This window comes from Lepisma saccharinum, chromosome 19 (assembly GCF_977018435.1).
Source record: "Lepisma saccharinum chromosome 19, izLepSacc3.1, whole genome shotgun sequence".
Taxonomy (NCBI): domain Eukaryota; kingdom Metazoa; phylum Arthropoda; class Insecta; order Zygentoma; family Lepismatidae; genus Lepisma; species Lepisma saccharinum.
Window position 1 is genome coordinate 53,580,277 of NC_139247.1, and position 72,089 is coordinate 53,652,365.

Consider the following 72,089-nt stretch of genomic DNA (forward strand, 5'->3'; position numbering starts at 1 on the left):
CGGGCTTTACCTTTTGTTGTTGCAACAAAAACTCCCCCCTCCCCCAGAAAATTGTTGATGGTTGAATTTTTGTGGCCAAGATTGTTCGTGGGCAATGGCGTGCCCAAGGGGGGCTATACCCCCCCCCTTTGGCCCAGTATTCCGAAAAAAAATAACATCAAATGTAGGAAAAGAAATGAGGGATGACTACCAAAAATAGTGTACGTAACCCCTCCCTTTCGAAAATCCTGGACACGCCACTGTTCGTTTGGGAATTCCTTCCTGTCCCCTGCAGGATTTCGCACTCTGCTGAAACATGCCTGCGTCCTCCACGTGACGTGGTAATGTACTGGCTCCAGTTTCTTGTGATCTTGAACTTCCCAGCGTGGGCGAACTTTTTCGCGGATCAGAGGCTCTGGTCAAAAGCGGTTCCGCGAGAAAGGTCGCACAGGAAGAAGCTGGGTGGTTACCCTCCCCCAAGGTCAGAGATTTCCAAGGTAACAGGCCGCTGATCCTCCGTTGTTATTTGCCAATCACGTGACTGTGATCTGGAAGTTCCATGCTCCGTGGCTTCCCCTCCCTCTCCCCTTACACCCTGAAGACGAAATAATTGCTATAATCGAAGATCCGGTACGAAAGGTACTTGATCCAGCCCCTGAGATAGGTCGGTCGTCAGCAGAACTTTGCGAAGGTTTCCGCAACGCTGTCGACAATACAACAATCTGAAATGTAGGAGGACGGAGCTTACTATGAGAGGTGCTATAGGCCAGTGTTTCTCAAACCGCTGGGCTGCGACAAGGTACCGGGGACTGTCACCCGTGAAACCTCCAAATTTTAATTGTAATGATTGGGTCTTTCTCGAAATTAGGTTTGAATGCGATAGCAGGAAATGCTTTTGCGACAGTGGCAGTGAGGGATCGAAGGAACTAACCGGGGGGGGGGGGGGGGTGCTTTCCGCCACCAAATTTGGAGGTTGATAAACGGACACCACGGCCAATTTAGTTTGCTCAGGAATCTTCATTAACAAGTGGAAATATTCTGATTAATTGGAAAGTGCCACTGAAAATCATCTCTTCCCAAATAAATTAAATGATATTGGCCTGAGGAAGCTAAATGATTCAATCAGATCCGGCCGTTGTCAATTAATTTAAACCAAATTTTATATTTGTCAACAAACCTAGACTGATTGAATAATTTGCTTTATTTTACTTCGCTTTCTGTCACTTGTGGCTAATTTGCAAAGATAGGGGATCATTGATGAATGATGATATGATGAAATTGATGAATGGACACTCACAGATGTCCATGCCCAGGCTAGGATTCGAACCCGGAACCCCTGGCGTCGTAGCGCGATGTGCTAATCACTCCGCCACGGGGGGCGGCTGCAAAAGCCTAGACATAATCCAATTATCTCTACGATTATGCCATAATTTGTTTATTAAGTTTTTAATATTATATTCGAAGGATACATGTTAAGTAACGTATGAAGTTAAAAAAAATGGAAACCTATTTACGAGTGAAATTGTTGGGTTTGGGGCATCAGTTAAAGAATAGTACCGGCCACGGGTTGAGAAGCACTGCTGTAGAGAATGCAATCCCGAGTGGATTGAAAAATCCCGGGATTTCGGGACTAGGGACGCTAATCTCGGGATCCCGATCTTTGATGCTGCCAACTTCTTCATCCCTTCCTCTCATCTTCTTCCCTTTGGATCATTTCACACGGCTGCAAGATAGAGTTGGTATGCACCGAAAGGGTAAATGCATAATACATGCAGCAGGTGACCACAAAACATAATGGAAAGAAAGAAAAGGAAGCCCATTCTACAGAGGCTTGACAGTCTTGACACTGAAGTAATCCCATATCCAACCCGCCTAAGATAACAAGCATTATATTCTACCTTGAATTTCAGTATTCAGTACTCAATATGCAATAATAATATTCTTGCTACAAATTCACTGTACTAGTAACGGAGTTACAAGTATCAGTTACTTTTTGAGGAATTCTAACTGTAATTAGTTTTTATCAATCGGTAAAATGACATTATCAGTAAAAGTAAAAGTAAGTATGTGTAACAGAGTTACTTTCTTGCAATACAAGTAACGTCATCAACAGTTGCTTTACGACACATACTTAACCTGAAAATTTGTAACATGAAGGAAGTGATAAGTTTGACAACTCTTTTTCCAGCTATGTGTCTTCTCTGGATGCTAAGGTGAAACGATTTTAGTGAATAGTGTTTGTTGCATACTAAATTTAGAAATCCAAGCTTTATTGTACGCGTAAGACGTCATTTCTAATTGGATTTGAAGACTTCGGTGTTTTTGTCCAGCATTATTTTGACTTGCTGTAACAAAACGACAGCGGCCTCGGGTTCGAATCCCGGCCTAGGCACGAATGTCCTTTTAGAGTGTCCCTTCATCATTTCACCACTTATCCTAGTAGTCGCGATTGGCTAAAAATGGCAGAAAAACGACACTAAGTAACAGAAACCAAATAAAATGACTCAAAAACTATTTCTAAATCGTCTCTCCTTTCCCCTTTTATCCAGGTCCACGTGGCTGTCTTGTTTTACCCCATTCTCCTTCTCTGATTCGCCATTTGCCTTGTTTATTGCCTCGTCGCCTAAGGTGCCTGGCTCTTGGATTATCACCCATTGGACGCAGACACTCCGCGAGTTCGTTTCACTTATTGAGTTTTTTCCTCCGCCATTTCTAGCGCCCTCTGTTGATTTAGAGACCACTCCGGAGCTCTCACACGATATTACCTCTCCCCCCCCCCTTTTTCGGCCAGAAACATGGGGAGGAATGGCACTATTATAGTGGCGGATTAAAGTACCTCGGCATGGGGGTGGATGACCTTCTTTTTAAAAGCTCTCCCCTAGTTTTAAAAGTTTCTTATTTTTAGACTTCAAGGTTATGAGTGATCGCATAATTCTAGACTTAAGGTTATGGGTGATCGCATAATTTTAGACTTCAAAGTGAAGGGTGATCGCATAATTTTAGATTTCAACGAGAGGGGTGATGGTTAGACTTCAAGGTTATGGGTGATCGCATAATTTTAGACTTCAAGGTTGTGGGTGATCGCATAATTTTAGACTTCAAGGTTATGGGTTATCGCATAATTTTAGATCTACAAGTGAGGGACAACGCTTAACTTTAGACCTGAAGGAGAAGGATGATCGCTTTATTTAAAGACTTCAAGGACAGGGATGATCACATAATTTTAGACCTCGAGGAGACGTGCTATCGCATAAATTTTAGACTTTGGAGGAAAGGGTGATCACGTAACTTTATAACTAGAGGAGAGGGGTGATCACATAATTGTAAACCTTGAGGAGAGAGGTGATCGTATAAATTTTAGACTTCAAGAAGAGTGATTATCCCTTAATTTTACACCTTACGAGGAGAGGTGATCGCATAATTTTGAACTTGAGAAGAGGATGATCACATAGGTTTAGATATTGAAAGGGGGGATATCCATTACGCGATGGGGGTTATTGTTTAAATTTTAACATCAAATGGGGCGATTGTTCCAGAGGAAGGCAAGTTGTTGCTGTACTTGTCGGATGTAATTTATTTTACGGTGCAGTATTGCCATTTTTGACATCGCGACGATGAGAATGGATGTTGTGACTTATTAGATTACTGGATTGAAGGGACAAACACATACAGACATGAGGGCTCGCCGGTGGCTCAGTGGTAGCGTCGTCGCCTTGAAATCAAGGGTTTCCGGGTTCGATACTCGGTGGAGTCACATAGTGGTTCGGATCCCACTCTAAACTGTAGGTCCAGTCCCGATTAGCCTTACTGTGCATAAAGTGGACTTAAAGCACCAGATCAATCAATCAAACATACAGACATGACCTTGGCAGCGATTATGATGGAGGACAAGGCCCCCCAATTCTTGGCCCTCTTTGTACTATGATCTCTTAGTGCTAAGCATTCCTGGTAGTTTTGCCCTTAGTTTGGCACCCAATCGCCGCCACTGAACATGACACAGAGCACAATCAAAAGACATTATAGTGCCTGTGGGATCCAGGCACGAGAGCTTCGTCGACCTGTAATAATGCAGTTACCGAGGTGTTACTATACGTGGAAGAGAGATTGACATTTGAGTGACTTCCGAAAGAGATTAAAGAAGACATGAAAGTAAATATAGAGAATGATATAAAATAAGAGAAATAAAAGAGGTGAGGTTCAGAGAAAATGAAAACGGAAAGAGGAGAGAAACAAAGAAGTAAGAGAGAATGATAGAAAGGCAAGTGAAGGAGTGAGGGAAAATGAAAGAATATAGAGAAAAAAGAGGAATAAGGGAGCAAGATAGAGAAATAAACTTAAAAGAGAAGACGGACAAAGAGAGAAAGATAATAAAGGGGGAAAAGAGAGAAACAAATATAAAGAAAGGAGAATCAAAGAAACTTAAGAAAGGGGAAAAGGGGCAAAACAAAAATGAAGAAACGAGAAACAGAGGAAAGGATTAAAGAAACATCAAAGAGAAATAAACATAAAGAAATGAGACAGATAAAGAAAGTAAGAGATACATATAAAGAAAATGAGAAAATGTAAAAAATACCGTAAAAGAAATTATCAAGAAGTAGGAAGTAACCATTAAGATATACTAAATTCAGAGAGGATCTAAAGCAACACATAAGATGCGAGAAAAGAACAAGATAATAAATCTCTTCTCTATATATATAAAAATGGATGTATCTGTGTATACGTGTTTGTTTGTTCAGCAATAACTCTCGAACGCCTGGAGCGATTTCAACCAAATTTGATACACGTATCACTTGTAACCTTGAAAAAAATACTGTCGGGGTAATGGCCGTGTGCACGAACGAAGATCAAATTTTAAACTCGGATCGGGAAAGGATCACTGGAAAATTCCATTGCACGAAGACGGTTCAACACTTGATCGCGATCTAGGAACATCAAAACGAGTTTATCTTCTGATCGGCCATTCGCGACCGTTTTGGTGTCTCATCCTGGTTCACGATACTGACGCTTCGACTGCAGGCAGTTGTTTTTTAATATAAAAAGAGCGGAAAGTGATATCAAGGGCGTTCAAACGCTAGTAATGGTGGATGTACAATGCTGATAATTCGAGAAATGTCTAAAGTAAACTAAAAACTGCCAAAATAATAATAATAATTTGTGGTTCTGTGGTGCAAAGTCGAAATGTTTCTAAATACTGTACTTTCTATCCCAGACACAAAACATGTGCAAGTGCAAGGTAAATTAGAACAGAGCATTGTTACGATATTGCTACATGGTGCATAGCATGGTGTTGGAAATATGATTGTATAAATTTACGAAAATACATGTTACTGGCTATTTACACGACACGACAATATAAATATATAAGAATTAAGAAATGAAAAATTCAAATACTTACCATAATACAGTAATAATAATAATAAAACATCTTTATTGAGCGGGCGAGGTTCAGCGTACGCTGTTCTCTCGCGAATGCATTTTGTAAGGCATTGAAGTCCCGTAGAAGAAGGTTCCATGCTTTCTCCTTATCCTTCTGTCTTGTGCCGTCAGTTCTTTTTTAAGATTATTATTTCTTTACACCCTACTACATCCTTGTACTCGTCGACAAGGTTGATCAGTACATTTCTCAAATTCAGATAAATTTGCGGCCCGAATTACTTTCTTCTCCTACACGTTGATACTTTAACACATCACACTACTCGGTGGGGTTCTTGATTGTCATCACCAATCGGGTATAGCCTTACAAATTAATCTCGGGTCATTTGAACGGAATCTCGTGAACGTCGTTTTTCGTTGGTGCAATGCAAATCTTTAAACCAAGTTCATTTAGAGTGGATTAAAATTGATCTCGTTCATCTGAACTTCGAAATAATCGTCGTTGGTGCACGCGGCCATGAGACACCCCTAGGGGTGGGGTGGGAAGGGGTGACATGTAAAAATAATCGAGAACCACCGATATTAAATTCCGCACAAACAGACATCCATGACTCTATGCAATCCGCACAACGATAGTGTTTCTCGGGTTGTCTAACATTCAGGCTGTGTTGCGAATGGAATCCATAGTTCTCATGTTACTCCCAATGCGGTTCAACTCCAAGTTCATCACTAATCGGGGTGGGGGGTGAGAGGGAGTGAAAAATAAAATGCCACAAATGACCTAGATTAGTGTCGAATCCATAGTTTTCAAAGTCGCTAAACTAATTGGTGACATTCACGATCACATTTAAAATTAGTTACATTTTACACTATAGTTAGAATTCATATTTTCCTGTCTAATAAAAGATTGGGATAAATAAATACCAGGGCAACGCCGGCCAATCAGCTAGTTATAAATAAAATTAAGGATGGAAGAAAAACTCCCTGGTTTCGGACATGGGGCAAGGTCCTACTGATCTGAAAAGGAATGGAAACAAATTTGAGAAGCCATCTTGTTCTTGACTGTCCAAACCACCTAAGTCACAACCTGCGTGAAATTGTGCGTGCACCTTTCCCAGCACTTCGGCTTCAACATCACCATTGCGACGAACTTCTCATGTTTCTATGGTAACAGCACATACCGCCATATATATCTGCAATGCAGAGCTTTATTATTTTGTCTGCATTGTTTTATGCGGGGGAGCAAAGATAGGGGGTGGGTTTTTAAGTGCGATGTGCTACTCTATCCCCTGCTTCAACAAGTTCACTGGGTAAACGCGAATAAAGCATTAAAGCGAATAGGAGTTTGAGTTTGAAAGGACCTCCGTGGAACAAAGGGTGGTATATCGGTATATCAGTTCGTTATATCGGAGACACTTTGAAATCGGATATTTTGTGCTTCGTTTGGTTCGTACTTACCAATTGGGTATTGCGGAACATATTTGAAGGTGCCATTAAGGTTTTCACACGATTAGAAACATTTTTTACACTAAAATAAGCCATTTCTCGAAGTGTTACGGAACGCACGTCACGGTGCGAGCCCCATAAACCATTCACGGATAGCCCCACGGACCATTCACGGAAGGTTAGGTTAGGTTCAGTTAAGTTAGGCAAACATAGTTAAAAAAACGGCGTGGTTACGTTTTCCCTTAAATTGAAGCAACGGGAATTGATTTCCGGCTGAAATAGATTGAAAGATGAAAGATAATACCTTGAAGAACTTGGACAATGCTACAGAAACTGATTTCCGTAAGTAGTTTCTCCTGCAAATTTGAAGAAAAGTGTCTCCGATATAACGAACTGTTACCAAAACAATTAAACATTCACGGGAGAGGTTACTCTCCCGCCCGTTTTGCAACTGTCCACACGTGAGTTTAGTAATGCTCAATATTGTTGTTACCATCATAGAGAGAAAGATATATATATACACATATATACATTCTGTACAGTCTGTAACAAAATAACTGCACCACCGCTAAATATGAGGGGAATATTGAAATATGTTTCAATTGCCATTGTAATAATGTGCAAAACAATGGGAAATTGCACCTGGGAATTTTCCTTGGCTCATCTTGATTCTTTTTTGTTATTTTTGCACTGTTGTCTTTCATTCCACTCTCTGCCAACAGGTGTCCCTGCAGCCGTGTTTACTGGTGGAAATCAGGCCCGTAACCGGGGGGGGGGCAAGGGGGCCATGGCCCCCCTCGAGCCTTGAAATATTTCGATGCAAACCTACAAAAATAACATGGATAATTTTTGTAAGATTGTGCTAGAATTTAGATTTTCTTCTTGTATAAATGAATGGGTTGTCTCTGGAAAGAGGCAGACTCCACAGGTCTGCAATCTACTATATTTAGTAATTTTAGTTTTATGCAGCCCATGTGGCACGAATGGGAGAGGAAAGAGGAGTTTACAGGATTCTTGTTGGGAAACCTGATGGTAAGAGACCTGTAGGAAGGCCAAGACGAAGATGGAGGGACAACGTTGAGATGGACCTAAGGGAAATCGGTAGGGATGGAAAATAGTATATAGATCTTGCTCAAGATAGGGAAAGATGGAAGGCCTGTGTTGCTGCAGCCATGAACCTTCGGGTTTAAGATGGCTAGAGAGTTAGTTAGAGGGTATAATCATTTATGCGAAGCTACTAAATGTTCCAATTTGGTCAGGAGAGTTCACCATATTTACTCCCTCTTTTGACTTTTTTTGGACTGCAGTCTTGATGAGAAAATGTCCTCTTTTGTGGTTAATTCACATTTAGACATGTTCTTCATTATAAGAATAATCCCATAGCTTTGGTGGTCACATTAAGGGTACGAATTCCCATGGCGGAAGGGGGATCTCCACCTTCACACCAACGATCTTGTTCTATTAAAATGTTTCCCCCATTAAAGTTTTCCGAGGGTAAGAGTTTATGTTATAACAACAAAGATAAGCAATTAGTTTGGACTTGAAACATACTTTACTAAGAATAACATCATAAACACATACAAAGAAGAAATAACAAAGAATGATGTCAGCCTGTGTGTGTATGTTGCATACATCTCTTGTTCTCTCTCTCTTTAGGGCTGGTAACAGCATGGGGTAAAAACGTACTTCTACAGTCATAGATAATATTTTAAAATTATATCAAATTGGACTAGTAAGACATGGAGCCGTAGCTGCGAAGGTGGTTGTCATTGTCACCCTTGCCCCTGGAACATAGAAATTAGACCGACCTGTCATTTCTCCTCCATTTCTCAACTCCTTTCGTAGGGAATAGCATTTACATGTTAATTTAATAGGAAACTAATGTATTCTTAAAGTTTCTCATTTTTTGTCCCTCCACCTAGTTATCTTTAATTTGCAATCGATTTTCAGTTGTGAACAATAACACACACGGCTTCAATAAAGATGGCGTCCTTTTCCACATTTCTTGAGTGCTAAGTTTTCTCGGATTCAGCGGAAAAGAGTAAGCACATAACATTTGTACACTGTCTAAGCATGTCAGATACATCTAGATAGGGGGGGGGGGACAATTCTGTGCAGGGGTTGCGAAAATCATCCTCGTCCTGGGCGCTGAAATCTCTACAACTCTGATAAGGAAATATTTCCTTTCGAGAAACCATTAATAGATTTACACCATTATAAAAACATAATACAATAAAAGTATGAAAATGTAATTATCATTTTTAATAAAAAGTAATAATTAAATATCTAAAACTTATTAGAAACATTTCACGTATCATCTAAATTCTTGACATTTTGAACCAGTCGTTAAAGGAATTAATTTGCTAGTTTATAAATGTAGCAAATTAATTTGTTTATATATGTTTATAAATATAAATATATATAAATAAATTAATTCATTATTTAATAATTGACATATATTTCATGACAATTATATATATATATATACATACATACATACACACATATATATATATATATATATATATATATATATATATATATATATATATATATATATATATATATAAAACTAAGGTTTCGGGCTTGCCCCCACCCCCTGAAAAAAATCCTGGGTACGGGCCTGGTGGATATCATGTGAATAGTGAGTGGATAATCTGTGTAATGGATTTCACTCTATCGCTAGATTACAAAAGTGTGTTCCAGCCGTGTCTCAGAGGTAATCTGGACTATTCTCAATTACTAAAGTACAGTAACTGCGCCCAGTGTACAGGCATGGGGAAAAATGACAAGTCACCACGCAAACAAGGTAAGATTACGGCCCTGAAATCAGCTGGTCTTTCACATCGGCGGATTGCAGCAGAGGTGGGTGTACAGTGGGATCCATGAGTATTACCGTGCAAATTGTCCATGACTATTTTCATTAATTTTCTCTTACATCCTATAATGTGTTCTGCTACTTTTGGCTATTTTTTCCATTCTTTTATTGTTATGCCATCTATTGTTGTAGTTAACGCCAACAATTACGCATCCGCTAAAATTCTTTGAGCTGTTCTTTCGAATGGTATCGGCATAAATTTCGAAATATACATAATTAAAATTTTGTGTGCGTTTATAATCACGGAATGTTTTTGTGGACATGCTGTATATTCATACATATCTGAATTCATTAAAAAGAGTCGCTCGTGTGCACAATGCCTTGTGGGGACAAAAGTCTATCGAGAAGTACGATAATAAGTATCGTGTGAGGCGAAAGCTAGAAGATGAGTAAGTACTACATAATTAGTCCAACTGGAAAATCCAGCTAGAAATCTAGTCCCGTTTGATTCAGGCATAACTCAGTTACATTTTGAACCAAGTAACTGTAACTCAAGTACTTTTAAAAGTAACTTTCCGAACACTGCAAGTGATGTGCTACTTGCGTTATGGTTGCCCCACTGCGAGCCAATAGAATTATGTGTCAACAGAAGCAGTCGAGATTGGTTTTTAAAAGTCCCGATAGTTCGGAGAGGCGACATCTGCAGAGGCGATACTCTGGAGCAATGTTGGAGTCATAAACATCACGATCTTTTGTTACTGCGTCTCGAAAGGCAAACATGGGCGACCATTGTTCAATCTCGAGTGTTGAACCTTGAAGGACAATGCTCCGATACAAAAGATCCCAGTTCCTTTACAGCTTTTTCAAGGTCCCTCGCCCAGACAAACAAAATGCGAACAGCTGAACTTGTCTGACTACCTTCCTCTCCTCTGTATCGCCACGACTTTCGGATTTCTGCCCCTAGATGGCAGGAGCTTCTTATTGCCAATACCTCAGTAGAGGGCGCACGTAAGAAGGTGTTTGTTGGAATCCGACGTCATCTTGAGATTGTAGATTTATTTTGTTAAATTTGGACAGTGTGCACTTGGAAGTAGGTAATTTTTAGTTTGTGGCGACCTCTTTCTCTTTTCCTCTCTCCCTCTGTCATTCGTTTTATTTTTCTTCACTTTACCTTTCTCCTTTTCTCTTGCTCATTATAATTCTGTACTTCGTTCTCTCTCTTCTATGTCTCCTTCTGCTTTTCACTGTACCTCTCCTAGTCCTTTATTATCAATCTTTCTCTCCCTCTTCTTGTTTCTCTCCTCTACCCTGTCTCTTTCTTCCTCCCACTCACTTCTCCCTTCCCCTATCTCATCTCTCTCTTTCTCTGTTACTCACACTCTCCTTTCACCCCTTTCGATTCTCTCATTATCTTCTCCCTTCCTCTTATCTCTTTTTCTCACTCTCTTCACCCCATATCTATCTTCTTTCTCTTCTCCCCTCCTCTTTCTCTTCTCCATTTTTCTCTCTTTTTATGTTTCTCTCTCTCACACACACACTCTTACCCTCTCTTCTCTCATTCTCAGTTTCTCTCTCACTGTCTCCCCCACTCCTCCCTCTTTCTCTCCTCCTCCATTTTCTTCTCTCTCTTTCTGTTTCTCTCTCACCCATTCTAACTTGCTTCTTCTTTCCATTCTCTTCTCTCTCTCTATCTGTTTTTCTCTCTTCTCATCCTTTTCTTTTATCTTTTTCTGTTTCGCACTCTCAATTTCTTCTTCTCTCCCTCTCCTTATCTTCCATTTCTTCCTCTATTTCTCTCTTACTCTCCTCTCTCTTTTTTTCTCTCTTTCTCTGTTTGCCCCCTTTCTCATGCCTTTATCATCTCTCCCCCTTTCTCTTCGCTCTCTCTGTCTCTTTGTCTCTCACCTTCTTCTCCCTCTCTCTGTCGCCCTCACCTCCCTAATGGGAATCTTTGGTTACATTCGGAATGAGTAATGGGCACACTAGTTCTTTTATCAGTACTAAAAAAGTTGAAGCTCAATGCTTCTTTACAATCTCATCTATTAACATAGGTAAGATTTCCGTCCTCAGAGACAGTGCTGATTTTTGTTGTGGTAAGGAGTTCAAGGACTGACGCACGCAGAATATTTATTTCAATCAACCAATGAATGAACACTGTAGTAGGGTTTTATCACAAATAGGTGAACACTCCAAAGTCAAATATTCTCTTCTCAGTACCACCTCTAACTGCGGTTGTTAGGAGTCCCGCGAACAGCATTTAAAACTACAGTTGAAAAATGTTTTTGCCCATTGATCTATCGGGTGAGAGCTTAAACAAGCGACTTCAGGAACTATTTTTACTATCTTGACATTCTTCAGGTTTTTTAGCACTACCTCAGTCCATACAAAATTTGTTACATCCAGCTTCCCAGTGAAATTAGTAAGTAAATCAATGTGTGGAAATAAAGTATTCCTCAATCTTTTTTCTAGCACTGAACCTCTCCTCGTCCAAATGTTGGGAGTAATAGAAGCTCATTTAAATATATACGAGTTTCCACATTAAGGAAACATAATTTGGGTAATGTGTGGATACTCAATGCTATTATTTGTCATATGTAAGCACTCGTGCAAAAGTAATTAGCTTTTGAGTTTCATGCCGAGTTTGCTCGCAACAACCTGTCTCCACCCTGTCGGAAAATTAGTCGAGATTGAAATATATGGATCCATGCATAAGGTAGCAGGAGTATGGAATTTGTCGGCGGGGTTAGCATGTCTGAACAGTGCTGTTTCCGCAAGTTTGTCTAGGAGGTTTTCAATTTCGTGATCGTATCGTCTGTTCTGCAACGTTTTCGTGAATTCTTCAGAATCATAAGATTAATTGACTGCAACATCCCAAACACTTCTAATAGTCTGCTTGGTTGTTTGCAACACTCCAATCACTTCTAATATTAGATTTCATTGGCTGCAACACTCGAAACACTTCTAATATTAGGCTTGGTTGGCTGCAAGAATCCAAACACTTCTAATGTTAGATTTGGCTAGCTGCAACACTCCATTCACTTCTAATGTTAGGCTTGATTGTCTGGAACACTCCAAACACTTCTAATGTTTGATTTGGTTGGCTGCAACACTCCATTCACTTCTAATGTTAGGCTTGATTGTCTGCAACACTCCAAACACTTCTAATGTTAGATTTGGTTGACTGCAACATTCCATTCACCTCTAATATTAGGCTTGGTTGTCTGCAACACTCCAAACACTTCTAATGTTAGATTTGGTTGGCTGCAACACTCCATTCACTTCTAATGTTAGGCTTGATTGTCTGCAACACTCGAAAGACTTCTAATATTAGGCTTGGTTGGCTGCAACACTGCAAACACTTCTAATGTTAAATTTAGCTAGCTGCAACACTCCATTCACTTCTAATGTTAGATTTGGTTGGCTGCAACACTCCATTCACTTCTAATGTTACCCTTGGTTGTCTGGAACGCTCCAAACATTTCTAATGTTAGATTTGGTTGGCTGCAACACTCCATTCACTTCTAATGTTACCCTTGGTTGTCTGGAACACTCCAAACACTTCCATTGTTAGATTTTGGTAGGTTGTAACACTCCACTCACTTCTAATATTAGATTTCATTGGCTGCAACACTCCAAATATTAGGCTTGGTTGGCTGCAACACTCCAAACTCTTCTAATGTTAGATTTGGTTGGCTGCAACATTCCGTTCACTTCTAATGTAAGGCTTGGTTGTCTGTAACACTCCATTCACTTCTAATGTTAGATTTGGTTGGCTGCAACACTCCATTCACTTCTAATGTTACCCTTGGTTGTCTGGAACGCTCCAAACACTTCTAATGTTAGATTTGGTTGGCTGCAACACTCCATTCACTTCTAATGTTACCCTTGGTTGTCTGGAACACTCCAAACACTTCCATTGTTAGATTTTGGTAGGTTGTAACACTCCACTCACTTCTAATATTAGATTTCATTGGCTGCAACACTTCAAACTCTTCTAATGTTAGATTTGGTTGGCTGCAACATTCCGTTCACTTCTAATGTAAGGCTTGGTTGTCTGTAACACTCCATTCACTTCCAATGTTAGATTTGGTTGGCTGCAACATTCCGTTCACTTCTAATGTAAGGCTTGGTTGTCTGTAACACTCCATTCACTTCCAATGTTAGATTTGGCTAGCTGCAACACTCCATTCACTTCTAATGTTAGGCTTGATTGTCTGGAACACTCCAAACACTTCTAATGTTTGATTTGGTTGGCTGCAACACTCCATTCACTTCTAATGTTAGGCTTGATTGTCTGCAACACTCCAAACACTTCTAATGTTAGATTTGGTTGACTGCAACATTCCATTCACCTCTAATGTTAGGCTTGGTTGTCTGCAACACTCCAAACACTTCTAATGTTAGATTTGGTTGGCTGCAACACTCCATTCACTTCTAATGTTAGGCTTGATTGTCTGCAACACTCGAAACACTACTAATATTAGGCTTGGTTGGCTGCAACACTGCAAACACTTCTAATGTTAAATTTAGCTATCTGCAACACTCCATTCACTTCTAATGTTAGATTTGGTTGGCTGCAACACTCCATTCACTTCTAATGTTACCCTTGGTTGTCTGGAACGCTCCAAACACTTCTAATGTTAGATTTGGTTGGCTGCAACACTCCATTCACTTCTAATGTTACCCTTGGTTGTCTGGAACACTCCAAACACTTCCATTGTTAGATTTTGGTAGGTTGTAACACTCCACTCACTTCTAATATTAGATTTCATTGGCTGCGACACTCCAAATATTAGGCTTGGTTGGCTGCAACACTCCAAACTCTTCTAATGTTAGATTTGGTTGGCTGCAACATTCCGTTCACTTCTAATGTAAGGCTTGGTTGTCTGTAACACTCCATTCACTTCCAATGTTAGATTTGGTTGGCTGCAACATTCCGTTCACTTCTAATGTAAGGCTTGGTTGTCTGTAACACTCCATTCACTTCCAATGTTAGATTTGGTTGGCTGAAAGGGCGGGTTTAACGGGGCGTCTTGGGTGACTTTTTTGGAATTAGATGTAACACACGTAGTGTCAATTAAGAAACATACAAGAGCGGAATAAAAGGGGCCGACGAATGATAGGGCCGACGAATGATAAGGGAGCGAAAAAGATAAGAATGCCGAAAGACCGGGGCCACCGAGGATAGAGGGACGACGAGAGACGGGGAGGGGGAAACAAAGATAAGAATGACGAAGTTTGGGGGCGACGAGAGACAGGCGGCGAACAAAAATATGGATGTCGAATATGTATCTTGATTGTTCGATGTGTGCTAAATACACATTCATTAAATGTCTTACTGTAGAATGCGAATATCTTTCAATAAACATCAGCCTCACGATGTGGATTTTCTGACCTAACAACATTACAAGCGTGCAATTCGTAATTGTAACCGCACTCATGTCGCTTGGTGGGGATTGGGGGGAGGGGGCAAAAACATGACACACGGCTTAGCCTCCAACGTTTTAGTTAAGACAGTGATTTTATGACAGATATGGTAGAATCTTAGTTTGTGAGGGAAGTGTGCTGGGCTCCGAAAGTTGGAGGGGTGTGGGGCCACCCAAATGAGTGTCCGCTCCCTCCGAGAGAATGTCTTTAATCCGCCACTGGTTTGCTGCAATACTCCATTCACTTCTAATGTTACAATTGGTTGTCTGAAATACTCCAAACATTCCGAAAAGCTTTCTAATGTTATATTTAGTTGACTGAAACTCTCCAAACCGTTTATCAGTGTTTCAATTTAGTTAGCTGCAATTCTCCAAAATATTTATATCAATTGTACAAATAGTTACTGAATGTCGAGGCGAGGGTCATCCTATGCTCGTCAGATAAGTTAAGTTTTGAAAAGAAAACGTTAAGAAGTTTAACACCATTAAGCCTTGTTGCCATGCTATGAAAAACTCAATATGCTGACCAAGGCAGAAATTTATTTTATTTTAAAACATAAACTAAACGTAACGTTTCAACCTTCTAGCAAGGTCTTCTTCAGACTCTGTACCAAGTACAAATGAAACAAGGTACAAAACAGAAAGAGATATATACACAGAAATCACTCCCCTCCAGACACAAGATTATTAGAAAGTTGTTTCTGGAACATTCCAGCAGGTGGCCTTTCCATGTCAACTGTACTTTCACCTGACAGGCGATTTAGCTAAACATTTCCTTTCATCTGGAAAGTGGTTGGACTCTTTATCTCACGTTCTTCTTCCTTTCTTTCTTCATTCTTCTTCCTTCTTCTCTCCCCTTTCGCCCTTGTCCTTTCCACTCTTTCTAACACCTTCTTCTATTCTTTGTTTATGTCCAGCAGTGTAGTGTCACCGGTGCGAGAGCTGAAATCGCCAGGGATTCTCCCCTTCAAGACGCCCCTGCTGCTGTCATGGATCTCGTCACTTACTGCCACCAGTACGACCTATCTCCCTGAACATTGAAAAAATGAAATGGTACAGAGCAACCCCCCCCCCCCCCACAGCTCTAACCCCCCTTAAGAAGAAACATGAGCATTTTTCATGTCCATACTCCCTCTTTGCTCTGTCCTGCCAGGCAGTGTATCTTAACGACACATTGGAACTTTCCGGGTACAGTCAACGACCCGTTTTGAGACCCCACCCCTGTGGATATGCAACCTGTCAGGCCACCTCTGCACAGTTTCATCCCAGCAGTGGCCATATTAGTGTTCCCCCTTCTTGGAATGGCTGAGTCGTCGCAAACCCTGGATACCTTGCATACCGTATGCAACGGCAACGTACAGTTCCGTTCTCGTATGCAACCAGCAACATTTTTCTCTCTCTCCGGTGTCGGCATAAGATGTGTGCCGGAAGAATGGAATGGCGTGTGCTTTGAACTTTCGGGGGGCTGTCATAACCCCCCCCCCCATCAGTGACTGCCATTGGACATTGCATATTTTGGGGCCTGCTAAAGCTACTTGAACTGTCTCTTCATGGACTGCCCTGTGTTCGCCCGCCCCACTGCCCACGTGCCTTTCATCTACTGAACTGTATTCCTGAATTTTGCACACCGGGATTCGAACCCGGTCAACCAGTGCACTTGTGTTCAGTCAAGGACCGTGCCTCTCCCGGAACAGTGCATCGTACCCCAGGACTCCAGCGTTCGCGTGTGTCTGGATTGTCCTGCCTTCTGACTTCACATGTTGTGCAACGAGGAATCTTATACCTATTTCCCGATATCCTAAATATATTGTGCTACGAACGTCAATAGCATGTGAAAATATAATCTTCAACTATCTTATTATCTTCGTGTGGTTGTGGGTAACCAATACTGAGTGTGTTGTTTATTTTATTGGCTTCAGTGCAGGAAGGGAAGGGAAGATGAAGCGATTATCTATGAAGTGAAGTGTAAAGAATGTCAGAGTGTGTACATAGGAGAAACGAAAAAGAGGCTGAAAGACAGGTTGAAACAACATAGGGAGAAATGCGATATTTCAACACACGACAGAAACAGAACATGACATAGAGTGGGATGAGGCTAAGCAGATAGGAAGGGAGAAGAGAATACTAGTGAGGAAATGGAAAGAGGCCAAGGAAATCGAGAAGAAAGGGGAAGAAGACACAAAGAACTGGAATGGGGGACTGAAGATAAACAAAGAATGGATGAAGGAGTTATAGAGATTGGAAAGGACAAGAGCGAAAAAGGAGAAAAGAAGGAAGAGGAATGAAGAAAGAAAGGAAAAAGAACGTGAGATAAAGAGTCCAACCACTTTCCAGATGAAAGGAAATGTTTAGCTAAATCGCCTGTCAGGTGAAAGTACAGTTGGCATGGGAAGGTCACCTGCTGCAATGTTCCAGAAACAACTTTCTAATAATCTTGTGTCTGGAGGGGAGTGATTTTTGTGTATATATATCTTTCTGTTTTGCACCTTGTTTCATTTGTACTTGGTACAGAGTCTGAAGAATACCTTGCTAGAAGGTTGAAACGTTACGTTTAGTTTATGTTTTAAAATAAAATAAATTTCTGCCTTGGTCAGCATATTGTGTTAGGAACAAGCGTAAAGTGTTTTCTCTGACGTCAATTCAGATTAAGGGTAAACATTTCGGTTTTAGAGAACTTCGGATATATAGTGAACCAATTACGTTATGAGAGGAGTTCACTGTATTTCTCTTTTCATTGAGTGGCACCTAGTCACATAGTCACAATTAAAGCAAACTATTCGTGATTTCTACGGAATCGATTATTCAGTTTTTTTTCAAAGAGTGGTGTTATTTTTTCGAATATTTGGTTTTTATTTTAGCGAAATTTTCTGAAAAACATTCCTACATTTAAACCTCCATTGGGCTCAAACTAGTATTTTAATTTGTAGATTACATGTTCTTGGTCTACACATGCACGTGACAGTTTCAAATGTTAGAATATACTTTCTCGCACGGCAAATACCGTTACCGATTTTATGGTGTTCGTGTGACGGTATGTGCACACTCGATCTCCGCCAAAACCACGCCACTTTCCTCGGTAATGCAAAATTTTTCGATAGAAGGTGAATAATCGTGGGAAATTCCCATCTACACGTCGTTTCATGTAACTGTCGGAATTATTCCATGTATAATACATCACAGTTCTGGGGAGGGGGTGCAATTTTGGAAATCTTGCACATTATAATGCACAATTATGGTAATTTTATTTCTTAAGCCTAAAACATAAGAATGTTGGATTTTTGCGATATTTTTCGTTTTTCAAGCACAAAATGTGTTGAAATTTGCGAAAAGGCCACAATTCGCATTTTAAGCCAGATTTGCTCTTTCGACTACATAAAAATTTATTTGGAATGTGTCATTTCACATACATAAATACTTTTAAGCAACGATTAACATTTCGCGTTTGCCAAAAATTCGAGGCCCCTAATATCGTAGCTCAAACCTGGCAACCTCAAAATCACCATTGGATAGAGAGAAACCAACGGATGCGGAAGGATCAAAGGATAGGCTTTGGCTTGGGATAAAGCGTACGATGCAGGATACTTTTTTTGGCAATAGATACAATTTTCTATCATCTCCAGGGAAGAAAGGTTAAAAGTCTAGCCTCCCGCACCGCACTGCGCTGATTTCCCCCCATGCCCCCCTTCATCCCCGACGCAACCGCATCCACCCCCCTCCCTCCCTTCCGTCCCTTCAGGTCCCATTGGACTACTCACTTTAGACGCACAGTTTGCGTTTGCAGTGCGGTCCCCTCTTCCCATGTCAGTGATGCCAACCTTATTTTCTGTAGAATTCCCTCCAAGAAGATGAAAATTTCCCATTTCTTACAAAACAATTTCTTATCTTAAAAATTCTCTGGGTGGAGATTTTTGCGACGATGTTTCTACATTGATAAAGTTACTCTAGGTTGATTATTTTGGTTTATTTTGCTTCTCTTTTCTGCCACTTTTGATTAATCGCGACGATGAGGGATGAGATGATGAAATTGATGAAGGGCCACTCACAAATGACACCTATGCGTAGCCCAACTGCTCTGGAGTTCAGCAACCTCTAATCAATCTTTACTTGGGGGGGGGGGGGCAATCCTGGATGATTTTGTGCCCAGCTTCCAGCGTAGCCGGGATGGAGAATGTGTAGAGCCTTACATCCACACCTGAGTCTGGTTTGGTTTATTTTATTTCGCTTTTCTGCCGCTGTTTGCTAATCTCGAAGATTAATGAGTGATGATATGATGAAATTGATGAAGGGACACTCACAGAGAACATCCATGTTCAGGCCAGGATTCGAACCCGGGACCCCTGTCGTCGTAGCGCGCTGTGCTTAAAGAGGTTGGCCGCACACATTCTTACATGTGTTCATGGGACGATGCAATGCACGGGGATAGCTTCACACTGTACATTTTTCTCATTAAAATTTCCCTTTTCTAAGATAAATCCCCTTTCGTAAGAATAAAATTAACCCTCTCCTAAGAAAAAAGTCACGTCTCTGTGGGATTTTTTTCAGTCTTAATGAAAACTTCCCCTTCATACTTACTAACGTAAAACACTTCAGCAAAAGTTTTAGTGAAGAACCTCCACACACATTTTAATAAAATCCCTTTTTTTCCCTCGGAGAGAAAAATTTCCCTCGATCCACCATCACTGTCCCCTCTCCCCCTTTCCAGCTCGTACTCCACAGCCCGGCGGCCGTAGATCAGAGAATTCTGCATTAGGGCAAAACCCGTCGCTTTTGGGAGGAGAGGGGGAGAGAGCACACTGTTGCCAAACTTACCGTCTGACTCCTGCGGGATGCTGAGACAGATCTTCCACCCCAGACTCCAGCTCCGGGATTTGGCATCTTTCGAAGACCGGATATCCGAATTTCGTGGAGCTGGGAAGAAGATTGCTGAGGCGCGAAGTGATTTTTCTTAGCTGAAATAATTTCTTGCCATACAGAAACACTGACTCTCCAGTAGAGAAAGTGGCTAATAGATGTCAGTGTGGATATTATGATAAGCGATTTGGTAAGGCTGGAAGATTAGGCATACTTATTATTAGAGACCGGATATGGAATTACATGATTTTTTTCTGTTCATGTTCTGTTAATATTGTCAGTTGAAGTCAGTGAAATGACGTTTCATGCCAAAATGGAACCTAACAGCCTACATTTTAAAGCACATATATTTTAGGTAAAGTTATCGATAATTTTACAGATCCGATATCCATAAATATATTTTAATATGGTGTAATATTCTGCCACTTTTAAAATAATTGTTATGGATATAGACATCCATGCCCTACTCCCGGGTCCGAATCGAGGCCTAGGTATCGTTGTTCTTTGTGAGTGTCCATTCATTAAATCGTATCATCAGCCATCCTTATCGTCGCGATTAGCCAAAAGTGGCAGAGAAGTGAATCTAAATAACAAAAATGAAGTTAAATCGAGATGTACATACTATACGCAACATACAGAGCATGTCGCTATACAAACTTTTGTAGGGAAAACAACTTTTCTTTGTAACGTTTTTCTGTTTGACATACGTATTGCTAGAAACACTAGAAAATAGGATTTTTTACTTGAATGATTGCAACCGTGTCGCACAAGTTCACAGTTGAAGTAAATGAACTCAAACGAAATTTTGTGTTCTTGTTATCTAACATAGCTTTTCTGCAACTTTTGGCTAATCACGACGATGAGGAATGATGAAATTGATGAAGGAACTCTGGCAAAAACCACCCATGTCCAGGTCGGGGTTCGAACACGAGACCCCTGGCGAGCTATCTATAGATAATATCCACTTTGCATGTCTGAACGTTGCATGGAAAAGTAATTTCGGTTAATTTAAAATTTTTAAGTATCATACATTCTAGTTTAACGAAATCTCGATAAATGGGACTTTCCTTACACATCAACCAATCCTTATCACCACAACCCCCAGCGAACCTTAAACTACATAAACAAAATATCTTATAACCCATATACACATTTTTGCACGGTATTTTGGGGCATATTAATTGTGGATACCCTCCGGAAAATATCCCTACCTCCACCCCCACTACCTGCCACATGACTATTTTTGCTGGCTGTTCACAGTATGAATAAGAAATGGATTTGCTGCTTCATCCTTATGTCTTCAAGAGAGATGCTTACATTTGAACACCAGGTAGAGGACAAATTTATTTTGAATTATTTCCGCAACATCTCTTTCTCATGTTGTCGTATTATAATTTGGGTTTAACAAAGCTAGGTAATTCTATTAAAATCATTTTTAATGTAACTCAAGTACGGTGCCAGCTTACCTGAGACTATTTAAATCACGTTTCCTGTGGTGCAGACTAGCCAGCACAACTTTAGTGTTCTCCGGGTTGCATAACATTCTGTCAACTACGCAAAGGCGGGAAAATATCCTGAATCTGCTGATCAGAAAGTCAGTCCAATGTAACGAAAGTGGGACAAAAAGTGAAATAACTGGTAGACACAAAAGGCGATTGAAGAAGGAGTTCGTGGCCTTCATCGTAGCTCCTACCCCATACGTGAAGATCTTCAGAGAATCTCTCAGAAATGTGAAACAAGCATATTGTACGTAGCACTAATGAAGCGAGTAGACGCTCTCAAGACTCCAGAAGAGATTTAATGACAACGGAATATTCAAAACGAAAAAAAGAGATTTGACTTTGTTACTTTTATTATAACGAACTCTTTGTGTGTGTGCATGTATATATATATATATATATATGCACGTACAATCATGACAACTCAGTACTGTATTACAAGGTAACAATATTTGACATTCCTTGTAATACGCATTTCAGGTACCATTTTATAATATAAAAGTTTCACAACTTGATGAAAAACTGATACAATATGAAGATTCAAATCCTTATTTAATAATAAAAATTAAATTATACTAGCTTGAATATTGACATAAAAATCAACATACACACACCACGAATATTTTCTTTGGAAGAATGCGTGATATATAAAGTTTGTTCTTTAAATAAACTTCGGAAGAAACAATGTTGAAAGACAAAAATACATTTACACACAATGTCATGATTAATGTAATATAGCTGCGTAGGTAGTGAGAAAATTCATTTTATGTTTTCTTTAGAAAATGTCCAACAATAGAAACGGCAAGATAAAATAAAATCTTCTAGCTGTATCAAAAAATATCAATCAAGCCTCTAATAATGTCCTCATATTGTAATAATAACATTTCAATAATACTTATGTACAATTGATGGCAATCGCATTTAAATTATGACAACAATGAACAAATATTGAGGTATGAAAACTTATATGAGCCGTTTTTAAAAAGAGAACAATTCAAAACATTTCACTTGCCTTGAAACTAATAATATTACAAAATAATAATAATACGAAACTTGTAATAACATTTCTAGTAATCCCCAATCAATAGTAACATAAATTAAAACTAATTTGTGTTGGTTTTACTGAAATATAATTTTGCTACAATGAAGTTTAACAGAATAATCACACGTTAATTTCAAGATTTCTAATCATTTTTTGCCAAGTGTTTTGAATTGATTCTACAATAACAATACTAAATATTTAGTATGATTTTGATCACTAACACTAATCTTTGTAACGTTATTCTCGAAAGTTCTTGCTTCGATTATTACCGTCCCGCCACCAATACAAGTCGGCCATCTTGAGAATTCCCAGGATTCAACGCGGCACGTTTCTTCGCCAGTGCTGCCCTCTCTCTTGCGATCTGCGCATGCTCAGCTGTGATTTTCTGCTTCAAGGTCAAATGAAGGAGCTTAGCTGCTGCCACCGCTGGAGTGTCGGACACTGGCGGAGGGAAGTTGGACAGTTTGGGGTGGAAGCCATATTTGTCAGCCACATACTCCACAGTTCTTATTTGATGACGTGGATCTATGTACGAATATACTCCTGCAAATATGAACAGGACACCTTATTATGTAAAAGACAACAGTTGATTCCAAGTAAAAAAAAAAAAAAACCTTAACTTTTAGTAGAATAATATTCTAATCATGGCCGCATGCAAGGGGAGGGTTTAACGGGTCCAAACCCCTGACATTGGTCTAATAAACATCTTGCAATAATTACATAATCAAAATCAACAATTATAATGGATGGTCACATATTTTTCAATATTCTTCAAAAATATACACTGCAGTTAGCAATAATAAACTGTATGTAATCTCAAATAGTGAAAATTCAGACATATTTTGATATATTTTTTTCAGTAGTTGAATGCACTCCAGCAGTAAGCATAATGAATAATAATAATGCTGTTGTTAAGAGCTGCACATTGATACATACACACAACAAGATTGTTTAAAAGAAACATATTTTTGATTAATTGTAAACTGTTTAATGTTTTCAAATATAAGCTCCCGGGTTCGATTCCTTGCCTGGGCATGGGCGATCTTTGTAATTGTCCCTTCATCGATTTCATCACATCATCACTCATCCACATCGTCGCGATTAACCAAAAGTGGCAGCAAGACAACTTAATTCTGTCAATCAAATATAATCACTAACATCAAGCAATACTCATTACCAGTAGCGCCGATGCGGGGGGGGGGGTGAGTTTACTTACTCTTGGTAGACAAACCTTAGCATTAGAATGCTACAGTGCATGGGACAAAAACTGGCAAGAACAGGGGCGCAACTGCTCTTCCCTCACTAATCGCCATCACTGCTCATTAGTATTATTATTAGCGGTCTAAAATATTAATATGTTGCTACCCTTGGACACCTGAAGGTTTAACCCCTCCCGTTATTGCTACGGCCCTGGTACTAATGTTAATAATAATAACAACAAAGAATGATACTATGTAATAATCAGTGCTCGAAAAAATTTATTCAAAGCTAGGTGCCAGCTCAGAAAATCAGGCGCCAGGAAACTACCTACTAGCAATTGTGCATACTACAGACTGTTTCAAAAGTCGCACAACACAAACTTTGAAAATGTATATCATGAAAACCGTAAGAGGTATTTACACCAGGTTTTCTGCACTAAACTAATCATGTACGCTATCACTGGGTTAATAAATTTATGTTAGCATGTATCCAAATAAAAGCAATTACATTATTTTAATAAATATTGTTAATTTGCTGAAAACATCTGAGAATTGATTTTCAATAATATATACCAACGTAGAAATTTTTAGCGAAAAATGCAGGTTTGACCAGGACTCGAACACGGGTCTCTGATATACCGTGCCATTGTTCTAACCAATGATCCCACAAATTGTTTAGAGTTGGTATTATTATTGAAGATTAGGCACACACAGGAGATTTACTACGTAGAAATTTTCAGCGAAAAATGCATTAACATCTCTACGCTGGGAGGAACCAAGCAATGTCGAAGTCTACTGTGTTTCAAAGGCAACAGATCCCGTTGCGGTAGCACTAGAATATACGATTCCACAGGTAAAACAGCGACAGGGAAAAATCAGTGGTTAGAGAAATCGTACGGTATGCCAGAGACCCAGGTTCGAGTCCTGGTCGAGCCTGCATTTTTCGCTGAAAATTTCTACGTATTACATCTCCTGTGTGTGCCTAATCTTCAATAATAATACCAACTCTAAACAATTTGTGGGATTATTTGTTGGTGTTTGACTAGTCGTAAAACAGTTGGTTTGTGAGGTACAGCAGAAGCAGGGGATTTTTCTTGGAAAACCTCTTGCACATGAGTGTAAGAATGAGTAGTAAAATACTCTTCAGCAATGCACACGCGCTGCTCCAAAGAATACGCCATGCTGAATCATGAATCAATTAAATGAACAGGCATAGTAGCGTCGAAAGTGAGCGAAGAGAATTCAGTGTAACCAGAGGCAGACTAGGATTCTCTCAAGAGTCCAATTTCGGCACAAAATCTTGATTTATGATTTTCCACGTAAATGTATAGCCAATACTTAGGCACATGTGGCGTGCGTCTGTTGACAATATTTCGACCTGCTAGCATTACCATACATGTCCCAAAAATGGCACTTTTTCACTCAACCCATAAAATCGCCAATCAAAAATCCATCAAATGTTTGACCAATATTGGTTGCAAATGACAGATTGACATGGCATCAGTCATCAGACATCTAATTATGACCCTTCGATAATTTCTTACGTATTTTTCTCATTCAAAAGTGCATTTCTGGAAAATTTTTAACGCTGCCTTCCGCCAGTTATTAATTTATCTAAATTTTCTGTATGGAGAAAACTGATAATTTTAAGCATTGTAAAATATCTCAATGGGTGAGACTTTATAAAGCAGAAAACCCGGTGTAAATATCTCTTACGGTTTTCAAGATATACATTTTCAAATTTGGGTTGTGCAACTTTTGAAACACTCTGTCTAAGAAGCTGAACATCACGGTATTCAAAACATCGCTAAATCATTCCAAAAAAAGGAAATCGGTTGTGTGGGGACAAAGAGTAAGAAATTATTACTGTCTCTTGAATGTTCACAACGTTGATTTAAAAAAAAACATCTGCTAACTTACGCTGTACTGCAATTTGAACTTCAAAGCATCAAACTTTCATACATATTACAGCACAAGATCACAGTCGCCAGGCTAAAATTTTTAGTCGCCATGGCGACCTGGCGACCGGGATTTTTCGAGCCCTGCAATAATTACTAAACAAGTTCGTAACAGGGAGTACAAAGAATGAAGCTATTTGGTAAATGTGGTGTTTAAATAGGTCGCAGCAAATACTTCAAGGACATGAAAGATTTTTCATTGGATTTAATACAAATACTTATTTAAGACAAACAAACATATTTTCATCGTAAAAGTAGCGCGTTCACTGCGTTGCATTGGTCCTATATTGTACTTTTCATTACTGGTTTTCAGATATCGAAAACGAACACTTTCTCCGTACAGTTGCGGCCAAGTTCAATTCAGTTTCACTTTCATTCTGGCGTAGCGCCGAGATCAGGACATGTCCCGCCATCTGTACGCGGTGCCCCGTACTACTACCGATCCGCGCACTGCCGCGACATGAATTATAAACCCGCATTGCCGTGCCCGGAGCCAATACGAATTTCGTTCGGGATCCATAGATTCTACTGTTCCTAGCCTTCGGGTAGGCCTTGTACGCAATTCTTTCCCTCGGTTTTATTGTGAATTACACAAGTTTTACGGCTGAAGGCAACGCCGAGCCTAGTTTCGAACCGAGCCCTGAAGGTTCCATTAAGGGCTTGGTGGCTGGCTGTGGCAATCCTCTGTTATCTTGGGCAGGCCCCGTCTGTGAATGTCTTACAGCGAGATTAGTTGGGAGGCGCATGCGATAGAAACGCGTTTTGTGATGTTCTTCTATTCTTCAGCCTAGGAAAACGTTCCAAACATGAGCCGGGTGCGAAATCACTGCAGATTGGTGGGAGGGGGAGGGGGGAAGGAGGATTGAGACAGGCAGACACACATATACACACACTATATATATATATATATATATATACATTAGGGATGGGTCGATATGAAATTTTGGCCGATACCGATAACCGATATTCTACCGATCCGATATAAAATTAGAAATGGTCCTTGAAGACCCTGAAAGGTTCATTGACCTCCTTAATAAATGTGTGTTTTGAGATGACTGCAATGAAAAAGAAATAGCATATTTAGACATTTACTTTTTTTTAAAATTAGGGCATGGAGATTATCCATAAAAATTACAACAAAATGGCAGAATTTTCCACTAAATTATCAGATATTTATCGATATATCGGATCGGTAAAATAATCGGTAATTTTACCGATAAACCGATACATCGATATGCCTATATCGGCCGATACTGATAGAGTATACCGATTAATCGGTTCCATCCCTAATATAGCTATATGTGTGTGTGTGTGTGTGTGTGTAATGCCATTAAATATGTGTCAATTATTAAAAAATCAAATTATATTATAAAATATACAATATATTATATCGACTGTATTTCATTCAAAATGTAATTGCAAGTTAAAGATTTTGATGTACTACTGATGCTATGCACAATGATTTGCGTAAGGGAGGAGCGGCAAAAATAACAGACATTAAGAAGATAATAGTTTCCTGTATAAAATTCACATATAAATGCTATTACGTGTTTTATTAATATATTAATATACATGTTCATATACTTCGTGGTTGCTAACGAAAGGCTATGAGAAATGGAGAAGAAATAAGTCGGTCTAATTTCTGTGTTCTGGGGATTGCTGGGTGGATTCAGTTTCCTAAGAGATGAGGCTCTTTGTTGTCCGTTATGCTATCGATATTATTCCAGTCAAGTATATTCGAATCCCAAACTAATTGTTTATGTTCATTGTTAAAACAAAAACTCTCCCTCCCCCGGAAGAAGTTTTTGGGGGGGAATTTCAGAACAAGATCGTTGGTGGGGGAATTCCCCCGGTTCCCCCCCCCCCCCGGGATTTCGCACCCTGCATGAGCGTCTGGAGGGGGTCGAACCAGTCCGTCAACACACGGGCGAAATCATTGAATAAATCAGAAATTTACTCTGTTAAATTGAACTTTGTTCAACGACTACAACCCCCTTTCATTGGTTTAGTAAATAATTTGCATTAATTACATAATGAAATAAACAATTAATCGTTTCTTTATATCGTTTGGAAGAATTTTGAAAAAAAAAATAGTTGTGGTTTATTCATAATAGATGGCCTTATATTCTCCAATTACAATAATGATATTTTCTTCATAACGTAAGCATGTGTCAGAATTTGTTATGGAAAAAAAATACTGTAATTGGCAATAATTAATTGTATGTAGTGTCAAAAAGTGTAAAATTCAGACACATTTTGATACATGAATGCTCTCCTACAATAAACATAATGAATAATAATAATATTGTTATTAATAGGTGCCAATATATACCATGAGAGGTTCGATACCTGCTGGAGGCACATTGCATAGTGGTTCGGATCCCACTTTAAACTGTAGGCCCAGTCCCGACCGATTACCCCATCTGTGCGTAAAGTGAACAACAATTCAAAATTCAAAAAATATGTACAGTGAGATTGTTTAAAAGCAAACATACACATATTCATTAATTGTAAACTGCTTAATAATCATAACATTTAGTACCCTTTTTACAAATATAATCATTAACATTAAAAAATAGTTCTCACTGTTATTATTAACTGCCTGTAACTTAAAATTTTATTATTCTTGGGCTGTTGAAAGTTGATTCCTTCTCATTGTTACTCTCTATATGAGGCCATGGCTTTGTTGTACTCAGTGGCGGCGATTAGGAGGGGCGAGGGCGCAGTTGCTCCCCCCCTTTTCGCCACTTTTGCCCCCGCACTATGCTAAACCTTATCTACAAAGGGAAATATACTGTCTTTGCCCCCAGTTTTGGAACCTTGCGCCCCCCCGGTTTTGGAACCCGATCGCCGCCACTGAATGGACTCCTTTCGAACAAACAAGTTCATATAGTTGTGCACGTGAATATTTCAAGAACTACTTACGCAGAAATCGAATGAAACATTGGCGTGAGTCAGCGGTCTATCCCGTGGGATAACCATATCGACAACGCCAGATGATGACTTCAAACTAGGGGAGGGGCTAATGCAAGCATGTACGGATTGGGGGAGGTGTTTGCTTTCGTTTCGAAGAGGGAGGGGAGAAGGGTAGTTTAATAGCATACTTTCAGTGTGCAAATTAATATTAAGCCCCACTGACTGTCGCCATAAATCCACCTCTTGTATGCGATCAGCTGTCTCTACAGGGGTTGGAGTTCCACAGGGAGGCCCCATAGGATTCAGTACGTGGACAAATTAGAAACGATGTTTCGATGGCTTTCTATGCTTATTTTGGTGGAAATCGAGCTATTCGAAGCCTATGTGAATATGTTATAGAATATGTCTATTAATATTGCATGAACATATCATTGTTGTTGTTGAGTTATGCTTTAAGTCCACTTTATGCACAGATAGACTAATCGGCACTGAACCTACAGTTTTAGAGTGGGATCCGAAGCACTGTGCAACAAAACACTATATATGCTGACTAAGGCAGTCTATATTTCAGAAAAGTAAAAACACTTAACAACGTGAAGTTGCAACCCTATATTAGGGTCTTCAGACTTGAAACCAAACTAAAATAAAATAGTAATTATTAGTGTTGCCCACGAGACGAGACTTTGGCCTGTCTAGTCTCGTGGAAATGCTGTCTCGTCTCGAAAATATTAGTTTGTCTCATGACACATAGTCAATCTCGTCTCGTCTCGAATTTTTAAAAGCCTGTCCCGTCTCGTCCCGTGGGCAACACTAATAATTACTATTTTATTTTAGTTTGGTTTCAAGTCTGAATACCCTAATAGAGGGTTGAAATTTCATGTTGTTAAGTGTTTCTCTTTCCTGAAATATAGACTGCCTTAGTCAGCATATGTAGTGTTTCATCTGTCATGGAAACAAGATTTAATCGCGTTATAACCCGTGGTTCGACAGCCCTTGAAGGGCCTAGGCTGATCTCCTGACTGTCAATCTCCACAGTCCTACCTAGAGATGTGGAGATCTTCAACCGGTAATGGGTGACGTGGGGTCGGCACGTCGAACCCCCAGCCGCTATAGGAGATTTGCCAGATCGGGTTACGCTACTCACTCGTAGCTCCCCAGTTTCCTCACAATGGTGAGTTTCCACTGGTCGCCCCTTAAACCCGCTCTGATTTTAAAACAAGTTTAGCATATTTAAGATTATTTTAGTTTAGTTTTTATTTATGTCTTAAACATCTTTAAAAACGTATTACAGGGTGAGTCAAACGGCAGGTTACATAGGGATTTATAGTATATCTTCAATCTGTGCACCTTGAACATCAATGCGTTTGTGCACCAGTTCTCCAGAACGTTTTGCAGAACGTCCGTCATAATCATGCCTGCGCATTACACAGTGCGTTCCTTCAGATGCTGGATGTTCTGAATCTTAACTGAGTAGACGAGCGCCTTTAAGTAATCCCAAAGGACAAAATCTATTTGTCTGGAGACCGCGGTGGCCACTCGACGGGACCACGGCGACACAAGGAAACTGGACATTCGACAATTCCTGGACAATTATTAAGTGTGCATGGCGTATATGTACGCTATATGTTTTTTTCAACTATATACGATTTACTGTGGCGTATATAGTCACACAGTAGTTTGGTGAGATAGTTCTAGCTGTAGTAGAAACAAAAAAATAGTAGCAAGAGAGGAAAAAGACGAAAAAGAAGAAAACGAAACTATTTTTTCTCTTCTTCTTCTTTCTTTTCGTCTTTTTGCTCTCTTGCTACTATTTTTTTGTTTCTACTACAGCTAGAACTTTCTCACCAAACTACTGTGTGACTATATACGCCACAGTAAATCGTATATAGTTGAAAAAAACACAAAGCGCATATATACGCCTTCCGTACTACAGCAGCACAATGCAGCGGGCGTACACTGAATTTGACCAAAAATACCCACATTTTCCAGTAGCGACTTGAAGGGGGGACAACACAATAATTGGCATACAAGCCGAATTTTATAAGAGAATAATGGGCGTAAGCAGAGGCACGGCCAAACTGTGGGATTCTCAAGGAATTGGATCTGAACAGAGACGCGGTACAAGCACGGATGAGGGTTGTTAAATATTGGATGCGAGTATCACAAGAGGACCAAACTACGCTGAGGGGACAATGTTTGGAAATACTGACAAGGGAGGAAAACGTTTACAGCTGGGGTCTGGAAGTGCAAAATATCTTATATAATAGCGGAATGGGTTGGGTATGGGAAGAGGGAGGAAGGGGGGGGGGGGCATCTTAACAGAAAATCAAATCAGAGACAGGTTGCTGGACATAGACAGACAAGAAATAATAGCAGACTGCCAAATGAAGACCTCAATCAGGGAACAGCTAAGAGTAAGAGAATGGGGGAAAGCGAAATATATCCAGGTTGTGGGAAAAAAATGAAAGAGGCGCGCTGGCATGGTTCAGATTAGGGGGATGGAAACAACTAAGGAAGAGAAACGAAGCAGGGGAAACGATATGTTCTTTGTGCGATGGGGAGGAGACGGACGAGCATATCCTACTGAACTGCCCTTCTTCACGCGACCTAAGGGACAAATGGATGAAAAACTTAACAGGGAGGGAGGTGATAGAAGTGGTAGACGACAGAATAAAGATAAAGGAAGCGGGGCAGCAAGTGGGGAAATACCTGGGAGAAGTAAGAGAACGGCGGGGGAAAGCTATTAGAGAAGGCAGCGAAATGAGTGATCATGCTCCAGACGAGCCATCTTTATAGCGTAAGTGTGTGCAAAGTAAAATGTATGCGTTTTTTGGTGAGAGTGCAGGAGAAGAGAAGTGGGGCGAGGAAGAAGGAAGAAAGACTGGAAGAAGAACTGTCGAGGGAGGGGAAGAATGTTTATATAGGGGACAAAGTAAGAGACAGCTTAAAAGAAAACTAAATGTAACAAAATATTGTAAAAAAATCAAAACTATGTAGTGCGTACATCCTATGGCTCGCACAAAAAGAAAATAAATCTAAATCTAAATCTAAATTCCACACTTAAGGGGTTAACGATACAAGGAAAACTTTCTATATAACCTGACTTTTAACTCACCCTGTAGTTTGGAAAAGATAAAATTTCAGCCGTGTGTTACTAGTGTAACAATCTGCCAAGTGTAAATTTATACGTCGTATGGTCTGACTTTGTTTTTTTTATTATTATTATTTTATTATTATTGTTTAAAAGCTTTGAATGCCGCCCTCTGTTTATGGTGCCCTAGGATTCAGCCCACCTAACCCACCCCTCGCTACGGGCCTGCCCTTCAGACGCCTGGAATGGAAACACAAGAGTTGTGTAATGCATTATTTGGATTTCCTCTAGCTACTTACCCAATGGGGGGCATTTGTTTACAGAATTTTGCGTCGCAACACTTGTACAAACAAAGACTTGTTCACAGAGACGGGTCCCCTACTATTAGCGAGAGGATTTGCATATGTTTTCGCAACCGGCATCAACACGCTACAATAGGGTAGATGCGGTAATGGAATTTTTCCTTCCACAGAGGGGAGGGTGTAGTGAACAGAATTTACACTTCATTCCTGTCTATAATTGCCGTTGGAATTCAGTGTTTCCAAGTCTAGGATAACGTCGTTGCCTTATAATCTAGGGGTACCAGGTTTTTCAGTATCATGCCAAAATCTCGGTCTTGTCTCGATTTTACGAGATCTGTCTCGGTTTCGCCTCGACAACTCTAGAATGATCTTGTATCGCTCTCGCCAAGCACTCTGGAATGACTGGCCATTTTACACTGTCAAAGTAAAAAACTTCCTATATAACCTGGCTTTTGACTCACCCTGTAGTTTGGAAAAGATAACATTTCAGCAGTGTCCATAAATATGTATTTTGATAGTAATGTTTTGTTATTAACAGTTTTCATACATCTATCTGATAATATCATTGCCGCCTTTTAATCAAAGGGTCCCGGGTTCGATACCCGGTGGAAGCACATAGTGGTTCGGATCCCATTTTAGACTATAGGTCGAGCCTTTCTGTGAATAATGTGGACTTGAAAACAAACAAACAAACCAATTGGATGATAATTTCTCGGAAATATGCAAAAATAGATGAAACATATTCTTGAATTGATGGAACGCATCTTCATATTTCCATGCAGTGTTGCAAATTAGCGTGAAATTTACATTCTACCGTTAAAATTTAACAGCGAGTCTTCTTTAAATTTGAATATTTTTTATTCATTTGGTGTTTTAAGTCCACTTTATGCACAGTAATAGCCTTATTGGGACTGGACCTACAGTTTAAAGTGGGATCCGGACCACTATGTGCCTCTACCGGGTATCGAACAAATTTGAATATTTTGTTAAAATCTCATCATGTCATCACTCGATCTCATCTCGCGATTAGCCAAAAGTAGTAGAAAAGCGAAGTAAAATAAAGCAAATCAATCAATCAAAGTCGTATCAGAATTCCTGCGTGGTTACTACGCCGGTTATCGAACGCGGGACCTTTTGATTACAAGGTGACGACGTTACCACTATGCCATCGTGGAGGCCTCAAATGTGAAATTCATACACAGCGTCCCAACGTTGAAACTCGACATGTTAAGTTTTTGATACCCCACATACAAAGGGGAAAATATGTACAGTCAGCGGCAAGAAAAAGGGGAGAACTAGATCCTGAATTAATAGTTTCCCCGCAAGGCGTTATGTGTGTTGCCTAACTCTACGCGATAAGGGGATTCTAATAGCAAACTTTCCATGGCAAGTTCTGCCACCGCCGTAGTGTTAGGCAACACACATAACGTTATGCGGAGAAGTGAGTATTTCAGGATATAGGTGCCCCATTTTTATTGCTGGTGACTAACTAACTAACTTTCTAGTCTTCTTAAACCGAAGGTTCATGGCTGCAGCAATGCAAGCCATCTATTTGTTCCTATCCTGAGAAAGACCTATTCATTTTTTCCATCCCTACAGATTTCCTTTAGGTCCATCTCAACGTTATCCCTCCATCTTCGTCTTGGCCTTCCTACTGGTCTCTTACCATCAGGTTTCCCAATCCTGTAAACTCTTCTTTCCTCTCCCATTCGTGCCACATGGCCTGCCCACCTAAGTCTTCTTGATTTAATCATTCTAATAATATCTGGAGATGAATACAAATTATGTAGTTCTGAATTATGTAACCTTCTGATGAGTTGCATAGAAAAATCAGACCAGACGCCCATACTCATTACGACTCCAAGGCGTAATCGTAGCTCCAACCCCCTCGAAAGTTATTGCCGTTTCATAATTGAAATCACCCATCCAGTTACGATTCCCCGCCAGCATCTCCCCAGAGCGGTGGAGAGGCATATTTAAGTTGGTCCAGCCCCGGGATGCTGCAAGGAGGGTAAAAAAAAAGAGAAGAAAAAGATGGGATAACATGGAACGGTTAAAGGAGAGGTTCCCGTTCCAGCCAACTCACCTCGAATGACCCCGGATTCATCTCTGGATTCCGAGTGAGTCCTGTCCACGTGACCTGGGAAGCGGCCAGCCTGGTAGCTGAAGCTGTAGGGTACCGGAGGGGTCGGATCCGTTTCTATGGCAACCGTCCCTGGGAAATCGTTGCCAGCCGTCGCGGCGCCTAATATCGTCGCCATGGCAACCGTCTGCAAAAGTAGAGAAAATCTCATCAGCCAGGAGGGAGAGACCGATGCTGCATGTGTTGCGTAAAAGTTGTAACAACGGCACACAACGAAAATACCTTGCATTTCCGGGGACCGTGGACTGGCATGAAAGTAGTTTAATGTGCTTGAATGGGAATATACTCCATATTGATTTACTCCAGGTTCTAATCCTAACTGCGCGTGACGTTTTTATCCCCTTGAGCGTCGTTCACAAGGTGGATGTATCGAAGACAGGGTGTTCGTAAAGTCTTGGACAGTTTTTAAGTAGTCGATCCTCACTTTGAAGCAGATCACTGCGCGAGTTGCTAGTTAGATTCAAAAGTATTGTAATGCATTTTATATATAGGGTGTAACGAAATTACTTGGCAAAACTTTACGAATGGATTCCTCGTCTACAGAGAAGAAATGAAAGTTTGTCAGCATGGGTCCCAAAATGAGTAGTTTCTGAGTTATGCGAGTTTCAAGTATAATCGTACTCCAACACGTTTATTGTCTGAAAGTACAGGAAGAAAGCAAGACTCGAGAAATAGGAAGAAATAAAAAAAGAGATGCTCAAAAAGTTAAAGACAAGCATAGAAAGAATTAAAGAAGGACATGAAACTTAAAAAAACGAAAGAGAAGCACAGCAATAATAAGGAAAGTAACAGAGGGAGAAAGAGAGATGGCGAAGAAAAGAAGCTCAATAAGGAATAAAGAAATATAAAAGGACAAAGAATGACTGAAAATGTGAAACACAAGCAGAGGAAGAAGTAAATAAAGAAACAGGGGAATAAAGGCAGGGTCAAAACTTAATGGGATGACCAGAAAGTAAGGTTCAGGAAATGAAAGAGAAACAAAAGAAGAAACAGAGAAATATATGATAAAGAAGAAACACAAAAAGAAAGAAAGAAATGAGAATCGAGAATGAAAGAATGTAGGATAAAGAAGAATACAAAAAAGAGAGACAAATAGAAGGAGAAAGAAAGAGGAATAGAAGAGGAACGAGAAAGAGAGAGAGAGAATGAAGAGGAAGAAAGGGAGAGAGAGGAAAGGCGAGAATGAGAGAGAGAAAAAGAGAGAGAGCGAAAAGCACAGAGAGAGCATCTTGGTAGACATGACTGCCAGAGAACAGTCCACTTCTGAACCCACACCCATGGACAATTCTCTACCAACGCCACTGTTAAAATTCTGACTACACCTTCCCATACGGCCATGTGGCTGGTGCAACTTTCTATCATGACAAACACCAAAAAAGCTATCAAAATCAAGTCAGGTTGATTAACTCCAACATGGAACAAGTGCCAAAGACTCCCTTGATTGCCTCGGCTCCATAAGCACGGATTACGTTACCTTGACACCAAGAACGTCATGGTTGCCATCGTGTACGCCCCCGTATGAGCTGTCTTGTTTTTAGGTGGAGAATAATTACCAACAGGATGCCGACTGTTGAGCTATTGCGTTGGAACTGATACCTGGTGGTCAGCTGTAGGCAGTGGCGGCGATTAGGGGGGACAAGGGAGGTAGTTACCCCCCACTTTTTGCCATTTTTGTCCCCATACTATGCTAAACCTTATATATAGGGAGACAAATTTATGGTAAATAAAAACTGAGGAGAGCGGTAAATAAAATGTTAGATCAGCGGTATATACCAGCCTTGGAAAAAAAATGGCACACACTTTTTCATCATGAGAGGAAACAACATACAAAAGATCTATAAATTGATAAACTACTTCATTTTTATATACTGTACACATACACAAGTACTTAGCTGTCCAACCAAAAAGAAAACATCAACACAAAATCACTTCATTTCTAAATTGCATATCTCAAGTGATTTATTCATTGTATGTACTTAAAGGATATCCTTGCTGTCCAACAAATAAAATAATCACTACTGCACATACACAAACACATGTTGAAAATCACATGATGATAAACAAAATTCATTCATGACTGAACACAAATGACACCATTGTTTCCCTTGATGTGGGGGAACAAACTAATCTTATCGCTGCTACAGCTAGCAAGTTCAATGAAACTGGAAGTTGAGTAGACATTCGGGGGAAGAAAGGAATGCAGCTGGACAGGGAGCGAAGTTTTCGAACTGAGATTATGTGCATGGGAAATCCCAATTTGCAGCGTCTTCCTGATGTGATCGAAGACAAAACGTTCTTCAGCTGCAAGTGGTAGGAAACTTTAGGCAAACGTTACGTTACAAATCGACAGTTTGCGCGCACAACCTCGATTGCCGGTTTTTGCGTGTTTTCTACTTAATTTGATGATATTTCACGGTTATTTCGCGAAAAAGCCTTCATTTCGTGGAAAAGCACACATTTCGCGTTACTTCGCGAATAAAACTCATGCATATTTCATCATTGGGGGTGCAGTTGAATGCAGAACGTTCAAAATTGCATCTTTTTTCCACATTTCGCCATTTCGCCATTTCGCGCATCGCGAAAATTCAATGTCCCTACTTATATACAAAGGGAAATAAACTGTTTTTGTCCCCCAGTTTGTCCCCAATCGCCGGCACTGGCTGTAGATGTTAGCTGCTTTCTCAACACAAGGGGACAGTACTGGGTGTCTTGTCTTATCTACCTTATCCTTATAATATATAACTTTCCATAATGTGGTCGGAATTTGTGAGTGTAAGAAATGTCCTATCGACCATTCATTTTACAGCGCCACTCTTCATGGGGACAGGGCTAGGTGGACAAAATGTCATTTTAGGTTATCATAAGATAAAAATGTTCTAAAGAAAGCTTGAGGAATTTGAGATTCTGTTCCAGGTTCATTTTATGCGCAGACATGCTAATTGGGACATGCCCTACAGTTTAAAGCGAGATCGGAACCACTATGTGCCCACACCAGGCATTGGCGTACGCAGGATTTTTATTCCGGCATTGTAAAGATGGATAGTACATAGCTTTGTTCTAGGGGGTGGCAAAAACAATAAAATATTTCGTATATTTGGAGCTTTTCATTCTACTAAAATTGTAAAAAAAAAAGTGCTCCCCTGTGCTAAGCACCCCGCCATGAAGGTGTATAGGGGGTGTGGGGTTAGGGCCTCACACCTTCTTGATCACGGCCGAAGGAGAGGGTGATGTGATCAGCACCACGCCCCTGGCCGCCTTTACCCCCCAGAGTTTCCTCCAGGTACCCACTTTATACGACGCTGGTGGGCGCATGAGACGCTTGAACATGTGGAAACATTCCCGGTTCTCCCACGCCGGGGATCGAACCTGAGTCTCTCGCATGGTAGTCAGACGCCATAACGACTGAGCTACCGCGGTTTCATTAAAATTGTACTCGAAGACAAAATTGGTAATCAAGGGGTTTGCATTTACACCTTTCGTTTGTTTCTTCTGTGTTCTAAAATAATTTGAAATTTTTGATTTTCTCAAAATTACTGGAGGAGCTGTAGCTCCATCAGCTCTCCTTCCTTGCGTACGCCAGTGCCACCAGAAAAAGGGGAGAAAGGAGAAAATTAAACCCAAACAGAGAGAGAAAGAAAAAAGATATAATGAAAGAGAAGAGAGCTAGCAAGGAATAGAAAAAACAAGAGGACACGCAAAACAGATAGAGAGAGAGTAAGGAAAAAGAAAACGAGTCAGAGAGAAGGAAGAGAAATAACAGAAGAATGAAAGAGAGAGAGGGAGAGAAAATAAAGAAGGAACAGACGAACAGTATGGAAATCGGAGAATAAGAAATGTTCAAATACAGGCGAAGTAAGCACGAGGAGAGAAGGGCGACATGAGCCCCTTCAGTATGTAAGCAAGCATTCACCGCATATGTGCTACTAACAGACCGAGGCAACACGTAACACACGTGTAGCTTGACATGTCTGTTCGGTTCGAAAGGTTGCATTTATTATTGAGGGAGCTTTCAGACCGAAGTGACAAGTGACAGGCTACAGTTGCAGTGGCGTCGCGTGCGGTTCGCATGCGAGTGTTCACAATAATGTTTTTGTATTGAATGCAAATTTACTCCTCTCCCTTGTAACTTCATCTTCAATTGAAAAAGTGAGAATAACAGTTCAATTTATTTTAACAATTTTCCCCCAAATTCACGCTATATTTGAAGTAATACAAGAAGATCCTAGGGGAAATTGTCCCCCTACCCCTTAAAATCCGCCAGGTTTAGCGAATTTTCGCTAAAGTTTGCAACTATGTAGCACAGACATTTTCGAGTCCCCCTAGACATGCCTTGTACATGCTGCACTCTGGTGCCGAATGTAAGAAGTATTTCCGCTTGCATGAGTGTTCGCATAACGAAGTGAACATCTTCGGGGATATAGTGGCCAACAACCTCTTAGCTGTCAGCTCTATGCAACACGCACAGCAATTGTGTTCAACGCCCTCCGTGGAACACCGTGGGAGTCAGTGTTACCAACTATGTAGAGGAGTTATCGACGTGAACGAGTCGTGTCAGAGTAAATTGTGTGTATATACTCGTACATCAAACATAGTATTTCTTCGAATAAATATACGTATGTGTGTGTGCATTTAATATGTACGTAATTTAAGACATATACATGAGTGTTCGTGTGCTCATGCGAACATTATCAGGCGACGCGTCTGTACAGTTGTCGCTTGGAAGCGAACCCTCACTAATCAATATAACCTTTCGAACAGACACAATAAGCTGCACGTGTCGCTTGTCACTTGGATGTGAACACCCACTGTCGTTTGTCGCCTGTCGCTTCGGCCTGAAGTCTCCTTAAAACAGAGAAAATAAGTTCCAAGGCTACAAAGAAGGCACAAGACAAGAAAAAAGAGAAACAAGAATTAGATGGGAAGAAGAAGAAGGCCTTTTATGTTACTCCTGAGAGGGGGGGGGTACTGAATGTCCCAGCTCTATAATGCTTCTTGTCTCAGCGATTATTTCCAATATTCTTATTTGTTTACATATTGAATTAATATCCTCCATCTTCTCCATACTTATTCATTGACGTACACAGGGTTTTCACAAGAAGGTGTTTTAAAATACACTTCTGTGCATTTAAGTTTTTCTGGATATTACAAATGAAGGATCAGGTAGAAAAATACAAGTAAGTCAATTTGCTGTCATCAGCGAAATAGCGGTGTCATTCCCTGCCAACTTCTCAACGTTCTTTCTTTTTGAGTAACGTTTTGTAATTAACATTCCTTTTTCTGAAGTTTAACCCGACTTGACTTACCGTTTTTTCGGCCCCGAGCCTTCAAATAACTGCTGTTCCACATTGCTTGAACACAGAAAGATAAGAAGAATACAAAGTACATACGAGGTGTGGCTAGAAATAAAAACGGATTGATATTGCTGTCGACAAACGGCAAGCGCGTCAAGGTCAAGCGGTGCATGAGTGTATAACGTGATATCCTGCCTATCGACTGTGTGATTGCCCAGGGTGCGCGGCGCTCAGTTTCGCTGTAGCTTGTGGAGGAAGTGAACCGTACATCTGTGCTCCGTAGGAAAAATGTTAAGTGTGAAAGTGGAACAGCGTATCAATGTGAATTTTCTTATGAAACTCGGAAAATCCGCCACAGAAACTTATGGTTTGTTGAAGGAAGTGTACGGAGATGAGTGTTTATCACGCGCGCAAGTGTTTGACGGGTTTCAAAGGTTTAAAGAGAGACAAGAAGTGACCGCGGATGACTTGCGTCCTGGACGGCCTTGCACGTCAAAAACGGAATCAAACATGCAAATGTCGGTGAATTGATTCGAATTGGGTACCCGAAGGTCAAACTGTCAACCAACATTATTTCATTAAGGTGCTGACGACCCTTTGTGAGCGAGTAAGAAGATTACGACCTGATTTGTGGAAAAGCAAGTAATGGATTCTTCATCAGGAAAATGCTCCTGCCCACACGGCCATTGTCAGTCAAGGCTTTTTTTGGCCAATCATGGGATAACAGTGTTAGAACATCCACCCTATTCCCCGGATCTTGCTCCTTGCGACTTTTTTTTATTCCCAAAGGTCAAATTAGCACTGAAAGGAACCAGATTTACGACCGTAGGATCTGTGAAAAGAAAAACGACGGAGGTCATGAACATGGTTTCAGAAAATGATTTCCAGTAATGGAAGATTCGTATGGAGCGGTGTATCGATAGTGCAGGGGAGTACTTTGAAGGGGATAATGTTCGTATTGTACAAAATAACCAATAAAAGATTTTGTAGCAACAGTCCGGTTTCTTTCTAGCCACACCTCGTTTTCTACGCAAGTTGTTCCCTTTTAGAACACAGCAATAGAAGGAGATATTAAAAATCACTCATCAGTGAGATACAATTAGAAAATCTTCAGAGTTTTCCTTAGAAACAGCAATGAAGAATTTCCCTCTTTTCCCTTCACACAAATTGCTTCAAAATTTCCCTACACGGAGGGAAATTTCTCTCTACATTTTCCATCACTTGTTTTGAAGTGATATTGTGCTCCCCACGTGGGCGGTGAAGGTAGCTAGGAGACGCGGGGGTGGCAGAGGGTGTTGTGCCGCGATGCAGCCAATCTTAGAGCAAAACAGATAACAAGAAGAGCTCTCCACAATGGAAGAAAACTTTCGATAAGAAAGTTTCTCTTGGCTATAGTTCAAAGTTGGCGAAATGTCGTCTGCGTATTGGCGTTCATCTCGAAAGAGTCTGGACAGAAAATTCTCCATCGAATGCTAGCCTCAGGAAAATCTGCACATGTTATTAGTATGAATCTTATTTACTTATATCGTTTATTTTACACTAATAATGGACTCCTAGATCCTGAAACACTGACCCCCTTGCAATGCGTTATGTGTGATGCCTAACTTTCGGCGATAGCAGAACTTCCTATTGAAAAGCTGCTATTGAAGTCGGCTCATAGCCGTAAAGTTAGGCAACACACATAACGCATTGCAAGGAGGTCAGTGTTTCAGGATCTAGGTGTCCCCATTATTATTGTCGGTGACTGTATACCGGGTGGTCAGAATTAAAGTTACTCAACTCAGAGCCCTCTGTAGCCTGTTTGAGGCATCGTAGAACTCTGAAATTTGGTGAATCCACTATGCAGACCATGGGGAAGAGGATGGCGATAAAAAAAAAAATAGTTCAATTTTCCGCCACCAGGTTGAAATGTGGCGCTGTACGTCCATGATGTGTTGTATTAATGAGGTAAACTGCTCCAATTGGTTATGGATTTGCCTTTACCTTGCAATCTTGCAATAAACGAGAGATTATTTCCTCGCAACTTCCAGCCACTAACAAATGTCTTTCCAATTAATAACTCAGCTAAATCACTTAACGTGTCTAGAGGCTTGATTGATTTGCTTCATTTTACTTCGCTTTTTTCGCCACTTTTGGCTAATCGCGAAGATGAGGATGAGTTGTGATATGATGAAACTAATGAAGGGACACTCACAAAAAACACCCATGCCCAGGCCGGGATTAAAATCCTGTATCCTGACGTCATAATGCGCTGTGCTAACCACTCCGCCACGGCGGACAGAACACGACACGAGCCCCGGAGATGTACTGACGCCAGAGCCTCGTTAGCCTGCAAGACTTCGGTTACCGGTGTGTACCACATGGAAGGGAAGTTGACTTTTTGGTTCCTTCTCAGAAGGTAACTCGTACAGTCACGGACATTTCTGGGTTGTAACGATCAATGGGATAGTTACAACACAGTAGTGTCCGTGAGTGTACGAGTGTGAAGGTGGATGTAAAAATCGTCCTTACGTGAAAATTTGTCTTGATTTCATTTTTCTTATTTAGCGTCGCTTTTATTCCACTTAGGTAGTCGTGGCGATGAGGATGAGTGACGATATGATGAAATTGATTCACAAAGAACACCCAGGCCAAAGCTGAAACCCGGGACCCCTGGCGTCGTAGAGCTCTGAGCTAACCACTCCGCCACTGCTTTTACGTGAAAATGTCATCAACCTTTCGCAAATACAGGGTACCATGGTGTTTAACACTCCTTCACTGTAGTTTGCAAATGATTACGTAAGGGATGTGTACAGTTTTGATATAACCGCACACCGTAGTTTCCCTCCGTGGTTTCGGACGCAGTTCTATGACTTCCGGCATACTCCCCCCATCCGTATGCAATTAACTGAAAGCTCTCCACGCTCGAGTGACTGAAAATTCCAAAGTTTGTTTCCCTAAGGTTGCCATAGAAACAAAATGTCATAGGATCCTTCCTCTCTGTTGATGCGTGCGGGGTAAAAAGAGGAGGAAATTTGTGCGTACAGCTCCTCTGCGTTATTGGAAACGCACTACTTACGCAATCTGTTCGGGCGAAAAGGAACACGAGATAATATGGATACTCACGCCCTTGTAACCGTCTCTTCAATGCTGTTTATTGTGTTTCCTTAATGACGAAAGTAAAGATTGAAGAACGTTGGCGAAGTCTCGTCTTGTCCGTCTCGTTCTTGTATCGAATTACAAATGCCTCTCTTGTCCTCGGTCTCTTCTCGATGTCTGAAAAACCTCACCGATGGCGTAGTGATATCGTCGATGCCTTGTAATCAAGAGGTCCTGGGTTCGACACCAGTCAAAGCACATATAGTGGTTCGGTTCCTAGTTTAAACTGTAGGACCAGTCTCAATTAGCCTATCTGTGCATAAAAGGAGACTTAAAACTCAAACTCCATTTCTGAAAGTCTGTCTCGCTCCTGTCTGAGGTCTCCAAACACATATAACCATTGGAGAGAGGTATTTCTTGAAACAACCCGTGAAACATCAAGATATTATGTACACACACACACACACACACACACATATATATATATATATATATATATATTTTCACATACATATATAGTTCCGCCTGCAGACCTCCGTGACGGAGTGGTTAGCACAGCGTGCTACGGTTCGAATACCGACCTTGGCGTGTGTTCTTTGTGAGTGTTCCTTCATCAATTTTATCATTTGGGGCCTCCCCGATGGCGTATGGATAACGTCGTCGCCTTGTTCGTAGTGTTGCCCACGAGACGAGACGAGACGAGACTTTGGTCTGTCCCGTCCCGTCTCGTGAAAATGCTGTCTCGTCTCGTGTCTCGTCTCGAAAATATTCGTTTGTCCCGTCTCGTGTCCCGTCTCGAAGGGTTCTGTCTCGTCTCGTCTCGTCCCGTCTCGTTTTGTCCCGTCTCGTCTCGTAAAAGTGATCCGGGATATCATGCCAACAAAAGTCAAAAGTAGCAGAAACACGAAATATTTTTCCGGAAAGTGGGATAAAGCTCCAAATATTTTACCCATTGCGTGGTGAGAATAAATAAGGTTCGTTAATCATGAGGACATTAATATTAAAAATGTAGTTTGTTGGTTACTGATTGCTAGGTATCTTATGAAATCTACCTTGTGTTTTTTCTCGCTTCCATACAACTGTCTATCCATCGTACATAAGTGAGTGCTCTTTTTCATTACTGCTATACCTTTTGGAAGTCTTGAAATGTTTTCCAATAGACCTTCTTTCTTTCTGAATGTCGAACTTCCGTGCACAATGAAAATGTACATTTTTTTCTTTAAATTCTAAGCTTGGCGCTGGGGAGCAACAAAAAAGTTTTTAAATGTGTAGTACGAACACAAAAGACTATTTAAAATTTCAATATTTAGTATATTACAAATAGAAAGCATTTATTGTTCTTAAATATTGTTAAACATCTTCTATGACATAAGTTTCAAAAAGTGTTTCTTTGGGATATTGTGCTGTTTCTTATGCCCAGCTTATGACGCACATACTTCTTTGTTTTCCCTTTAGCATCCAAGTCCGGTACCACCACCGCTTGATAAAATTTATCCTTCGGCAGGCACGCATCTAGAAATATATGTCGGGGGAGGGTGTCTGAGCCAAGTGTTTCAGAAAAAATGATAATAATAACATTAACGACAACAATTAAGCAAATGTTTAAATTAATGCATTAATATAATTCATAGGTCTATTCACTTGAATATTTAAATTAATCAATTATATTATTGTTATTGCATGACATGTTACAAAGATGGTAGAAGAATAGTAATATAACAGCACGAATATTAGCTAATATCTAGCTTACTGTAGTTAAGATCGTCAAAATCTGCATAAAAACAGCTGTCCTGGCAAGAAAATTAATGTCAAAAAGGTGATGAATTGAATATTTGCTGAATAACAAAAAAAGATGTTACATCCAGTTGACGAAAAATAAAGTTCCTGATTAATATTTTATGCTCATTATTATAAGTAGTAGCATACATAAAACTTCATTGATACTGTCATTCAAAGCAGTATGATCCCAATAGAATCCTTGTTTTCTAGTAAGTTCGGCAGGAATATGTAACCCTCGATTATGCTAAACAAATATATTTTTTGTTTAGCTAGAGCAAGGCCCCAGGAGGATGCAAGAAGCCTTTCCTGCAAAAGTGTATGTTTTACGAAGCGAAGAAACGTGACAAAACCACCACGTATGGAAGGCAAACCTGCATTAAGTTTATATCGCACGTTTAAAGAGCCGTGCCTCCTGAAGTTATAAAAATCCCAACTTCAATGATTCTTTTAGACATGCTATAGTTGAAAAAAATATGTTTAGATGCACCCAAAGTGCATCATTATCAGATTATGCATATAACGTGTTATTGGAATCAACATATTTGTGTAAATTGGGTGCCTCCCCGATGGCGTAGTAATAACGTCGAGGTCTTGTAATGAAGGGTCCTCGCGTCGATACTCAATGGAGGCACAAAGTGGATCGGATCGCACTTTAAACTGTAGATCGGTTCGCGATTTAGCCTATTTGCGAATCAAGTGGACTTAAAAAAACAAAAAAAAAAACAATATCTACCTTAAGAATATTAGAATAAACTAATTCACCCGCAGGTAAGTCAAATTTCACATATCCTTCTTCATCCTCGTTCATAGACTTCCTGCAATACTCTTGTGTTGCATCCCACCAGGTGCGAAAAATGTGAAGTTATTATTTCCCCGTACTGCGTTATTTCTTTTCATAACAGTAAGGCTAAATTCTCGTTTTATCTGAACTTTTAAAAAATGTGCAAAATACGTCTCTATCTTTAAACAACCACCCTTTCCCATGTATGTGTAAAATAATCCCACTCTGTCTCAGAAAACCTCTTCCTAAGATCAAATGAAGGAAACAACTCTCAAGTCTCAACAATTATAAATTCTTGCTTAAATTTCCTATCATTTATACAAACAGTAGCACATATCACGTCCTTTGGTGCAACACTGTCAACAGCTAATGTTACTTTCCTCGTCCTAATAAATTTACTTCCAACCAGTGACGGCGCCAGGGAAATTTGACTGGGGGGGGGGGGAAGCCTGGCAACAAAATATTGTAAGGAGGCAGTCACATTAAAACTCCCGAAAACACTACATATATATATATATATACTTATATAATAATACTAATTATTATTATTATAATTATTATTATATTCATGTATGGTGTTTTGTGTGTGTCTTTTATTTAGAGTGGACGTTTACTGCCTAAATTTACTTCTTGATTACGAGTTTATCTCCACATGAATGATTTTAATAAAGACATTAATTCTTGTTTATTGGTAAGTTGCGTTGTCACGAGTGGCCAGTTCAGTATTAAAAGACGTTCATAATTTTATAATTCATCGTCTTTCTTGAGATGAAACTACTGATATAAATATTTAAGTTATAAGATAATAATATAAATGATGAAAATAATGCTTCTAAGAGTTTAATTTTCTTGCAAAATAAACGTGACGTTGGAAGAAATTAATCTTCTTAAGTATTAGAAACAATGTGAGGCACTTAGTGAAGTGCAATTCTCCTGTAGGAGAATTCTGCTCTATGTGCTTTGGAGAACACATTCCGCACCTTTGGTACGTTCAGGACTTGACATTTCTTCTCAATGGCAAGAACAGCCAAATGAGGCAGTTTGCATCCAGCATCCTGTTTCGAGCAAGCCTTTTCAAAGATTTTAAGGACAACCATCTTCGTAACGCTGAAGAGTTTTGGGCAAAATTTGTGTTTCACCTTTCAGGGAAATGTTATCACAGGATAAAAAATCAGACAAAGGTTACAGTTATCTCATAATTCAAGAAATATTCTGACCCTGGCAATACTTACTCTTACTCTACCACTCCAACGTATGTCTGTGCTACACAATTACAGACACCGATGGAGTTCGTGAGAAGAAGTTCTTCGATTTTGATATGTACGAGAAAGAACGAACCTGCATCTAATGATTGAAGAGTGGCAAATCCTAATAAGCATTCTTTTACCTGGCAGCGATATGTTTTGAATCGAATTTAAGTGTAATTTGCATTTTAAGGTTCACGTTCAATACATTTCCAAATAATATCATTCCCTCATTAACTTCAAGAGTATCGAAGAAATTCCCTTTGTTAAGGTTTCCTCAGACTCATCATCTCGAAATTCAAGTCCCTGAATAGTAAGAAACCGCGATGAATCCACAACAACAGACAAGTAGTGTCTGGTTTTCTTCCATCACCTTTGGTCCTGGGTTCGATACCCAGTGCAGGCACTTTAAACTATTAGTCCAATCCCGATTGGCTTTTCTGTGCATAAAATGGACTTACAACACCAAATCAACCAACCAACCAAATCTTGAATCAACTTTGAATGTCTTTTAATAATTAGCGTTGTCACTAACGACCACGATTACAATAATAAGCCCGTACTACAGATGATGTCTTGTGGTCCTGAAAATATTCGTGATGTTTTAAAATCCACATTCAACACTTTTCCCCAGTTCTTAAGACTGGGTAAAACTTAGGTTAATCTCGGCTATTACAGGACATAAATGAATGAGAAATCACCTATGCCCGGGTCGGCGCTCGAATCTTGAACGAAAGTCACATACACATAGCTCTATACACTAAACAAATTAATATTTGTTAATGAAGTTGGTATTATAAGCAGAAAAGTGATATCATGCAGAATACACCACTTTGAAAAGGTGAAAATCGTCATACTCTTATAAATGAACTCTCTTATTATTCGATATTTAATTAACTTCAGTTGGAGGGCCCGGGGGGGGGGGGAGCGAAGTGTCCGACATGGGGCGTCCCCCTGCCTCCTCTGGCGTCGTCACTGCTTCCAACCCTCTAATAACTTCGCTGCTGATAGCCTCACCTTCGAAATGGAAGCTTGTGTGTCGGCGAATAATACAAAGAACTTGTGTTCACTGTCCCTCTTTCATTCAAAGTCTGCCGTTTTCCTTTTCAGCTTTTCCTGCAAAACTTCCTGTCAGCAAGCAAAGCAAATTACAGAATTTTTATTGCCCCTCCCTTGCATCAACCTTCATTCCTACTTTAGGCCTGGATTTATGGCACTTACCCGCTACTGCAGGTCAACCTCGCCCCTATGTTTGGTGTTTGTCCCCTGAAGCAACGGTGTCCATTGTTCAAAGCGAAACCTCTGTCAGTGGGGAACTGCGAAAAATAGTCTCGGAATACACCCTGTCCGTAAACAGGCTCCCGCCACCCTGACATTGGTGTCAGCTTCCCTCTGAAGTTTGATAAAACTACTTTGTGAAATTTGTTTAGTAACGATTGAAAATGTAGACAGTAGATACTATATGTATTTTGCTCATAAACTTGAAGGCTAAATTCACAGAATAAAAAGAACAGCTACAACATTCCTTCATCTAATTCACAGAAAGGCTAATCGGGACTGGACCCACACTTTAAAGTGGGATTCAAATCACTATGTTCCTTCACCGGGTATCGAACCCGGCACCCCTTGCTTACAAGGTGACGACGCTACCACTGTACCATCGGGGAGTCCCCAAGGAACAAAGTTTCCTTCTACGACGATTATACAGAACTTAGTGCACTTCCTTCATTTGAAATCTATTCTATATCAGCCTCAGTATTTCGTTATTACAATCCAAGGAATAGTATTCTCCTTAAATAAGAAATACATAAATAAAAAAAAGAATTGGAAATAATCTTCAAAAGGACGTAAAAAAATCGAATCCAACTACCTGGAGAATGCCTGAGGGAAATAACAAGAATTTTCTCAACAAAGACATATCCGAAATTTCCATAACATTCTAATAATTTCGCAACCCGTGCAAATAATCATGTGGTAAAATCTTGTCGTGGTTCCCAGTAAACACTAAAATCACCAAATTACTTATTTCCATATTTCCCGTATTTTCTCCTCCTCTTTAGCTCTCAGCTGTTCGGAGTGGGATAATGCAAGATTATTTGTCCCTAATTATCTCCTTCTCTTAGTCTTGCTAATATCTTGGACTCCTTAATAACTTTCCCAACAACTCCTTATCAATTTGTACTGCCATGTTTCCCACAATGTTTTTCCTACTTCCTAATAACATTCACTTCTGTACACCCTTTGATGTAAACATTAAATAATAATAATAAACCCTATCCGTCGGTCCGTTTATCTTTCAAACCTATAGAGCTGAGACTTTTTTACAAGATAAACCTCGGACGCAGACACTCCACGATCTTTTGGCCCCTCCTTCCACCTTCTCTACCTGCCCTTTTACTTGATGTTATTCAGAATTATATTAGTGTCTGGAGTACTATCGTTACATAAAGTTATTAACCTGGAATAAATTGGAAAACAAAAATGGGGAGTAATGCTATGTTTCGAAAGAGTATTGAAAATAAGTTTAAGTATTCATTCATTCCTTTCTTTTGACTTAATACACGGTTATCAACGTTTCTAATTGAAATACTTTATTCCAAGCAAACAAGTATTTGCAACTGATTAAATATTTTGCTTTTATTTTTTCGAGACATTCGAGACGAGACGAGACTTTTCAAAAGCCGTCCCGTCCCGTCTCGTGTCTCGTCTCGAAAACGAGACGAGAAAGGCATTCCGTCTCGTCCCGTCTCGAATTTCAAAAGGCTTGTCCCGTCTCGTGTCTCGTCTCGAAAACGAGACGAGACACGAGACGAGACGGGACATGTCCCGTCCCGTGAGCAACACTACTTGTTCGATATCCGGTGGAAGCATGTAGTTGTTCGGATCCACTTTAAACTGTAGCCTAAACCGATTAGCCTATCTGTGCATAAAGTGGACTTAACCTTTACTTTCTCAATGGTCTATGAGTGTTCCACCCACAATATAGCCCGATGGCACACTCATGGACCATCGTGCTAATTAAAAAGTTCATGTGCTTTTAGGACCTTCATACTTGTATGGCAGGTTGTAAACACTGACAGATGTTGAGATAAAACTTAGAAATATCATGTGGAAGAAAACCCACCCACCCAGGACCCTCTCCCTCCCCCCTTGACTCCAAAGTTACGCATGGACCCTGGCGCGAATTTTAAATTTGTACACTTATTTGACATAAAATGTTATATCCCGTAGACTATTTGACCAATCTATTTCGGGTAACTTTTGTTTTGCAGCTAACACATCAGGACATACAAACGTGCAGAAATTAAAACGAAAAAGCCAATAAGAGGGGTTGGGTGGGCCGCGGCCACCAACTTTCAATTTTAAAAAAGCATAAAAATGGGGAGTTTGCCCCTCTTTCCCAGCTATTTTGGGAAGGGGAGGCAAACTTTAGCCTTATTTTCAAAGCATGGTCCTTCTCAACCGAATGGAAGTCATTTCATGTTCCTGGGCGCATTATATTATCGAATATGTGAAAAAAAACTCCTAATTTTTATGATTCTTTTCATTGAAAGTTGGGGGCCGCGCCCCACCCAACCCCTCTTATTGGCTTTGGCGTTTTGATTCCTGCACGGATGCATGCCCTGATGTTCTAGCTGCAAAACAAAAGTTACCCGAAGTAGATTGCTCAAATAGTCTCCGAGATATAACGTTTTCTCTGAAATAAGTGTAAAATTTAAAAATCACGCGCAAAGGCGGCGGCCAGAGAGAGGTTACTTTCGAAAACCCGCTCGGCGGTCTAAAGGTTAAAACGGCAGCTCAAACTTATCACTTCATCCACAACGTCGTAACTAGCCAAAAGTGGCAGAAAAGCGACGTTAATAACAATAATATTACTATTATTATTAACGATGTATAACTATTAAAATTTAGCTATGCTTGGAATGCTGAGAGTTGAAACCCCATTATTTCTCTATATATACAGTCATCGTCGCGATTAATCAGAAGTGGAGGAAAAGTAACGTAAAATAACCAAATCAAGCAAGCATCCCGTCAAGAGGAATCCCATCCCATAGTAGAGATGTTAGTAGAAGCATACAAGCGTAACTTACCAATCTCAAGGTGCACATCTTTCCAGTCTTGTCCACAGGTATGGTGAGCCGTGCAGCAACTGAGCATAAGTGAAAGTGAACCAGCTAAAAGAAAGGTGTCCCTGAGTCCCCCGCCCTTCCCCTCTCTCCCCTCGCTAGCATGATCTCATCGTTTTCCCTCTCATAAGCCGATTCCAGAAGGTTCTATCCAGGAATTTGTTATGCAACATTCGGATACACTGGAGCAACGCCATCCTCTGGATACCTCGCGGCTAAAATGTCTTCAGCACTCTGAAGATCGCGATAAGCTTCGTTGCAAATGCATAAACCTTATGGGCTGGTCAATGGAGATGACGGTTTGACCTCGATACAAGGGCCGTTATTATTTACTGGTGAAATATAGTTATTTTCGATTTATAACGATCGTTTTCTAAGAAGTATTTGCGAGAAAATGCCGTGGTCAGGTTTTGTGAGGATGCATTTAAGAGAGCTTTGAGACCAAAGCGACATATGTGGCTTGGAAATAAACCCTTAATGATAAATGCAACCTTCCGAGCACTTTGATTGATTGATTTGAGCTTTTACTTCGCTTTTGTGCCACTTTTAGCCATTCGCGAAGATGGGTATGAGTGATGATATGATGAAATTGATGAAGAAACACAAACAAAGAACACCCATGGCCAGACCGGGATTCGAACCCGGGACCTCAGGCGTCGTAGTGCGCTGTGATAACTACTCCACCACGGAGGTCGGACTGGGCTGTTTTCTCATCGTGTCGCCTCGGTCTGTTGTACATGCATTCGCGTTGAATGATTTGCTTTAGACTGAAGGGGCCCGTGTCGCTTCTCGCTTGCCGATTCGGTGTGAGCGAGATTTAAGACCGAAGCAGCAAGCAACACGGAGAATTCACACCGAAGCGATACGAGTCCCTTCAGTCCAAAGTAAAACATTCACCGCACATGCGCGAACAACAGACAGAAGCCACACGATGCACTGTATTGAGAAAACAGGCCCTGTCCGAGCAACACGTCGTGTCGCTTCTGTTTAAAAGGTTGCATTTGTTTCTGAAGGTTGGTTTCCAAGAGACACGTGTTGCTTGTTACTTCGATCTGAAAACCCTCTTTGGGATTGTATTGAGCGTCTTCTCTCTTTACATGTGTAGGGCGGCCTAAAAAGTAAGCGAATTCCTAGCTACTCAATGTAAGAGGTATGAAAAATCTGCAAGTGATGAAACTGGAGGCTACAGTGTTTTACATGCCGATTAAAGCAGAGAACAATGAATGAAATGTGTGTGTGTGTGTGTGTATTTTTTAAAAATTCAGATGACTACATTATTAACACTTTTTGAAGTTGATAGGAATTTCTCATTCTCGTCTACAGTAAAGGAATCAGAATTTTCTCACTCGAAAAAATTGAATTGAATTTGAAATCCACACACAACAATTGAGAAGTGCATTGTTGCAGTACATAGTAACATTGTGTTCAATAATACCATTCGATTACCGCAGTAATAAATACGTTTGCTTGAAGAGTTAGTACAATGAAGAATTAGACAATTGACATTGGTGTCCAGTTTTCGGTGCGTCTTGCCTATGATTTAAGTATCTTGCCTGAACACCAATGTCAATTGTGAGGTTTTCCAAATGTAAGTTATTTTTTAACTATGACTTGTTTGTTTTGCTTTCCAGGTACTCTCACCAGCATAGCAACTTTCACCAGTACTGGAGGCGCCCTTTTTAACCCGAATGCTAACTCAGGGTCATATTTGAACGTGACAAGCTGCCAATTCTTAGACAGGTAAGATTAACAGATATGCATCTTGAAACTATACTTATGGCAATATTGATGTTTCATGAATATGACTGTTCAAATGGCAAGGCTGATGATACTGTAGTCTCGTGTCTCCTCCTTGTCTCGGTCCCCAACATAATATTACAATTAGAACACTATTAAGCCTTGTTTCCATGATATGAAAAACTCAATATGCTGACCAAGGCAGAAATTTATTTTATTATAAAACATAAACTAAACGTAACGTTTAAACCTTCTAGCAAGGTCTTCTTCAGACTCTGCACCAACTACAGAGTATGAAGTACATTTGTACTTGGTACAGAGTCTGATTGATGGATTGATTTGGTGTTTTAAGTCCACTTTATGCACAGTAAGGCTAATCGGGACTTGACCTACAGTTTAAAGTGGGATCCGAACCACTATGTGCCTCCACCGGGTATCGAACCCGTGACCTCTTGATTACAAGGCGACGACGCTACCACTGCGCCATCGGGGAGGCCCTGGTACAGAGTCTGAAGAAGACCTTGCTAGAAAGTTGAAACGTTACGTTTAATTTATGTTCTATAATAAAATAAATTTCTGCCTTGGTCAGCATATTGAGTTTTTCATAATGTTACAATCTCGTCTTGTGTTGAGTGTCTTAATAGGTACAAAAGTACTTAATAACGCTAATTATAACATTCAGTTTCTGTACAAACCTGTTCAGATAAAGTGCCACATTTTATAATGTTGAAGTATGTGCCACTTTTTTTTAACAGGTGTGTACATTAAACTACAATATGTGCAGTTCGAGAGCATATTACGGTGGAAAGGCATCGTTCATCGATGAAAATCATAAAAATGGTCAATCACTACGTAAAATTTCCTTATATTACTGCACAGCGTGATTCATGGATATTTTTCTTTTTCACCATTTACCCAGGTAGCAGGCCTACACGTATATGATTTTCCATATTTATCATTCATAGTATCTAATTACGCATTTCGAGATACGTCCAGATAATGTCTTGACCCTCCGAAAAGTCTTACCAAATTCAAAATTAAATAAGCAAATATTACTTGTTTACTGTTGCATAATATGAAATTGATTTATTTTGTCACAGCTTACACAAAGTTAAGAATTAGTTTGTGACAGCTTTGCGTTGACAGTGCCTGCGAAAATTTATGTGCACCACTATTAATAATAATACACATCAAATAATCGTCAAGGGCCACCCAGATGGCGCAGTGGTAGCGTCGTAGCCTTGTAATCAACGGGTCCCGGGTTCGATTCCCAGTGAAGGCACATAGTGGTTCGGATTCAACTTTAAACTGTAGGTCCAGTCCCGATTAGCCTTTCTGTGCATAAAGTGAACTTAAAACACTAACTCAATCAATAATCATCAGGAACTTTATTTTTCATCAGCTGGACTTAACAACCTTTTCGGAATTCATTTTTCAATCCACTGAAAATTGTCTTTGACATTAATTTCTTTGGTAGGACAGCTGGCCTTACACAAATTTCAGTGATCTTGTAGGTCTTTTCCATCGCGCTACGACGCCAGGGGTCCCGGGTTCGAATCCTGGCTTGGGCATGGATGTTTGAGAGTGTCAATTCATCAGTTCCATCATATCATCACTCATCCCCATCTTCGCAAATTAACCGAAAGTGGCACAAAAAGCGAAGTAAAATAAATCAAATAAAAAGAAAGAAATGTTGGTCTTTTCCAGTCTTACGGCGGGTGCCCTATAAGCTCCCCTATAAGTGGGGAGCGGGGAAGCGACTAATCCAGCGCGATAAGAAACGCAGCAGCCTGTAGAACGAGGTGCACGTAGTAGTTCCTCCCCTCGACGTCGTAACTCTCGGCGCCACCGCTGTTGTCTGAGTGGTCTGCTGCGTATTCCCTGTTCTCACTTCCCTTGCCAGCATATAGGACGTCCGCCGTAAGCCTGGAAAACACTTACTATAATTAACCCTAGACAATGAATACGTGCTGTTGTGTCTATCATATTTTTACATGTTCATGTAATAGCAACACTAATAATAATTAATTGACCTATTTTAATAACGTTATTATTATTATTATTATGAGACATTCTTATCGTATCAACCCGTCAATTATAATCATTATTATTATTATTATTACATGAGAGGCACTTGTATCCACTATCCCTTACACTCTCGCCCTCTCAAGGTCACCCGGCGAGAAGAAAGTCCTTTCTGGGCTCCCAGACACTCTCTCCGGCACTTTCACTCTCTTCCGATGCACAGAATACCGAAAGGAGTTTGTGGGCGCCACCCAGCACGTGTCAGTCACCTCATTAACTGTAACATCCCCTTTCTAACCGTTCTCTGCGTGTCTCCAATTGCCACATAGCAGGAAGTGATGGAAAACGATGAATGGAAAGATTTCCAACAGGTTTCCAACCTCCTAGTCATCTTCCTGATGCTGTATACAAGATCTGAGAATGCCGGCCTCCGTTGCACTACGCCGACAAGGTTCCCGGGTTCGAATCCTAGGCCTAGGCAATTTCATCATATCATCAATCACAATACCTCATCTTCGCGATTAGCCAAAAGTGGCAGAAGTGCGAGGTAAAATAAACTAAATCATCTGAGGATGGGACATCACCAATGGCGTAGTTCTAACGTCATCGCCTTGTAATAAAGGGTCCCATGTTCGATACCCAGTGGAGGCACAGTACTTTGGATCCCACTTTAAACTGTGGTCCAGTTCCGATTAGTCGATCTGTGCATAAAGTGGACTTAAGACAATAATTCAACATTAATCTGAGAATGCTGCAAGGTGAAGCAGTGTTTGGAGAGTTACCTTTTAAAATTAAGTGAGTTATAGTTACAATTAGTTGGCTTAAAAAGTAACTGAGTTACAATTATAGAAACTCTTTATAAAAATAACTCAGTTATAGTTAGTGTTGCAGATATTTTCTGCTTGGAATTTACTTATAAACAAATTACATTTATGCCTTTGGTATCTAATATAGGTTCTTCATATATTTATATCATTACATAAAATAAGAGATGGATTCACATAGTGGTTCGGATCCCGCATCTCTTCCTCACGTCAATCCCTCGCCCTCTACCTCCCTTATCCACCCTCACGAGTCTTACGGAGGGTGAAGGTGAGGTCTGTCCTCCCTTATCCACCCTCAAAAGTCTTGCGGAGGGTGAAGGTGATGTTTGCCCTCCCTTATCCACCCTCACGAGTCTTATGGAGGTGAAGGTGAGGTCTGCCCTTCCTTATCCACCTTCACAAGTCTTACGGAGGGTGAAGGTGAGGTCTGCCCTCCCTTATCCACCCTCACGAGTCCTACGAAGGGCGAAGCTGAGGTCTGCCCTCCCTTATCGACCCTCACGAGTCTTATGGAGGTGAAGGTGAGGTCTGCCCTTCCTTATCCACCTTCACAAGTCTTACGGAGGGTGAAGGTGAGGTCTGTCCTCCCTTATCCACCGTCACGAATCTTTCGGAGGGTGAAGGTGAGGTCTGCCCTCCCTTATCCACCCTCACGAGTCCTACGAAGGGCGAAGGTGAGGTCAGTACTCCCTAATCCACCCTCACAAGTCTTACGGAGGTTGAGGATGAGGTCAGTACTCCCTTATCCACCCTCACAAGTCTTACGGAGGGTGAAGGTGAGGTCTGCCTTCATGAGGGTCGCCCTTCGTATGGTGAATACCTCAGGATACCACAGGACAAGTGGCATCTTCTCGTCCTGAAATTCAAGAAGAGACCAAGGCTTGCATATCTCGTCTCGTGCCAGCCTTATTTCACATTAATTCTGGAGAAATTGTTTGTATAAATTGTTGGGAACATTGACCCTTGTCTTGCGACGAGTTATTGCAATGTTATGATATTTGAAGCTCCGTCTGCACCACGCCCAACCCGGAAGGAATGAACAAATAAAGGGAAGGGGTGTCTGCAAGTGCAGATGAACCTATAAAACACGTCGGGCTCCGATTTCCAACAATAGAATTGCTGTTAGCAGAGAAAGTATGTGTTGAAAAGGAAAGGTTATTAATTATAACCAAAGCAGATGGGTCAGTAAAGTTTCTTTGGGGAAATGAAAAAGGATGGTTTTATTGAACAACGTGAGTTCATTAACCCACCCTCCAAGTGTTTCCCTAGCGGTTTTGCACTGTAGTGTACTCCACTTCCTTCCACACTCTGAGACACAACTAATATCAAAATCTCATCTAGTGACTTCTAATTAATGTCACTGAACTAAGTAAAGCAAAAATACACACACAAGAACATTGTAGCAATATTCATACCAGTAACTTTCAGTTTCTCAACGCAAAATATTAAGATTAACATTCAACATCCACCTGATCAGAAGATTCAGTCCTCAACACTTAGTTGAGCAACATAATCTTCTAATTAAATAAAATAACACTTTTTAGAAACTGCAAAATACTTTTTTTCAAGATCCTTGTTACACATACTTCTTCTTCTTTCTTTTTATGGCTCACACCGCGTTTGCAGTTTCTAGCCAAAGTTGCCGAGTTCAGGTTCTATTGTTAATATCTATGTTCTAAACTGTTGTTGAATGTCATTCACTTTCTTCGAAACACTAATGTCTTCCTGTTCTTATGGTATAACAGTTTTGTGAGGTTATTAATTTAAATTGTAGTGTGAATCATCGTGGTTGTTTAAATAGTAAACTTATGTTTTCTAGCGAAACTATAGAGAATCCAAATAACTGCAGTGTGAGGTTCAGATATTAGTGTAGATAAGGATATCGGAAATGGTACCTGTGCATGTTGTAAGTTTTTATATAGAAAGTCTCGGTATTGTTGTCTTAAAGGACATTCAAAAAATAAATGATTAAGTGTTTGATTAGCTTCTCCGCATTGGCAGGAAGTTGATGGCACAATCTTTAAACGAGCCAAATGTTGATTTACTAATACATGACATGTTCACTGTCCGAGGTAGATTCATGTTTTGTTACCAAGGTCTATGATTTCTGACTTGAGCATGCTACTTATAGGATGTGGTATTTTGTAGCTCTGTTTTGCACCACTCCTCCCACTACACATACTTTCAACATTACATACATAGAATTTCATTCGTTAAATAAAAAATGAAGAAAATGTACAAATGCTCACTTGGCAGTTTCAGCCCATAATTATGTTTCTTATTACAACACAGTACTTAAGTTTAAAAAGAAGATACATGTAAACATCTTAAATTATTTGATGGGATTGGGCTCGTCTCAACTCCTATAACAACGTTCTCATTGGTAGCAAGAACGTGTCTGGGATGGGTCCCGACCAAGTGCTTGACATGTAATACTCAGTAGCGGCGATTGGATGCCAAAACTGGAGGTGGGGGGACAATGACAATTTACTTTATCTTGATAGAAAGGGCTTAGCATTAAGATGCCATAACGTGGGGGCGAAAATTAGGGAGAGGGGCAACTGCCACGCTACGTCCCCACCTAATCGCCGGCAGTGGTAATGCTGATACTACTAATAAAGTTTATAATATAATACTAGGATTAATATTTATTAACAGCATTATTATTGTTATCATTATTATCCCATGAACAGGTTAAAATATGATATAAGACAGGAGGTATAATAGCACATATTCATTATCTAACTGAAGTCTAGTTAAAATCACTGAAATGTGTAAACAGAAATGTCATTCCTCTCGGTTGAATAGTTATCGACTTTTAAAACTGTGAAATACGTTAATTACATCTCACTCGGCCGCCATTACGCGTGCACTCGTGACCTAGAGGTCGCTTCTGATTGGTTATACTACAAAAAATACTACGGAAATAGGGTCGATTCTATCCTTCAGAAATGCCATGAAATTTTTAAATGCCGTAAGATTTTTCACTGTACACGGTAACATTTTGGTCATGACATAAAATGTTCAGAAAAATATTAAGGAAAATGCTCTTGTCTAAAGCGGGCACAGGGTGCGAAATCATTGAAAACTGGTGGGGGAGGGAGGAAGTTCTTCATCTACAAACCCCCTCCCCCACATACGATACATATTTGTAATGTTATTAAAAGTAAAAATAAATTACTCAATTAAATATATTGTTATTATTACTATTATTATTAATTACATAAAGGAAATTAATTTGTTACTTTTATACATATCAGATATTGCAATGCAGATAATTATTTCCCTTACTAACTGGTCAAAGATGTTAATAAATTATGAAATAGTTGAAGTGATTTTGTGTAAGTTTTTGTAAGTTTGTGCTTTATGATAAATCAGATTTCATAGTTATTATGTTCTTGCATTCTTGTTTTACCTTATTGTGCGTATTGATGTAGATTTGTTATTGATCTCTTGAGAGAGAAAGCATTCAATACTCACAACTACACTAATTTGTGTGTGTTTTCGATATTATTCTTAGTAAAGTATGTTTGAAATTAAGAGTAATTGCTTATCTTTTGTTTGTTATAACAAAAACTCTCCCCCCCGAATTTTTTGGTGGGGGATTTGTGAGGCCAAGATTGTTTGTTGGGCGGAAATCCCCCCCATTGGGGCCTAACACCCTAAACAGGAAGGAAATTTTAAGTGGATTAAAAAAGAACATGATTCGAGACGTAACTACCATACCTGACAAAAACTGCCCGTAAAGTCGCGAAAAATCTTTACACTCGCCTCACGAAACGTTCAAGCCCTTCCCGTCAAGATATCGCCTTTGAAAGTTAGTGTTGTAAACAGCGCCAGTCGACATCTGAATATAGCCTATTGTTCTCCGGGGGTTGTAAACTTTCGACGTTTTAGTGCGTACGAGGCTGTGTGTGTGTGTAATCAAGCGGAAGGAAATGCGTTTGCCAATAATGCTTTGTTATGGGACCTGTTTGTGTGAAATTGCATGTATGACCATAACCCTTATTTACTGCTGGTTCCGCAACCACAGACCCCTTTTTGCATTGAATGAATTCAACTCTCGAATCCCTAATTCCGCTATGCCGACGCAGTGTTGCCAGGTTGTCAAGATGAAAATACGCGATAAAATCGCAATCGCAGGTTGAACATAAGGAACAGAATTTCAAAACACAGTGTGTTGCCTTAATAAACATTTCTGCTTTCCTTTACATCTTCAGAGCAGTTCTTTTTTTATGGGAAAACTGCTACTAGATGTTGTAGATGAAGGTGATATTTGACGTCAGACAGTTAAATAAGGGACTGTCCCTTAAAATTCGAGTCGCCTGGCAACCCTGGTTGCCAAGCGACAACGACATGTGCAGCTCCTGTCGCTTCGGTTCGGAAGGTTGCATTTATTACTGAGGGTTTGTTTCCAACGAATATGTGTTGCTTGTCGCTTCGGTCTGAAAGCTCCATATCACTTCCGACGAAATATCCTTGGCACGGCACTGTTAAAATCCGTTTTCTCAACAAGTGAAGACCTGCGTGCTTTCCTTAGCTTCCCTGAGGCTAATGTAAATATAACTGCGTCACACCAAAAATTGAAAGAGTTGTTGTGTCAGTGAGTTCCTGGATAGGTATCGCTTTCACCTTGGCATTCTCTCCGCGCAAAAGGAGGATGGTCTGTCCTTCAAGAGGACCGGCAAGTCAAGTGTGGTGACCTCATGCTGAAGAATGTGAGAGGGAATGATCAGCCCAATAGTTCACACTTGAACATCACTTGGAAATGCACCTGATTTGATTTGGTTAGAGTAATGCTACTTCTAAACTCTGTGTTACATACCTCCACCTCTATACAAGGAATTTACCCTACGCTCCTCACGTCGTGAGTAAAAAGACAATCATTATAGTCGTGGTATACTAAACTAAACCGTAGTTTACCTAAGGCCGAATCACAAGGAACTGGATTTCCAGTAGGAATGCCCTAGTTGGCACTGGACTGGCTACCTGGCTGGCTCCTTGACTGGTTTTGACGACTAGGCCATGTTCTAATTGCAACTGGCTTTCTCTACTAGATTCTGTTTAACAGCCAATCAGAACAAAGTTTGGCCATGTGAAGATAAACTGTCAGTTTGGCTAAGGAAAGCTTTTTTGTCTGCAGTTTCTGAGTTATTATTCCAGATTTCTTCACACTTCCATTGTGAGACTGTTGATAGATCTATCATTTTGTACTTCGTTGCTAGGTTGACATGTACAGTTTATTCTACTTGTTCTTTTAATGCTAGTTGTCTGTGATATCTTAACAGTTGACAAAATAAAAAAAATGAACAAACTCAACATTCCAACTAAATAACATACGACTATAATACAGGGTGTCCGGTCTTCAGGTAAACAAAAAGAACATGCTATAACTTTCGAACGAATTGATAGAAATGTGCAAGCAAATACTCATTCGATAGGAAATATCTTCAAGATTTTATAGCCAACATGGCAACACTGCAACTGCTTCGAAGACACTGAAAGTTATTAATCAACAGTTTGGAACATGTATGAACTCGGCAACTTTGGCTAGAAATCTTAAAATACGCGGTGTGAGCCAGCAATATAAAGAAGAAGAAGAAGGCTAATATAATGTTCAGGGCATTACAACTGAATCCAGTATTGTAAGTGCATAACCATAACCATAAGGTTATGAAAAAAATGGCGTTAAGCTTGTGTTCGGATACGAGGTTTTTCGGATCGTGATTGTGTTATCCGGTTTTTATTTCGTAGTTATTACGTGTTTGGCTATAAAATACCTCTTGTGAGGTATTCGAAGTGAAAATTAATTTGGAGTTATTAACTTAGTGTGTGTATTTGTGTAAATAAGAGTATAGTAGTGGTAACGATAAACTGACTCACCTGAACGCTATTAATCAATGTAATGGGGGAAGAAGCAACCCTATGTGCTGCTGATACCCTATTAGCATTAAGCGGTGGTGAAACTCCCGTCTTTCTACAGACTAACATATCAAGAGTGAATGATGAGGATGCTATCATGAAAGGGGTGGAAGAAAAACAAGAACATCGTGCACAAAAGAGATCGGCGGATTCAGAATGATCTGCCCAACCAGATAAAATTATCCAATCGGACGAGAATGAAAGTTCTACATCACGACAGTGCACATATGACAATGCACAATCAGGTCCATATATAGTACTGTTAGAAGGAACAGGAAAAAATATAGGAAAACTGTCCGGTGGCAGTTTAGGGAATAAATTTCGAAATTCAGGACTAGACATAGAATTGATCGAACAGTGTGGTAAAAATAGAGTCCGTGTGACTTTTCCAAATGCAAAAGCTGCAAATGCTTTCACACAAAATGAAATGTATCATAAGGATTTACAGGTTCGAGCTAGAATTCCTCAAGCTCTTGTACAGCGAGATGGTCTCATTTTCGGAGTTGGCATAGATATCAGTGTACAAGATATTATGGATGGAGTGCAATCGGCGATCCCAGTCATCAGTGCGAGGCGTATGCAGAAGAAAGTATGGAATAATACGGGGTCTTTCGATCTGAGAGACACAAAATTAATATGCCTAACCTTTCAGGGTAATATCTTACCAGAAAGAATACTAGTAAACAGTGAAATTTTCGAGGTCCGGCCTAGAACGAGGTCTGTCTTACAATGTCAAAACTGTTTCCGTTATGCGCATCAAAGTAAGAACTGCCGTTCAAAAGCAAACTGCGTCAACTGTGGAAAAGAAAAACAAGGAGATTCCTGCACAGAAGTACCTACTTGTGTCATATGTCGAGGTAATCATAGAGCTACATCCCCAGATTGCCCTCAATGACAAATAGAACAGCAAATACAGACGCGGATGGCGGAGGAAAACTTATCTTATTTTGAAGCTAAGGCAAAAATATTGGGGACATATAAACCACCTCTAACCAGAAGAGACATTTTGGCACCTCCATTAACTGCTAAACAATTTCCACCGCTCCCCTCTCACGCTGAGGTCATCAAATGTACAATGGCACGTCCATTAATATCTGTGACAACTAGAGAGTCAATAACTCCTAAAATAGTTACATCCTCGCAACCCTCAATGCGAAAACAGAAAAAATACACGAGTGTGAGCAAAGATGGGCTGCACTCACGTAGAAGTAATACATGGACACGAGAAACTCCAAAACCACCTAAAGAGCTATTTTATGAATCTTCATCACTTGACAGTTTATCCGAAGACAAGGAGAACACGCCATCACCCCTAATTGGACGAAATGCGCAACCCCAGTCTGGATCCAATCACAGTGAGCAACATCCACATGAGCATAGATCATCAAATAGACAGATCATTTCAAATCCTCCGGCGGAAAATCTTCAGGCACTGTATAAATCGTTAATGCAAACTTTGCCAGAGCTGTGGTCGGCACTAATAAATATATCAGAACTTAGAAGACAACAACCACTACTTAAACATATTCATGAGCTAACAGGAAATCTCTTGACTGTTTTACAAAACTTAATTTCATAAATCCAGGAATCAAAGGGGAAAAAATTAATAGTATATTGTAGGGAATGGAATTTTTAATTCAGTGGAATATAAATAGTTTTTCCGCACGTAAAATCGAATTAAATAAGCTAATTGAGGAATCCCATCCTTTAATTCTCTGTTTACAAGAGACTAAAGGAAAGCAATACGAGAATTACAATCTAAAATATTATAATACTATAGGTCCGCCATTTCAACACAATGAAAGAGGTGTGAGCATACACATTCATGAGAGTGTGGCCCACCAAACTCTTTTTTTATACCCAAAAATTAATATAGTAAACAGATATCATGTAGAAATCATAGCAGTGCGCATAAAAATACAAAAATTTTATTTCAGTATTATTAATTTTTACATACCTTCGAATTCGTTATCTCAAAAAATACAACTACAAGATTTTCAAGGTATTCTGGACAATATTCCAGGCCCTTATATTTGTGTAGGAGATTTTAACGGGCATCATCCAATGTGGGACAGTTCACGATCAGATCATTTAGGCCACATTTTAGTGGATTGGATAGAACATAATAATTTTATCATACTTAATGATGGTTCCATAACACACATTCCTCGATCCGGAAATAATCCTTCTGTGATAGATCTAATCATAGTGTCTGATGAAATTTTCCCCCAACTTACCTGGTTTGTGGATGAGGATATGCGTGGAAGTGATCACTTACCCATACATGTTCAAGGAAGATTTATGTATAATGTACAGATCCCGCGAAATGCACCTCTCCTTACACGCTGGAAAACTAACCTCATTGATTGGTCACTGTATTCCACAACAATTGACTCTTTGATATTATCAGAAAATTTACGATCTAATTCTGATATCTCGTATTCTCAATTTATACAACTAATTACAAAAACTCTGGATATCGTAGGTATACGTTCAAAAGGGCAAGATACACATAGATTCCCACAATTATATTGGTGGACACCAAAATGCGAGACTGCTAAACAGAATCGTAAACGTGATGAGAAAACATTTGCTAGCAGACCCACAATTACCCACAAAATTGCCTGGAAGAGAAGTCAGGCTCTTGCTAAAAAAACTTTCAAAAAAGCCAAAAAAATAGCCTGGATAAATTATTGTAACTCTCTAGGAAATGCTGAACCTATAAAACTCGTCTGGAAAAAATTTAATTCCTTAAGACACCCGAAACTAAGCAGGAAACAGACAATTGATGTAACCTGGCAAAATGAATTTCTCTCCATGATTGCGCCTCCTTCAGTAAATATAGAATATCAACCTCCTCTGGTTCCACAACAAATTTTTACAAGAGAGTTTCCAGCTGTGACTGTCATAGAATTACATAATATACTACATAGAGTTAAAAATTCAGCACAAGGAATGGATGGAATTCCATACCAAGCTATAAAGAGCTTACCCAAAAGGGGATTTGATATTTTAGTCGCTATATACAATAAAACATGTACCGGGGGTAGTATACCTTCAGAATGGAAAACACATGTAGTAATTCCTATATTAAAGTCGAATAAACCACCATCAAATGCCCGTTCCTACAGACCAATAGTTCTAATTTCAGTATTAGAAAAATTATTCTAATGCACGCTACAAAAACGTCTTATGTGGACTTTAGAAAAACAACGATTCTTTCCTCCTACGCAAATTGGTTTCAGATTACAACATAGTAGTCAAGATGCCATTGCAATTCTCAACGCTGTAATTCAAAATAACATTGTTATGAATTCCTATTGTTATAGTTTATTTATGGATGTGGAAAAAGCCTATGATGCTGTACCACTGATGCAACTTTGTCAATTACTAGAAAGAATAAATATATCTCCTATGATTCCCAGATTAATTTGGAATTTATATGCTGATCGAAAATTTTTTGTCTGGTTTCAAAATTCTATCCAGGGGCCTAGATTCACAACTACAGGAATTCCACAAGGAGCTCCACTCAGTTCTATACTATTTAATATATATACACAGTCTCTACACTATGAACAATTGGAGGATTTTGAACTCATTCAGTATGCAGATGATTTCTGTTTTTACAGAATTACTCCACAAGCAACACAGGGATTAATAGACATGACACGTTTAATACATAAACTTCAAGCATGGTTTTATGAAGTAAGTTTATCTTTCAACCTTAATAAATCTCAATTTATGATTTTTAATTCCCGTAGCCAAAATGTATTTCCTAATAATATTAATCATATTTTTGACATCCCAGTGGTATCTACATGTAAATATTTAGGAATTCATTTCGATCGTAAAAATAATTGGAAACTGCATATAGATTATTTAATAAATAGAGGAAAATCTGTCCTAAACATTCTTCGTGGATTGGCAACTACTAAGTGGGGTAGTCAACCCACAATTATGTTACTATTTTACAAAAACTGCTTTCGCTCCTTATTTGAATATGCGTCTTTCAGTTACGGTGGTGCGTCCTCAAAACTGTTACAAAAAATTAATGTACTACAACGCAAAGCATTACGAATTTGCTCTGGATTGATGAACTCTAGTCCAAACGTAAGTGTTTATGTGGAAAATAGAGAGATGGCTCTGTCTCATCGGCGCAAACAATTAACAAATAAATTTCTTTTTCAAACCTGGGAGAATCATAATCACCCATTTAATTTGCTATTTGAAACACAAAAACAGTGGGCAATTATGAATGTTATAGATCCGATCAACCCGAAATTTTATTTTCTTCATTGTTATTGTATGGATCCTGACGCGTACCAAAATTCTTTCACATATCATTCACCTCCAGTATATAAATTAGATTTGCCTCTTTATGCTCAGGCTAACGTCCAATTTTTAGATCATGGTCAGCACGCTCGGTATAGAGAAATATGGCCAGATTTAATTTTCATTTATACTGATGGCTCCAAAAAATTTCAGGATGTAGGTTGTGCGTTTTATATTCCTGAAATGAATCAACACGAAATATTTAGGTTACCAGCAGACACTACAATTTTTACAGCAGAATGCTATGCTATTTACCGTGCATTAACTTATTCCATACAAAATAACTATAAAAAAATACTCATTCTAACAGATGCGTTAAGTGTCTTACAGGCACTAACATCATCATATCCCCAACTATGTCGTCAATCTATTTTCATTATATTGATTATACAATTAACTCAACAAGCACAATCCAAAAATGTTACTGTTCAGTTTACATATGTCAAGGCACATCACATTAACCAGAGTAATATTATGGCAGATATGTACGCTAAGAGAGCAAGGGATTTACCTCAAATATCTTTCATCAGACTCCCTTATACAGATCTATTACCTAGTTAAAATTAAAATAAAAAATCACTGGAAAATTTGGTGCAAGGAACAATTGACGATGGTAGGTCATACATATAGATGGCTGGCGGAATTTGATGCAAGTCAACCATGGTTCCACAGATGTCCTCTTCCAAGACAGGTTATAGTCTTTATTAATAGATTGCGAACTGGTCACGTACGTACACCAGCACATTTAGCGAAAATAGGTATTATACATCAACAAAATTGTACATGTGGTAAAGATAATCCAGATGCCCAACATTTATTTTTGGAATGTGATCAATTCTCTTATCAACGAAATATATTATATAAAAATCTGATAAGATTAAAAATTCCATTCCCTATATCTTTACTTTCTCTTTTATCTGATTTATCAATACCAATTATTTGGATTTTATATGGATACGCTCGAAAATGTCAAATCGAAATATAAACAGAACATAGAATGTAAATGTGTAAAAATGAAGATTGATTAGTGTCATCTGTTGTGTATTGTAAGGAAAAGTTGTGTAACTGAAATCCCATACCACAGATTACTGCTGTCCCATAGTACAAATACAGGAACGTTGGCCAAAGTCGACAGTGTTTTGTCTGACAGGGTCAGAAGAAGAAGAAGAAAAATTGTAAGTGCAATATTTTTGTTTCCCAATATCTCTATAACTGTTAAAAATGTGTAGGATTTGAGATCATGTCTGACAACACCCTCTTGTAAGCTAGGGTTCATTTTGAAGAATTCATAAACAATACAATTACAATGGAAGCGTATTACTGCCTGCCTCTGCGCCTACCTCAGAAACAGACTTGATAGCAGACAGGGCTTATGTGAAGGGTGTGGCCATGTGGTTGTGAAGGTACGAGTCAGGGGAACAGAGTTTTATTTCAAGAATGTGGGTCACCCAGCGGGAAGGCTAAACATGCGAGTATTGTTTATCACCACAAGGCGGATGGATCTCACGTGCATACATGTTGACACTGTGGCGCTTAAGGGGGTTATTCGTGCGTGAACTGATAAGGTAATTCAGTGAGTAGACTAGGGTTCTACAAAGTTTAAGGTGGAAGGAGTGAAAATTCAATTTAAAATAAGAACTTCTGCTAATATTAAAACACACACATACACATTTGGGTTTTGTGTGTGTTCGCGTGTGTATGTGTAACCATTATAGGACGGGCTACAGTACACAGCTTTCAATTTTTAGAGTAAATTTTGCATAACCTTGAACTACCAATAAAGAAAAGCAATATTCATAAAATTATTTTCAATTTTGATTTATAAAGTTCAGGACCTCATTCCATCGTTTTGATCTCACTTTAAACAGTTTTTACTTCCATATAAAGGTTTCCTAGACCACACATCAAGTGAGATAATGAGGACCACAATGTAATATAATAGCTTCACGGTGGTTTGGATTTTTTGGATAGGAAGATACTATAGACAAAATAGAAAATACAGAAACAGGAATGGAGACAGAAAAATAGAAAACAAAATACAAAAGAGAGAAAATATAAAGGAATAGAGACAAGAAGGAACAGAGATAATATAAAAATATAAATGGAGACAGAAAGAACTAGTAAAAAGAGAAAATATAGAAACAGGAATGGAGACAGAAAATAGAAAACAAAATTATAAGAGAGAAAATATAGAAAGAGGAATAGAGACAGAAAGAAACAGAAAAGAAGAGAGAAACAGAGATAATAGAGAAACAGGAATGGAGACAGAAAGAAACAGGAAAAAGAGAAAATGTAAAAACAAGAATGGAGACAGAAAATAGAAAACAAAATAGAAAAAGAAAGAGGTAGTGAAGGAGAGGCAGAAAAACAGACACACGCACAGAGAGAGGGGAGGGGCAGATAAAGATACAGAGGAGAGAAAAATGTAGAGAGAGACAGAAAGTCAAGGAGAACAGAGAACAAAAAAGGGAAAGAGAGAGAGAGAGAGAGAGAGAGAGAGAGAGAGAGAGAGAGAGAGAGAGAGAGAGAGAGAGAGAGGAGGGATAGATCGAGATAAATTTTGAGCGGTTGATTCGAATTCAGAGCTCACTCTTGTACATTGTTATTCCAGAATCACAACCCACATTTGTACATGAAACGTAAATCCCCATCCAACATTACATGCCACATGGTTTAAAGCAATTATTTATGCACAGTTAGCTTTGCGTCCGTAACCGCGTGTTGTCACTTCCGAATGGAGAAATTACGTCGTGCCAACAGGAAAATTATCAACCCCTAAAACGACCAGGATCGAGAGGAGGATAGGGTAGGAATTGCAATCAGAGCCCATCTTAAACTCTCATCTTTAAGGCCAATCAGGCAGTTAAAAGCGTAGGGAAGGTGTGGAAATGACATCCCCGTCCAGCAGACAATGGAAAGTTGCGGTTGATGCACCCTCCAAGGTTGCTAGGCAACGCAAGGGAAGGATGCGAAAGGGAAAGTTAGCGATGGAGCAGCCCTCCCTCGTCTGTCTGATTCCCCCTGTAACCATGGCAACTCCTATCTGGGAGGGAGATGGAGAGAAAAAAAAGCGAACCAGGGTTGGAAGAACTGTTAGGGACCAGTGCTGCCATCTGGTGGAAATTTTCACTAGTCTGCATCGTGGGAAATTTCCCACAGGAAATTTCACTAGAATTTGGTTTGAAAAGGGGGAACATATTGTCTCACTTCGTTTATAGTGGCGTTTGCAATAAACTTGCCATCTTATTGGAGTTTTAGGTACTTTTCGCCACTTTTCGACTACTCTAGGTCAACAGCAACGGCTCATCGGGATGGGACCTACAGGTATACTGAGATCCAAGTTACTGACTGCTGCACAGTAAAAAAAATCCGTAAATTTACGGTAATGATGCCGTAATATAAAGTGGTTCCCGGACTTTCATTTCACAGTCTTTTGACCGTAAGTAAAAGAAACGTGAAACAGTTGCATTTGCTTGCGTTTCGGTTTTAAGTTTACTTTATGCACAGGAAGGCTAATCGGGACTGGGCCTGCAGTTTAAAGTGGGATCCGAACCACTGTGCTAGAGTTGTCCACGGGACGAGACGGGACAGGCTTTTAAAAATTCGAGACGAGACGAGATTGACCATATGTCATGAGACAAACGAATATTTTCGAGACGAGACTTGCACGAGACGAGACAGGCCAAAGTCTCGTCTCGTGGGCAACACTGTGCCCCCACAGGGTATCGAACCCGGGACTCCTTGATTATAAGGCGACAATGTTGCCACTACGGCATCGAACTTCTCAAACACCGTGTAAAACAGGAAATAATTTATGATGTATTGTATAACTGTAGATTGTTATCAAAACATAAAATAACTTAAGTAGATGTAATTAAAAGTTTATATTCATAATAACAACAGGATTATACTATCGTATACTGTCGCTGGAGAGCACTCTACGTTAACCGCGACGTGAATCAGGATTCGAACCTAAGGTATCTGTCTTCGTAGCGAACTACGCTAGACATAAAGGTAATAACAAGAAGGAAAATAAACAGAAAAGATAACGACAGAAAGAGAGTCATTGGTATAATTTTGTTTTACTTCCCGTTTCTTCCACTTTTTGGCTAATTGCGAAGATGAGGATTAATGGTGATTAAAAGAGATGAAGTGACAATTACAAACATATATGACAGCACAGAACAGTTTCATAGAGGATTGTACTGGCCATGGATCCAGACGCCAGAGCTTCGTTAGTCTGTAAAATATAGTCCAGGGTGTACTACGTGGAATGAGGTTGACATTTGGGTGTTTTCGGAAAGTGTCACCCCTTACACCCCAAAACGAGAATATATGATAGAATATATGAGAAATAGCAAAGGGGGTGATAGGAGAATCAGAACGAAAGAAATGAAGAAAAAGAACATAAAACAGATCTCAGAAAAGAAAAGGGAAGAGAGAGTCAAAAAGAAAGAGAAATTGAAGAGAGAAATAGAAAAATTGGTTTGTGTGTTGGAAAAAGATAGAGTGAGAGAAGGGTTTTTGATTTAAGTTCACTTTTTGCACAGATAGGCTAATCAATACTGAACCTACAGTTTAAAGTGGAATCCGAACCAATGCAAGAGATAACAGAAAAAAAAGATGCAGTTGTAATCAATTCTACATTGATACAATTCCAGGCATAGAAACATTTCACTTTCCGAATAGATCATTTTTGCCGTCGGAGCCTGCAACACTGCAACCAGTAGCTTCTGTTGTAAAAAAAAAAAAAAAAACAGGCACCGATTAAAAAAACCTTGATGTAGTTTCATGAAGGGGTTGTTTCGTGCACCTGAACTTGCAGGCGTTATCGCGGGAACTCTGCAGTGGCAATTACCCTTCGTTTATTTGCATGAACGCTTACCTGGGCCTACAGGGGGAAGTGATATTACGGCGGGCGTGTGTGTTCGCTCAATCCGTTTCTCCATCCCGGCGTCGTGAACCTAACTTCGAAATTGGTGAAGGATTCTGCGGACAGGTGTCGCTGCGATACGTGCAAGCAGAGCACGTTCAGGGTGTGAAAACCCACTTTAAGAATATCAGTAACTTATATTGAACACCTGCTTGTCACGAATGCTTTGCAGCTTGTAATTTACGAACTACAAAATCTCTTTTGAACCAATCAGTCAACCTCTTTGGAAGTAGAAGAACGGCAGAAAGATTATTATTTTCATAATCAATATCAGAAATAAAGTTCAGTAAATTAGCATTCCCGGTAAATCACGAACGGAAAATATAAGTTAAGCCGTCCTTACACGATTCAATTGTCACTGAAAGGGAGCATTTAGGACCCAAGAAAGTCGACAATTCAAATTCGTTGAACAACGTCCTTTTTGAAATCTTGAAAGGTCTGAAATTTCGCCCGCACACCAAAATAGAAAAAATGACAACAATTACTATTACATTATTCCAAACTCTCTATGAATCCCTTCCAGTTCTTATCTCTGCATTAGTCTGAACTAATTCTGACTCTCTGCCACACAGTATCTCTGCATGATCCGAAGCTCTCAACAACTCTCTGTCAGATTGTATCTCTGCACTATTTCAAGCTTTTTATGACTTTCCTGCCTGATCTTACCCCTGCATTATTCCGAACTCTCTCAAACTTCCAAACTCCCTGCCAAATTATATCTCTGCATTAGTCCGAATTCTATATGATTCCCTGCCAGATTGTGTCCCTTTATTATTGCTGGAAGAACAGAAGAATTTATGTAGAGACAATACAGAGACGAATCAATTCTCATCTCAGCATTTCCTATACAAATCGAGGCTTCGATAAACAATACATATGAAAATATTTCTTACGTATGTGACTTATTTAGAAACACCAATGGGGTGAAGTTTCCAAGCGGCACGATTTTTTTAAATATTATAGTAAAGGGGTATTCCATGAAAAGTGGTCCTACTCCATGCTAATAACAAAATGAATTAATATTGAAATTATTATTGTTTTTAATTGCATTGAGGTTTAGATGTTTGTGAATGCATATAATTTACACATTTCACCAAAAAAGTTATTACAGTATCTGCAGCCTACATATATGCTTCACAGACAATGAAATCAAAATTCCCTACATTTTTAAAGCGTCATACACGTAACACACTTTTGTTAATGCTTTTCAAGCATTCAGCCCGTGCCATCATACTCAAGTTTTTTTTATTTGTTAGCAGACACCACAAAGCACGTTCATAATTATATGAAATTAGTTAATTACAAATATTTTAATCCAACCTAATGACTAGAACCTTAAATTGTGTGTGTAAAATGTCACACACGTAACGCTGGAATGCCCCCGAAGTGAAGAAACTTGGTGTAGAGGGGGCTGGGAATATTTTCTTGGGGGGTTTATATTTAGGATACTAGTGTACACCCAAATATCACACAATTGATTGATTGAGTTGGTGTTTTAAGTCCACTTCTTGCACAGTAAGACTAATCGGGACTGGATCTACAGTTTAGAGTGGGATCAGAACCACTACGTTCCTCCACCAGGTATCGGGACCCCTTGATTACAAGGCGACGACGCTTCCACTGCGCCATCGGGGAGGCACTACCAAATATCATACAAAAACACATGTTTACGCTAAAAGTAATGTATTTGTCTAGTTATTCTTGTTTGATGGAGGTGGTGGTAGGAGGGCTTTCGTGATTTATTCACATACCCCCAACTACCCCATACCCCAATTTTTTCTCAATACCCCCTAAAATTCTTCACAAAGGACCAAGCCAAATTTGGCGCTAAATTTCCTTCGCATCCCCTAAAACGGCATTACACCCCTTAAACCTGTGTTGTCTAAATCGTTTGCACTTTGCTTTGTCTGTACTCTCAAACAGACGAATACCTTTAAAGTGCAAACTAACCGAAAATCACAATGCCAAGGCCT

At 39.7% G+C, this 72,089-nt stretch overlaps 1 protein-coding gene across 1 annotated transcript; it reads right to left on the reverse strand.

The window, feature by feature from the left end:
• Nucleotides 1–21,758: 21,758 nt before the first annotated feature.
• Nucleotides 21,759–50,355, reverse strand: LOC146003158 (larval cuticle protein A2B-like). Its single transcript, XM_083141340.1, has 3 exons — nucleotides 50,308–50,355; nucleotides 33,987–34,170; nucleotides 21,759–22,977 (listed from the first exon to the last, which is right to left on the reverse strand). Exons 1-3 carry the CDS (start codon nucleotides 50,323–50,325, stop codon nucleotides 22,700–22,702), a joined length of 480 nt encoding a protein of 159 aa, XP_082997466.1. The 5' UTR covers nucleotides 50,326–50,355; the 3' UTR covers nucleotides 21,759–22,699.
• Nucleotides 50,356–72,089: the final 21,734 nt, after the last annotated feature.

Coding starts and splice junctions, on each gene's coding strand:
- LOC146003158 (XM_083141340.1), bottom strand. Junction 22,978..33,986: donor TGAATCCGGGGTCATTCGAG/GTGAGTTGGCTG, acceptor TCATATTTGCAG/GAGTATATTCGTACATAGAT.